Source organism: Haliotis rufescens, unplaced genomic scaffold, assembly GCF_023055435.1.
Source record: "Haliotis rufescens isolate VD_foot unplaced genomic scaffold, xgHalRufe1.0.p SCAF_13, whole genome shotgun sequence".
Taxonomy (NCBI): domain Eukaryota; kingdom Metazoa; phylum Mollusca; class Gastropoda; order Lepetellida; family Haliotidae; genus Haliotis; species Haliotis rufescens.
This window is the reverse complement of record NW_025963813.1, coordinates 565,104-637,192: the sequence shown is the minus strand read 5'-3', so window position 1 is coordinate 637,192 and position 72,089 is coordinate 565,104. Positions and strand designations below refer to the sequence as shown.

The 72,089-nt window shown below is 41.2% G+C and overlaps 3 protein-coding genes across 3 annotated transcripts in view; 1 reads left to right on the top strand and 2 right to left on the bottom strand.

The window, feature by feature from the left end:
- Positions 1-14,601: 14,601 nt before the first annotated feature.
- Positions 14,602-60,708, top strand: LOC124148651 (ski oncogene-like). Its single transcript, XM_046519878.2, has 7 exons — positions 14,602-15,649; positions 35,553-35,752; positions 38,388-38,477; positions 39,070-39,284; positions 39,511-39,713; positions 40,880-41,053; positions 52,127-60,708. The coding sequence occupies exons 1-7, from the start codon at positions 14,759-14,761 to the stop codon at positions 52,436-52,438; spliced, it is 2,085 nt and encodes a 694-aa protein (XP_046375834.1). The 5' UTR covers positions 14,602-14,758; the 3' UTR covers positions 52,439-60,708.
- Positions 60,709-68,563: 7,855 nt separating this feature from the next.
- On the bottom strand, positions 68,564-69,440 carry LOC125378829. Its single transcript, XM_048394790.1, has 2 exons — positions 69,429-69,440; positions 68,564-69,325 (listed from the first exon to the last, which is right to left on the bottom strand). Exons 1-2 carry the CDS (start codon positions 69,438-69,440, stop codon positions 68,564-68,566), a joined length of 774 nt encoding a protein of 257 aa, XP_048250747.1.
- A 41-nt stretch (positions 69,441-69,481) lies between these two features.
- LOC124148614 overlaps positions 69,482-72,089 on the bottom strand; it is a 6,322-nt gene continuing 3,714 nt past the window's right edge. Inside the window, exons 3-4 of the mRNA XM_046519795.2 lie at positions 70,471-71,003; positions 69,482-69,630 (exon numbers count right to left, since the gene is read on the bottom strand). Of these exons, the coding sequence (XP_046375751.2) occupies positions 69,558-69,630; positions 70,471-71,003 (606 nt within the window). The 3' untranslated portion in view covers positions 69,482-69,557. The remainder of the gene's footprint in view (positions 69,631-70,470; positions 71,004-72,089) is intronic.

Here is a 72,089-nt window from a genome sequence, read left to right as displayed (position 1 = left end):
ATTCCACTTCTCCGGCACCAAAGAAATTCAGTTCTTCAAGATCAGTGAATAAATTTATCGCCACTTTATTCTGGGATACTATTAGTCATAAAGTTAATAATACTGATGGTATTAGGGGCGGTCGGGTATCCTAGTGGTTAAAGCGTTCGCTCGTCACGCCGAAGACCCGGGTTCGATTCCCGACATGGGTACAATGTGTAAAGCCCATGTCTGGTGACCCCCGCCGTGATATAGCTGGAATATTGCTAAAAGCGGCGTAAAACCATACTCTCTCACTCACTCACTCACTGGGATGCAAAGGATGTGGTAATTGTTGATTACGTAGACTATTACCGGTGACTGCTATGCTGATTTGCTTCATCGCTTGAGAGATTATATGAAGAAAAGTGGCGAGGAATGCTGACTTCTGGAGTTCTACTTTTTCATGACAATGCCTCTTCTCACACCTCTCGACTTGCAAAAGCTGTTGTGCTACATGTGGGTTCGAAGAGTTTCCTCACCCTCCATGCTCGCCCTTTCCACCTGTTTCCTGAAGAAACACCTGCGTTGAAAGCACTATGACGACGATGACGATGTGACTGAGTATTTCAGAGTGGCTTCAGAAAACTTCTTCCTAACTGGAATTGAAAAGCTTCACAATCGATATGAGAAGTGTATTTAAAAGCAGGGAGGTTATGTTGAAAATAAAACAAACACTTCCTTGGTTTTGTTTGTTAGACCACGGACTTGTATAAGTCCGTGGTTAGACTCAGAATTTTTCGACCAGTTCTCGTATATAGAGAGTTTGGGAGGGGGATGAGAGAGAAGAGGTTGGGGGATGAGGATGAGAGAGGGGTTGGGAGTTGGGGAGGGAGGATGAGCGAGGGAGAAGGGGGGGAGGTTGGGGGATGAGAGAGAGAGAGTTGGAGAGGGAGGATGAGCGAGGGGGGGGGGGGGGATGAGGATGAGAGAGAGGGGTGGGGAGTTGGGGAAGGGGGATGAGCGGGGGATAGGGGGAGGTTGGGGGATGAGAGAGAGAGTTGGGGAGGGAGGATGAGCGAGGGAGAGGGGGAGGTTGGGGATGAGAGAGAGGGGTGGGGAGTTGGGGAGGGAGGATGAGCGAGGGAGAAGGGGGGGGGGAGCTTGGGGGATGAGAGAGAGAGAGTTGGAGAGGGAGGATGAGCGAGGGGGGGAGGTTGGGGAATGAGGATGAGAGAGAGGAGTGGGGAGTTGGGGAGGGAGGATGAGCGAGGGAGAGGGGGAGGTTGGGGGATGAGAGAGAGAGTTGGGGAGGGAGGATGAGCGAGGGGGGGAGGTTGGGGAATGAGGATGAGAGAGAGGGGTTGGGAGTTGGGGAGGGAGGATGAGCGAGGGAGGAGGGGGGGGAGGTTGGGGGATGAGAGAGAGAGAGTTGGAGAGGGAGGATGAGCGAGGGGGGGGATGAGGATGAGAGAGAGGGGTGGGGAGTTGGGGAGGGAGGATGAGCGGGGGGGGGGGGGGGATGAGGATGAGAGAGAGGGGTGGGGAGTTGGGGAAGGGGGATGAGCGAGGGAGAGGGGGAGGTTGGGGGATGAGAGAGAGAGTTGGGGAGGGAGGATGAGCGAGAGAGATGGGGGTGGGGAGTTGGGGAGGGAGGATGGAGAGGGGGAGGTTGGGGGATGAGAGAGAGAGAGGTGGGGAGGGAGGATGAGAGAGAGAGGTGGGGAGTTGGGGAGGGATGATGAGCGAGGGAGTTGGGGAGGGAAGATGAGCGAGAGAGAGTTGGGGAGGGAGGATGAGAGGGGGAGTGTCATCTAGCTCACTGATCTGTCTTCCCAAGTATATGCTCTGTTTTCATTTTGGAGATTCAATAGTCTACATCATTTTCATTATTTTCAATATTCCGTTATGTATCAATTAACGATTGCGTGTGAGTATGCCTTACGATGAACCATTTATAAAAAAAACATGGCGGTGCATGGAGTATGACAAGATAGAACTGAAAACATGAAATATGATAGTCTGAAGAACGCCGATTTTGGTTATAATGGTAGAGCGTGAGAAGAAATCAAATATATACATGACTATGACAGAATACGAACTCAATGCAAAACACCATGCCATTATCCTCAATAGAAAAGAATAAATATGATTAAGTATTTCTTGCCTGAACATTCACAAAACTAAAACAAATCCAAATCACTTCAGCATAAAGGAGGTCACCGTGGCCTAATTACACCATAATGGCGGCGTTTCCGTCACTCAGCATCCACGTGAGGCAGTGACAATTTCTACGCACCAATGCCTCAACCACATGCTAACGTATAAATCAATACACATGCATCCACAAGCCATAGAAAAGTACATTTCACCCCCGCCTCAGTTATGCAAATTGGTGTAACGGTCCACTGAGTCCTCCCTGAATACATCTTTCAACCACAAATGTCTACGTCAAGTCGAGCATAGAGCTTACATTTCTGTTCTAGCTCGTATATATACTTGGTGTCTCTCGTTAGATGGGCTAAAAATAATAGGTGGAGAGGCGATACAACACACACTGGGGCGTTATCCCTGGGAATTCCGCACGTGGAATAAATAGTTGTGTCTGCTGTCTGCAGGCAGTCGCAGTGGATGAAACATGGCACAAGAAAAATGTGTTTACGAAGCGTCAGCGCTGTCTGAAGGAGAAGACGGCGCCCAGTTTACGTTTAGACGTAAACAGTTTGTGCTCCCTCTCATATCCACAGCTCGGATCACATAGCAAGGAATATGTATATTATCTTTTCTACTTGTATCGTTTTCCGTTTATGAAGTACTGAACGTTTAAACTATATACAGTAGACTACGGTTATAACGAACTCGAGGGGACCACCAATTTTAGTTCGTAATAACCGTAGTTCGTTAAAAGCATACATACAACATATAAAAAACAAATGGTCGGGACAAAAATAAGTTCGGTATATCCGTCAGTTCGTTAAAAGCGTGTTAGTAATAAACGTAGTTTACTGTATACGTCACTATAAGAACAGGAACATTAGAAAAAGTGCATTTAACTATATTTTAAACTCGAAACTGTTCCATGGAATCGGTGGTTTATTTTTATGACGTGACAGACTTCTTACCAAATCGTTCACCGGAACTGAATAGAATATTAAACTGGTATGAATGACTTCCCCACACCTAATAAAATTAAAACTCTCCACAGGACTTATTTCAAGTGTGTCATATCACTGGACATAAATTCGTCTGAAGGACGCCCCTGTATTTTGAGGAGGTCCTCGGGTACATAACGACGAGTACAAAAATCGCTCTTGAATTATCTCCGCTAAGTAAGGGATTACATCTGACAGAGAGACACATTTGAAAGTCATGCATGGCTGCCACAACATTTAGACCTGACTTTAAAACGGTATACCTTGGCTTTTCCAGACCAGCCCTTATAATTTCCTTGACAATTTTGATAACGTTATTGCCTCATAAACTAGGAGCAATCGCCCTTGACCAAGGAAAGAAAAAACACTGAGAAGAGACCGTCTGACAGCCACTCAAACATGAAATCATATATGAATGACTTGGTCTTCGGCGCAGCGGAGTGTGGCGTCATTGACCGGAAATACGGGCAGTTAGTGTTTCCGTTGCTTGAAGGGCGCGTATCAAAGAACGACATGGGGATGATATCAGGCGGAGGTGGGGCGGTAAAATTGAGTTACTGATAGATTTATTGTTTGCGATTATCGAATGGCCAATTTCATGCATCTTGAGTTGAGCGTTGGCATGGCTACATAAATGTTTGATCCTCTAATTGGAGATGTGGAATAACATGAATAAGGTCGATTCATGGCCTTTTTATAATTAGTTATGAGCCGATCTGAATTCTAACAAATGTGGAATAATTTAATGTTTTGGGAGCATTCCTATTTCTGTCCCTTGTAGAGTACACATGTGTAAAACCAGAAAGTAGGTTTTTTCTGTCAATGGTTTTGATTGCAGTATACTTGTTTTTTTTGGTAAAAATATTAGGCTTAACTTAACTAAACCAAGTGTCAGGGTGATTGTGTGAAGTCACAGAGTCTATGTTATCGTGTCCCCTGAACAAGAGTAAGTATACACACGGAAAAAAGTAACTGTGCTTCATATAATGTGGTGTAAATGTAATGTTATTGAGGTGAGGTGAAATTGGGTTTAACGTCGCGTCCAAGATTATTGCACTTATATAGCGACGTGCGTGCACGTGTATTTGTGTGTGTGGCTGCTTGTACTAGTCCGGACTGATGCCGATTTATAGTGCTAGCTCACTGAGATACCATGCCGCAGTTTAACATGAATACCCCACTCAGACACAGTATACTGACTCCGAGCCGACCAGTCCTTGTTTTAGCCCCTTAATGCCGAGCGCCAGATAGGGTAACAACAAGTACCATCTTTTAACGTCTTTTTGTATGACGCGGCCCGGGATCGAACCCTGGACCTTCCGCTCTCCGGGCGGACGCTCTACCACAAGACCACGGAGGCGGTCTGTAATGTTATTGAAAATAACAACACATTATTTGGTTATTTGTCGGATTAATGTTTTATCATAACAAATTCACTGACAGGACCCATACCTGGTAAAAGGATACAGACCGACAGGAACTAAAAGACGGGTGGTTGTAGCAGCACAGTTAACAACGTCAATACCGGGTGTGACCACCATTTGCGTTGATACAGGTGCGGCAGCGGCGGCGCATTGAGATAATTGAAGATAATTGAAAACAGCCTGGGGGAGGTTGTTCCAATGTCAACCAAAGATGGACCCGTTATCGTCTGGTTCTGGTCCTATCCTTGGCATCTCCCATCTTATCTCAGGCATGTTCAATGGAGGACAGGGGCCGTCGGGTAGCCTAGTGGTTAAAGCGTTAGCTCGTCACGCCGAAGACCCGGGTTCGATTCCCGGCATGGGTACAATGTGTGAAGCCCATTTCTGGTGTCCCCCGCCATGATATTGCTGGAATATTGCTAATAGCGGCGTAAAACCATACTCACTCACTCAATGGAGGACAGGTCTGGAGACACAGCAATGTGACGCCGACTCAGAAAGCCTTAACAACACGTGCAACGTGTGGGCGGGCAGTATCTTGCTGCAACGTGACGTTACGTCCCTACATTTGTACAAAGGATAGAACATGATCTCGGACGATGTCTTCCCCATTACGTAGCCTACGTCATTCAGATTGCCATTTACAAAGTTGTGTACTCTGTGAGGTGTGAGTGTGAGTGTGAGTGAGTTTGGTTTAACGCCGCTTTTAACAGTATTCCAGTTATATCACGGCGTGTCAGCTTAATGTGGGAGGAAAGCCCGAAGTGATGCAGGTCTGTGACGTTTACCACTTAGGTGAAACCCAGGAGCACGGGTATTGTGGTGACAATCCTAGAAACTTAATCGGGGCGAACCGGTATTCGAACCCACAATCATAGGTTTCTGGCGTGCCCAAGGGACGCAACTCTTCACATCGAATCGCGGCGCCTTAGGCGACTGGGCCACCCAATACCATTACACTTCGACCCCTAGACTGACGACGTGGAGTAACGCATGCGTTGCTAAAACGTTCTCATTGATGCCTGCAGACCCGTGCTTGACCATCTGTTCTGATGAAACCTGGACTCATCTGTGAACACTATACTGTCCCAGTCTTGTCTTCTTAACCTCAGATGCTGACTCCGCCAAGCTAGGTGTGCCTGACGGTGACGTGGAAGAACGCCAAGCTAGGTGTGCCTGACGGTGACGTGGAAGAAAGAAAACTTGGACATAGCGCTGGACGTCGGGGCCGGATGTTTAGCTCCAGGCTGCTTAGGGTTCTGCCTCAAATTGGTCTCAATCCAGGAATTGTCCGAGCTGTTCGTGGGGTAGTTTGGTATCAATTCTGTAGATGCACCAACCGAATATGGTTGTCTTATCGACGTGACGTCACACGTGGACGACCGGCCTGTGACAAGTCATGACTTTCGCCATGCAGTAGATAAAGTCTCCGAAGAGATGATATTTTGTTTTGATAAACATTAAAATGTCAAGCAACTTGCTTCATTCCTAAGTCCAACATATACCCACGGCGCACATACATTGATTTTCAGCGAGCCTTGGCATTGCGTTAGCGTTTTTTACGGTTAAATACAAGTGTTTTTTATGGGCACGTGATAGCTAAACAATCATTGTGTGCTGTTCACACTCACAATACACGCGTGTGAGTACCATGCTTCCAACAAACACGCAAACATTCAAATTGTGGGCCGTGCATTAACATGCATGTTCAAATTGTGAATCACGGCCTTGAAGCTGAGATGTCTTCATGAATATGTATTACAAAATACATTATTTAACGTCAGAATAAATTTATTTTTATTGAACTTGAAAGTTAGCACATTTGTTTAAGTTCATGCTTGGGTAAGTCACAACCCAATTGTTTCAGCCAGGTCATATGTTCCGGTTGGGTGGCTGGCGGATTGTTCTCCTTGGAGTTGGCTTTGCATGCTTTTCCCATTTCATCTTCACGTGCACCTCAGTCACAACACTGACAGGTCACAGGCAGCATGTTGACACATTCAGAAGACATTTTACTTGCAAGGTATGTTAACTGAAGAATTGATTTTCACTTTGTTCAGTAGAGTATGACCTTCATATCGTGTGCTTTAAATATAGCTTTTCACAAATAGGAAAATTATATATATATATATATATACTCTCCAAAACAATAAACTTGACATAGATGTAAAACCACTTTTTGCCAAATGTCTAAAATAATTATGTAAATATCATAATGCAAAATGTCCAGCCTCCCTCAGTCTGTTGCGTACCGTTTGATCTGATATTCTGCGTACCCCAGGGGTCTGTGTGGTTGTAGACGTGGCTGTGGTAGTGCGGTCTCGGAGGTGTCGCAGCCGGATGTATCGATCTTGTGCTTGGGTTGTCACCCTTGGTCTTCTTGACCTTGGTCCGTCGTCAACTCTGTTGGTGTTGTTGTATCGGGTCCACAGTGCGGAGATTGTCTGTCTGGATACGCCAAAGTGCCTGGCCACTTCTTGCTGAGTTGCTCCAGCTTGTAATCTCCCAATGGCGTTGTTCCGTTGAGCTGCATTTAGCCTTGGCATTCTGTCACCGCCTCTACTGCCGTTGTGGATTTTTATACCAATTCAGCAGGGGAGCCTGCATGCCTAAATGCAGGATCCTGTGCTGTACGTTTTTACAGGCGGTTGCGTTCTGATGAAGCTGTAAAATTGATCCCCAAACGCTACGTTTATGTGCTTTGCATGTGTTTTCGCGAATTATAGACACATCATCTTTCTGTTTGACTTATTTGGTTCTCGTAATTATTTTAGATATTTGGCAAAAAAGTGGTTTTACATCTATGTCAAGTTTCTTTTTTTGAAGAGTATATATATATTCCTATTTGTGAAAAGCTTTATGTTATAATGGTTATAATGTAAAGTTCATATGATATATATATATATATGTGTGTGTGTGTGTGTGTGTGTGTGTGTGTGTGTGTGTGAGCTAAGATATGTCAGATATGTATTTAAAGTAGAATTATGTTAAAACACAACCATTGCCAAGATAAGGTAACCTGCCACGTGTATTCCAATTTTCCACATCAGCGTGTGTCACCAGATACCACATTAATGTGATTAATGTGAAACAAGTGTCACTGGTTATGCGGTAGAGTTCACATTGTGATATATAAAACTCGAGAAGTATAGCTTCATGGCACTCCCTATTGTGAAAGCGGCTGTGTTTCAAATGGCGATGTTGTCTTCAATGGTTTAATACACTGACTGCCCTTTAAACACTACATTGAACGTTGTATATATATATTATACCACAATAAGTAGGTGAATTTTGGTCTTTGTCAACAATATTCCAGCAGCTATCTCTTTGAGATAGATTTATATCATGGTTAGAGTTATAGAACATCAGGCGTATGGCAAGCCGTTTTCACATTTATTACGGAATAACAGATATCTTCAATTGTTTTAAAGATATCGGTATTTTATTTAAAGATATCAATAATGTTTTTAAGATATCAAAAATAATAAAAGATATCTTAAATTCATTTCTGATATCCATAATACAATTACTGATATCTTAAAATGCTACGGTGATATCAACAAATTAGTTTGTGATATCTCTAAATATATTTAAGATATCATTAAACAATTACCATCCTCCTGTACATAAATATATTAGAAATAAATTCAAGATATCTTAAATTCAATTCAAGATATCTTGAAATAAGTTTTCCATATCTACAAATGCATTACAGATATCGTCAATTCGTTTTAGATATCTTTAATTCAATTAGAGATATCTTTAATTCAATTTAAGATATCATTAATTCTGACCGTTACTGATATCAAAAATCCAATTAAAGATATTAATAATTTTAATGATATCTTTATATCAATTATTGATATCAGTTATCTAATAAATAACATTATTAAAGTAAAGTCTTTAATAATGGCAACAATTGAAGATATCAATAATTAAATATTGAAATCTGTATTTAGTTTCAATATATCAGGAATTGAATTACTGACATCATAACAAAACATGGCATTTTGATATCTTTAAGTCATATTTTGAAATCAATAATCGAATTTAAGATATCAGCAATTTCTTTTCAAGATATCAGTAATACGCTTCACCATATCTATAATTCATTTCGTGATATCTTAGGGGGCACGGGTGGCCCAGTCGTATAAGGCGCCGCGGTTCGCTGTGCAGAGTTGCGTCCCTTGGGCACGCCAGAAACCTATGATTGTGGGTTCGAATCCCGGTTCGCCCCAATTATGTTTCTAGGTTTGTCAGCACCATACCCGTGCTCGTGGGTTTCACTGAAGTGGTAAACGTCTGATACCTGCATCACTTGGGGCTTTCCTCCCACATTAAGCTGACACGCCGCGATATAACTGGAATACTGTTAAAAGCGGCGTTAAACCCAACTCACTCACTCACTCGTGATATCTTAAATTGAAGATATCTGTAATTCCGTAATAAATGTGAAAACGGCTTTCCATACGGGCGTGCGTGTGAACGAGGAATCGTATAGTGGCTGATGACATGACCAACAACGCTGTCAAATTGTCACATACTGGGAGCACGTGATCCCCGTTTTAGTCGTCATCTCTAGTTAGGATTAGCTTCCATGTATGCAAATATGAAAGCTATTTTAGATTTGACAAATCAAGACATTTTTATTTTCGGGACTATGTATACCATATAGATTAAAGAAATGACGGGTGAATGAACGAACGATGGATCTTTGCATTCCATATGTAAACATTCATTATATATCGTTATTCACGGAGTACACAGAACCAGCCTTATATATTGCCCCCTGGCCTTTGTGGGAAGTCAGATAGCCATGCCAAAGATACATAACCCTGCGGTCATACACTGCCTCTCATCCCAGATGGACAATTAAGGGGAGCTCCATTTGGGAAATGATACACCCAGCTTTTATCAGAAAAACGCGTTTCGGCTTCGGAACAATATGCCGTGGTAAGAAGCGGCTGTACCAGCGCAATCCGACAGCCAAACACATGGCCCCGAACCAGTCTTCGCGTGGCTTGCACGGAATTCGCAGTATTTGCGGATACGTAATATGAGAGAACACTAAATACAAGAACACCTGAACTCACACCGACAAGATGCCAAATCTCGCGAGAGCGTCACGTTGCATGATTGTGAACGAGATTTCCGAAAGGCTTCGAGAGCTGTGCTAGATATTGGACCTGCCTGTAATGAACGGACCAAATGTTCCTCGCGTGTACAATATAGGTTCGAGAACTCTGGAAATAGAACCATTAATAACATTGAAGATAAACATTTGTGGTACAGACGTCAAGTGGTGGCAAAAGATTACATTCTTGGTATTATTCTAAATGTACATAGGTATTATTGACCTTAAATATATGTAGTGGAAAGGATGTACAAGAAAGTTGTTAGAATTGTATTGATCAATATAGCAATATTCTTAAGAAGTTTCTCCATTTCTTTTCAAACATATTCAGTTTGTTGATTGTTCTAGCAATTAATTTTTCAACAGCAAATATCTCTTTCAGTGTGGCTATGAAACATAGTAATTTAATTTGTTTTGTTTTTATACTGGATAAATAAATATGTCTTTAGATATTAGATTGGTTCGACAAACGAACATATACTGTTTTGTTGTTTGAACCGGCCCATGTGATCGCATCATATGTGACGTCATAGATCCATGACTCGAGATGCACCATTTTTCTGGGGCAGGATTAGCGTGTAAAGTTTGGAATTCACGTGCAGCATATCGTGATAAGAATAAGGACACTGGTAACATTTGACTGATCGTTAGTTTTGCCATTAAGTGGTACACATTGGAAACATCTCTTCTTAACATACATACTTCTCTATATGTTTCTATGATTCGCGGGGCGGTCGGATAGCCTGGTGGTTAAAGCGTTCGTTCGTCATGCCAAAAACCCGGGTTCGATTCCCAACATGGGTACAATGTGTGAAGCCCATTTCTGGTGTCCCCCGCCGTGATATTTGCTGAAATTGTGCTAAAAGCGGCGTAAAACCACATTCACTCACTCACTCTATGGTTCGCGTTTCTTTTCGCGGTGAGTATATATGTGAGTATATATGCGAGTATAAATGAGAATTGCATGTCTCGCTCTGAACTCGCGCTTCTTGTGTATTATTAGAAATTATATTTCTTTAGACATCTTCTCATCTAAAAACTTGAAACAATATATCCAGGTATTTTGAAAATTTGATTTGAAGTGATGTCTTGGCATTTAGTTCGTGAATCAGTTATATAAAATATACATCCGTAAGTTACAAATGTGATCGTGTTAAAACATGCATATTTATACACATAATTAGTGTAAATACGCCATGGCCTAATTCTCTCCTGCTTGGTAAACTGAAAGCCATTCTGTGGTAACTTCGATGTGATACACTTACATGTACATATAATACGCTCGTTGCATAAATATTTAATGACGACCTACTTCGTGTATTCATCGATTATGCGAGATGTGCCCGACATTACCTTCAGGAAACGAACATTGAGTTTTACTACCGACATCCCTTGACGCTGGCGAAGCGGTGTTCAGCCCAACTCCCTCACTCATTTCACTGGAAACAGCATTTTATACTGGTGGAAATTAATAACGGAACACGTAGTTTCTGATATGCGATCATGGGTTCCCAGCCCTGTCTATCAAACACGCGTTGGAAACAATGCACACAAACACATCTCAACATTTGATTCTGACGTGTTGAATTTGTATGCGCGCTGTTTCAAATGTACAGAGTGAAAGAGTGGTTTTACGCCGCTTTTAGCAATATTCCAGCAGTACCGTGACCGTGACGAGCGAACGCTTTAACCACTAGGCTACCTGACCGCCCCTTCAAATGTACCGACAGTAAAGCTTATTATCCTGTTTTCTCACCGTTCCCTTGTTCGTTTCCATTAGTATACAATCAGTAAATGCATGGTTATTGTTAACACAGTTGTTATTTGCATCGTGCTGAAACATTAACTTGGGGCACGGTTAATTTAACTTCATTCGCAGTGCAGAGTTGCTGCCCTTGTCGTCGGTTCGAATCCCAAAATCGGCCTGATAAAGATTTTTTGATCCACATCAGTTCGGGCTTTCCTCACACAGTGAGGTGGCACGTGGTGAGCATGAACGAGTGATAACGTGGCGTTAAATCCAACTCACTCATTCCACTGTAACAATGAGCTCTGATCGAGGACACCAACATTCGTCAAGTTTGACTTGAACGTAACCGTCACATGCATCCCACTGACTGAAGAACACAACAGTTTACAGGAATACAGTAAATTACATTTATAACGAACTGACGGATATAACGAACTTATTTTTTAGTACCGGCCATGTGTTGTATATAAGCTGTATATATGCTTATAATGCAATCCGGTTATTACGAACTAAAATTAGTGGTTATAACCATAGTTTACTGTACCTGCAAAATGTCTTGATGTGAAACACAGTCATATATATTGTATAACATGTACTATCCAATGTGTTCATGAAACCATCAAACTAATGCTCGTCTCATTATCAGCAATAATTCAAATGGTTATCTGCATACAACGTATTCTCCTGCCTGATATTTCAATCTGTTAAATGTCAATATGAAAACTGCTATCATCGACATGCATATTTATTGTAATAAAGATGTCTATAATCGTACTGTGTTGCTGAAGAGATAGAAAGCTCGTAGTTGCCAAGCGTATTATGATTCAAGCTTGACAGTTATGAAATTCAGACTCGTTTAGATATAAATCAGTATTATCATAATTGTGCTCCCGATAATTGACACCGTAAAACCCCAATGTAAACGTTGCATCAGATCATAGATGTAATTCTTCTGCATCGATTTTAAGGACAAGTTTTTGGTTCAATTTTCTCTTAAGATCCAACCACGACATGAAGAACCGGGTTAGATTGGGTCTTCAGCAACCCATGCTTGAGGCGACTATGCTTGTAAGAATCACTAACGTGATCGGTTGGTCAGGCTCGCTGACTTGGTTGGTGCTTGTCCACTTATCCCAGTTGTGTTGATAGATACTCCTGATGTCAGTCACTGGATTGTCTAGTCCAGACTCGATAATTTACATACCACCGTCATATAGCTGGAATAAGTGCGGCGTTAAACAACAAACAAACATGAAGACCCGGGTTAGAATTGGTCTTCAGCAACCCATGCTTGTTGTAAGAGGCGACAAAAGGGAGTGGTTGATTCATGTCAGCGTATCCCAATTGCGTAGATCGATGCTCATGATGTCAGTCACTGGATTATCTTATCATATAGCTGGAATATTGATGAACCTGTTTTCAGATAGGTTTCCCATCCATAGTGGGCAAGACGATACGTCGCAAGTCAGACGTACGTCGCCCTCGTCTTTTATTGGTACGGGGGTTAAAGCGTTCGCTCCTCACGTCGAAGACCCGGGTTCGATTCCCCGGGGGAGGGGGGATTTGTGGGCAGGAGGAAACACCAATGGTCAGCGTAACAGACATTTGACAGCTCAGCGTTACATGGGGGACATTCTTGGTTCGATTGACCTACCATTTCTCCAACAGCTGCCACGTGGTATTCTTTATGCATCTCTAATCGTAATCCTCTATCTCCATAATGCTTTAAATGTATTTACAAACTAACGTATAATAAAGATGACTGAGCTGATTTTAATGCAAAAGCATGCAGATACCAATAACGGCATTTAACTGGTTTGAACCGGTTACACGACGCCTCGTGCTGAAAGACGAAGCATGCCCGTGTCGCACTTGCACGTGCAACTCGGACTGGCCTCAAAACGGGTAGCTTCGGAATTTAGGTCACCTCTAACACCTTCAATCACTCCAGCGAAATAAACAAAACAAAATCCAAGCAGTTTATCAGATCAATTTCGTAAATAGTTTGATTTATACCGACTATCCTTTGAAAATAATCGTTAACCGATTTAATTAATTTTTTTTCAATTATTTCGATAGGATTCTTGTTTTCCTTTTGTAAATCGTTGCTTGTCGTTTACCATCGGTATTAATCTGTACTCGTGTATTTCTTTTGAGACTGTGAGAACGCGATCGATTTTGATTGACAACGCGTTAAAAAAATAATCCCACCGAAAAAAAACGACATGCCCCATGCAAACCAGATTCGTTATCACGCGCGGCCTTTAGAGTGGAAAAACAGCCTTATCGTAAAGTGTGGGTTTTAACAAGATCGTCATTAGAGTGAGATTAGAAAATACTACCCTCATCAAATTTTCATCACTCCCCTACCGCTACAGCAAAAACAAGCCAGCTTTATCATTACATGAGGAGAGAAGTTTTCTGTACTCGCGGTCTTGAACACAGCGACGAAAATCCCTTCGTTGCTCGGCGAAAGCTTGAGAAGCGGAGAAGCCTTATCGTCCAGCTCGAATATGGAGAACGCTTCGTTTGTCAATATAGAAAGCCGGCGTTTCCCCTGACCGGCCCGCTGCAGACTCGCCAAGGACGATCGGTCAGTCTGGCAGCCAGCCGTCCGCCTTGCCTGACGTTCGCTTACGCGAGCAGACCATTGCTAGACAAGTCCGCCCGCTATTTATGGCGGCAATCGCCTCGCGCTTGAGGTCACGAATAATCCATAGCACTACAGACGGCTCGACCTCGCTTGTGACGTCACTAGCCAGACACCTTTGATTGTACAGGCTTTGCGTTGTCCCTGTACGACACAGAACGCCGGTTCGTTTAGAATACGAATAAGTACGCCTGTATTCACGAATCGAAATACCTGTAGACTCGAATTTCTAATATGCAAGTCCTTTCAGCCTGTAGCAAGAGTGATGCACACTCCATTATAAAAAAACACACTACCTTCTGCTTGAAATAATATGCTGGTGTGTGCGGAGGGAGGTGATCACACTCGCCTCACCGGAGTCGTTTATTTGCAGAAAGCAATGTGCACAGGGATTTTTTTCCGCAATGGCATGGTTTACTCTTCATTATAACGACACACTACTTTTTATATCAGCGGTAGAGCATGATCCCACTGGCTGAGACCGAGGTTGTTTACGTGCTTGGCAAGTTGAAAAAACTAGGTCACTTAACGTAGGGGGCGCAGCGGCTGATAGCAAAGCCAAATATTTCACTGGGCTCTCTCGGTAGTTGTGTGAGCATATAGGATCGCGGCCAGTACTACACATGCTGCGGCTAACAGAACTGACGACACAAGAGGATTTCAACCCATATTTCAAAGCTGTGGGTTTGGATGGAACACCAGGCGTTGCACCAGTCGGTGACTCCTCACTTACAGAGGGTCCTGAAACGATTTCAAAACGCCTCTGTTCGTAGTTTAAGCGGACCTAACGGTTTTCCGATTGTGAATGATTTCTCCAAGATGAGTGTTGCGGACTACAGGAAAGTGGTGGCGAGTGTCAAAAAGTGCACCCCGACTGAGAAGGGTATGGATTATGATCCGTTCCTAGCACCGCCACCGTTTCCGATCCAACAGATGCCTGTGTTCAGCCCCGTAGATTCATCGAGGAGCGAGAGAGGGGATACTATTCTCGAAGGGGAGACGATTTCATGTTTTTTAGTTGGGGGCGAAAAGAGGTTATGCCTTCCCCAGATCCTCAACACAGTGTTGCGAGATTTTACCTTACAGCAAATTAACGCAGTATGCGACGATTTACACATTTTCTGTTCGCGATGCAGTCCGGAGCAATTGGACACACTCAAAGTTACAGGGATCTTACCACTGAGCGCTCCTAGCTGTGGTCTTATTACTAAAACCGATGCGGAACGACTGACGAATGCTTTGCTTCATCGAAACCCTGAAAAATATCTCGAGCCACCATCCCCAAACAGCTTCAAGGTATATCACGAATGTTTTGGCAAATGTAAGGGCATTTTTCACCCCGAACTTTACACAAGCCCGGATGCCAAATGTATTCAGTGCATGGATTGTCACGGGTTGTTCTGTCCTCCCAAATTCGTGTGTCACTCGCACAAAGCTCTGGAAAACAGAACATGTCACTGGGGCTTCGATTCAACTAACTGGCGGTCATATTTGCTTTTAACTAAAGATCAAGACTGCAGGGAAGAACTTCGTCTCATGAAAGCCCGTTTTGACCCTGGAAATAAGTACAAACGTAAACAGGTAAGTGATGACGCAACTTGCTGCTTACCGGGACATTCTGTCATACTGTATTTTACGTCAGCCTTCCACACCTGAATGTTGTAGTTGCACTGTTCCGTCTGTATTTGATTTGGTGTTTGTCTTTCTTAACTGCTGAAACTGCAGTTCATTTCTGAGCAGTGTGCTATTCTCGAAATATGCCTGTCACGTTTTAATCTGTCACGTCGTGAGATATTTTGCCGCTAATGTTGTGTTTCTGTGTTTACGCTATTATGCTGTGTGGTCACATCTGTGCCTCGCTCGTAGTGTGATGAAATAGCCCAAAGCACGTTGTTTACTTGTTACTCATTTCGCAATTGGGTTTGTTCTGTGGTGTTTTAATATTGTATTGTTCGCACATTGACCAGCTGTGTCGATCGGACGCACGCAGTGACTTGTCATTGTCAATAAATATGCCTCCATCCCGAAAATACAGCCGAATTTTCCCGTCTTAGACCAAACACTCACACGACAGCAGACTGTTTTATTCGTCGTAAGGTTGACCTATTTAGATATTCATGTAAATGCACGGTGATTGTAACGCTTGGTTGGCGATAGACCGTAATCAGTGAAGCGAAAACCTTACGAGCCGCGGGTTATACTATAACTTGTTTTTATCAGTGAAAAAGAACATACGCAGACAAAGTTCTCATTTCTATTTTCAAAATTACGACAGGGCGTAGACTGTCAACGTCAAGCATTTAGACAGAAGTTTAATATGAAACGTGTTGTATTGCCATACTATGTTCAGGTTTCAGTTGTTAACATTATCAACTTTGTATAACCCCGATATTACAATGTACTTTTATTCACAAATGACAGGGGACACGAAAACGCCATTGGTTTAGATTATTTCCATGTTTTACATATTGTGAATTAATAATTTATACCATACTTTATTGTTGGATAAAAAAAATGCGACTATAACTAAACTATTGTATATCTATCGAAAAAACCCATCTACAAATGAGGACACATAGTGAAAAAGTAACATTTAATTTCATTCTTTCGGAATATAGGTACTGTGGGGAGGTTATTGATATGATTTCTTCACGTGTTTTACTAGTTTTAGGATGTTAATTACCCCTGACATAATCACGTCAACCCTATTCATGAATGTCAGCATTATCGAATGCAATGTTATTGCTCTTTTATTACACGGTAGCGCTCGGACGGTGTTTGAACCGAATGACACAATTACAGTTGCTTGCGTAATATTTCATTGACTAAATCCCAGACCTCGTGTAAACACGGAGGGTTCATTTTGTCCTCGGGTGGGTGGAATGCATTGATAATGAAAATCAATTATTCATGGTATTATCGGATTATTTGTGAAACCAAACCAATCTTATGATCGCCAAACAAAGGATAATTGAAATAACAGACCGTCAAAACGCTTTGAATTGAAAACAAGTCGGAAAAGCTAACATGGGACACCCCGTCGTCAAAAATGAATTCGTCCGGTTAATGCTTCCAGATACAAAATTACGTAATTCGATCCCTCCTAGCTGTTTGTCGACTCCGCATGCAATCCACGAACAATATCTGTAATCCGCCGTTCAGTTTGCATGACAAGAGCCCCTTGTGTTATTTGCAAAGGTTTGAAGGACACGAGTGCACATGGCGTTTGTCGAGACGTGCGATGGACTGGCGTGATACTTCAAAGAGATCCATTTCTTCCGTCCATTTCGCTCGGGGCTTGGAATATGTAAAATAGCGCAAGGGAAATTGAGATAGGGTGTGTGCATGGGAATTAAGGGGAGGAGTTTGGCACAATGTCGCCGTTTGTTTGCGTAACATTTTGAAAGAATAACTTGATATTTTGTGGGCAGGAAGTTTAGGAAAGATTGAAGGAAGCTGGTTTGAAGTGGATTGTTAGATGTCTATACGAAAAAAAAAATGATAACATTCTGGAAGTTGTTTTTTAACATGTTTGGGAATAATGTGATAATTTAATGGAACCAATTTGTTCTTATTCAGACCTGTCACTGTGTGAGAAAATATGTATTTTTCTTCTGTTTTTTTAATGTTTATTCTTCTTATAGCTTAGTGTAGGGATTTTGTGGAAAAATTTATAAGAAGAATATATATCTAAAACTGAGGGAAAAGATTGGCTGTGGTTTGAGGTTCAGTGGGATAAGGAAATGTAGAGCATTTCATCAAAACCAGGTGACAGAAGGAAATCACTCGACTACTATCGTGGTGACTACCTATGTGATCCAGTAGTAGAGTGTCCACCAGGAGAGTGGAAGGTCAGGGGTTTGATCCCCGCCTCCGTCATGCTAAAAGAAGAGATTTTTTGTTTGTTACCCTGCCTGGTACTTGGCGTAAAGGGCCTAAAAACAAGGACTCGTCGGCTCGGAGTCAGTATACTGTGTCTGAGTGGGGTATTCATGTTAAACTGTGGCATGGTATCTCAGTGAGGTAGCACTATAAAATCGGCATTAGTCTGGACTGGTACAAGCAGCCACACACACATGTGCATGCACATCGCTATAAAAGTACAATAATCTTAACATGAATACCCCACTCAGACACAGTATGCTGACTCCGAGCCGACCAGCCCCTTAATGACTAGCACCAGGCAGGGTAACAACAAGTGCCATCTTTTAACGTCTTTTGGTATGACGCGGCCGAAGATGGAACCCCAGACCTTCCGCTCTACCTCTAGACCACGGAGGCGGTCAGACTGGTAGAGAATTTGCCCTGCATCCGTTTACCTTGAGGTGACTAAAGTGGGGATGAAATTGTGACTTGCCTGTTTGTCATTGTGCCCCAGATACAGGAATCTGTGCTCATGCTAACAACCTTTGATTTGTCCCAACCAAACTTGATTAGGTTAAGGTTCCTCCGATACTACGTTATTCATATTGCTGACAGATGTAAAAATAGTAAAACAACATGCTTTTACTAGTACAAAGACAAGATTGACGTGAGCATTACAAATCCAAGTGAATTTATGATGAGAGATGCTAATTTGTCCAACGAAATCACCCCAATGAAGTAGGAATTGATGGACTTAACATAATACACTCATTTGTTTGCCTCAGGATATTGTTGTCTCCAAATATTTGCTCTGAACGTCATTTTGTGTCCATATTGGTGTCTCAGTGTTTCGTCAATCTTGATGAATCATCAATTTTTCATCCTGAGCTTGCAATTATAAGATTGTGACCATTGGTGGCCAATCCTAACAATAGGGGCTTGGACTTCCGTCACCTAATGCTACAGACCACCTATTGACATGTAGAGTAGGGTCTCAACCAAAGACAGATTAAGCGCATAATGAAATCCGCCAGAAGGGTTAATTATCCGCGATTCTTGGCCACTTCAATCCTGATGGCGAACTTGGCCCCACCTAAAGGGATTTTGGTGTCGTTCAGACTCACCAATTGCAATTTTTTTGTCTCGACACCCTGTCAGGAATTAGGCCCCCCTGCGTAATTGGCCCGAGTCAGGTATGTTTAATGTCAAGGCATATTGACAATTGCCTTAGGATGAAGAAAGCTATACTCCAAAAACCTTAACTGGTTATAGAAATGTGTTTTTCTGTATTTATCTTGACCTGAAAATAATTTTATACAAGTTTGGTTTAATGCTAATCTTCATAATTGTTTTTTTGTTTGTATAACTGTTGCAAATGGAAACTGTTTGGAATTTATTCATGTCTTGAATACACAGATGTTTTGTTTACGGATAATTTAACTGTTCAGAAGCACAGCCTCGTACAAATGTCTGTGTGGTAAGTTCCTTGATATGGAAATCAATGATTGTGGAGGAGAAAGTTGTGTTGCTGACTAGGAATCACTGTCAGTGTTGAATTATGTGTATAAAGTTAGAAAAGACAAATATGGTTGTGTTATTTATGAAATAAACGATGAATGGAAGTTGTTTATTGTATAGTAAGACACTGCAGGGATGCACTCCCTCCAGTGTTTTGTTGTACAATAATTTCGTATATTTCTTATGCGATATCAACAATATGTACATCATCTTTAAGGATGTTGACAAAATGTACAAGCTTTAAAAATAATTACCCGTATTTAATTAAATGACTTCCTGAATAGAATCCGATCCCGGCAGTGTCGGTTAAGTCCATTTTATTAACAGGTAGGTGAAGCTTGGTATATCCCAGATATTCAAAGAAATGTTTTCATAGACTAAATGTTAGTTTAATAATTTAACTGGTAGATCTTTGAAATTGGGATTGCTGAACAGTTATCAGAACCTGATTTTTTAAATAGCATTTTAACCAGTCATTGTAACCACTGATCTTTCTTAACATGCTTAAATGACCTATCAGAAATGATAGATGTGGGCTGAATGGGGTTTTGTTTGTTGTGTCTACCCCGATGTCATGTTCTGCTGGAGATGATGTCATGTTCTGCTGGAGATGATGTCATGTTCTGCTGGAGATGATGTCATGTTCTGCTGGAGATGATGTCATGTTCTGCTGGAGATGCGAGACGGAGTTGGAAGACGGTCAGCAATATGGCATATTGACAAATGAAGGAGTCAGCACTGAATTTTTAATGTTGGACAAGAAGAGTCGGTTGAGGGAGTAAAAGATCAATTTCTCATTTATTGATGATAAGTAGAAAATGAATAGAAGAAGAATGATATTTATTGTACATAAACACAGACGGGGCAGGGTACAAAACATGAACATGACCAATCAAAACATTGACATATATGAAGACTCTATATGAATAGGATGCAAGTTACTTGTCATAAAAAAATGAGCACTCTTTTGTCCATTAATCTTGAAAAAGTTCTTTACATTCTTTGAGTATCATTTTGTTAACCAGGTTTGGAATTCAAGTTCGTAACATACGCGCCAGGTAAAAAAAGGCAAAACCATTTCAGAATTTGAATAGGCCTTTAATCCTTAAAAGTAGATTGTTTGTCAAAGGGAAAAAAAAGCTCACTTCAGAAAATCATGTGATGTCACTGCGTCAGCTGATCTCGCTGATAAGATAAATTCCGGAGCCATCTGGTTATTAACACCATGTCATAATAATAATCTTCCCACTCAACTGGGCCATGATGATAGATGTGGTGGTTTTGGAGACGTGTCTATCACTCAATCCTGATCAGCTGTAGGCATAGGTGATAGACAATCACACCACTCCCTCATATGATAGAAAACATTGTTACACGCCATTAGTTTGTGTGATAATGGACACCTAGATTTGGGTCTGGCTAGACAGCTGATTGAAATTGATATTTACACTGTCTAGGCCAAAAGGTGAAACCAACATCACCTTTGATTATGTGGAAATCAATACAGATTTTCACGTGTTTGTCATTGCAGTGTAGGACTATTTATGTCTACTCTGGATGACCAGCTAATAATGTCCTTGCCATCTTAAATAGAAACAACGTGAAGGTGTGTAGTGTAACAAGACAGACCACAGAGCTGTTTGTAAGGGGAGTATGAGTAATCAAGGGTGAAATGGGGTTTAACGTCGCTTCCAAGATTATTGCACTTATATAGCGACGTGCATGTACGTGTGTGTGTTTGTGTGACTGCTTGTACTAGTCCGTACTGATGCCGATTTATAGTGCTAGCTCACTGAGATACCATGCCGCAGTTTAACATGAATACCCCACTCAGACACAGTATACTGACTCCGAGCCGACCAGTCCTTGTTTTAGCCCCTTAATGCCGAGCGCCAGACAGGGTAACAACAAGTAACATCTTTTAACATCTTTTGGTATGACGCGGCCTGGGATCGAACCCTGAACCTTCCGCTCTCTGGGCGGACGCTCTACCACCAATGAGTTTCATGATAACATGACTCCATGTTTCATTGATGATGATGATGATGATGATGATGATGTTGAATAAACTGGTAAAAAGTCTGGTAGAAACCTGACCGAAAATAATGTTTTCCAATGACCTAACCCCCAAGTCATACTACTAAAGGATTTAGATAAATAATTTTTAAATCACTGGAATGAGATAAAGTAATGATTATCATGTAAAACATTATCTCAAGAAATGCTAGTGTGTGTAGGAAGAGGCGGCAGATGCACAGAAACAGGGGGAACGTTATCACCTGGCCAGAGGAAAGAGTCAAATACTAGACTTTCCAAATCTCATGGACAATTGAAAGGTAACGTCCGCCATGGTATTGCAGCAATAAAGGTGCAATAAAGTCATTGATAAGGGAACTATGTATCTGTAATCTTTAGATTTAAAACTTTAATTGTCCGCTGACACCACTTGGACACAAGCCAAGATGATTGTATAGTTCTTACGTTTATCACTGTACAATTTGATGAGAACATCAGGTGATTAGTCTCCCTGACTAAGTTGACTGCGTACCCGATGTGGTGGAATATGTCGTGGATGAATGTATTTAAATCATTTGGCCAGTTTTTAAACCCCTGAACACATTTCTGATCAGCATGATCAGAGGACAGGGTGTCAAACTTGGTAACACCGTCAGGGAACACAAGGATATATGATCTGACAGGGACCAACCCGTGCCTTGTGTGCAGATTTAGAAATCATGAACCACTGTGCTTAATCTGTCAATGGGATTCATTATAAGAATGCATCGTAAAGATATAGGTTAGAATTGGTCTTCAGCAACCCATGCTTGTCACATGAGGCAACAATGCTTTTCGTAAGAGGTGACAAATAGGATCAGGTGGTCAGGCTCGCTGACTTGGTTGATGCATGTCATTGTATCCCAATAGCATAGATTGATGCTCATGATGTCAATAACTGGATTATCTGGTCCACACTTGATTATTTATAGACTGCTGGAATGTTTCTGAATTTGGTGTTAAACAACAAACATAAGAATTTGAATGTGAATTGTGAAATAATTATGTTGTGAAGTCCTTCATGATTAACATACTGATCTACAGATGTAGGACAAGTCTTATATGAGTTCCCCACATAAAGACATTCAGACGACATGCACAAAAACATTCTTGTACCCAGACCCAAAGAAAATAACACATGCTCGGCATGTTTGCATAGGCCATCTAAGTGCGACCGACCCCAGGAGTGACCTTGTCTGAAGGTCAAGCTTGACCGCTTGACCATTGATGAAGTCCCTCCAGCGATAATCTTCCTTATGAGACTTGAGCATGGTCACACGAAAGCCTGCTTTCAGGGCCGATTTTCTGCTTACTATGGCAGGGGAGTGTTTTCGAGGGACACTGTTTGGTTTACTGTGTCAGTCTGCTGGGGATAGGTTTGACCTAGAATATGGACATGGAGAGATACACTCGGGGACTGCATGACTGCTTCACATGGACAAGCTGGTCCTGAGCATGCTGAGTGAGGACGTGCTTCAAGATAACAATGGGTGCTGAGTGAGGACGTGCTTCAAGATAACTATGGATGCTTCACTCAGACACTGTCCGGTCAACATAAATTGTTAGAGGAGTTACATCACATCTGGCAATATGTATAATATATGACAAAACTCTTTACATGCTTCGGTGTGTATTAACCATTGAAGGATGAGGTTCATATGAAGTGGGTTTTACTAATAACTTACTGTACAATTATGTTGTGTGAATTAGCATTTTGTATTGCTGTATTCTGCAGCCCAAACAAATATCAAAATTCTGAGGTCCTTATTTTGTAAATTCTGCTACCAAATTTTTATTCTGACACAATTCTGCCAACTTTTAAACTTAGTTTCATATTTTTGCACCTGTTTGACATATTGCTGATGCACTTTCAGTAAGCAATAATACAAAAGTCAACTTCATTTCAAAACGATTAATTTTTAAAAAATAATTCTGCATCAGGTATGCTCAAAATGTGAGTTTCTGCTAGGTAATTACATTTCTGCACCAATTGGGCATTTCTGTATATGTTTCACGATCAAAGGTAACTGTACGAGGTGTGATGTGTGGTAGCATGATGTATGATGTGTGGTAGCATGATGTATGATGTGTGGTAGCATGATGTATGATGTGTGGTAGCATGATGTATGATGTGTGGTAGCATGATGTATGATGTGTGGTAGCATGATGTATGATGTGTGGTAGCATGATGTATGATGTGTGGTAGCATGATGTATGTTGTGTGGTAGCATGATGTATGATGTGTGGTAGCATGATGTATGTTGTGTGGTAGCATGATGTATGTTGTGTGGTAGCATGATGTATGATGTGTGGTAGCATGATGTATGTTGTGTGGTAGCATGATGTATGATGTGTGGTAGCATGATGTATGTTGTGTGGTAGCATGATGTATGATGTGTGGTAGCATGATGTATGTTGTGTGGTAGCATGATGTATGTTGTGTGGTAGCATGATGTATGATGTGTGGTAGCATGATGTATGATGTGTGGTAGCATGATGTATGTTGTGTGTTTCATTAAGTAGAGCAGGTAACATGGACAATACCACGATGTCAAGTGGGATGTTGGTACTAGTACAGGTGACAATGGAAATCTGATATTTAAGTTAATATGGCCTCCGGTCAAGGTTGAGTCATTGTAATTACTTTTTCGATAATCATATTGTTAATATTTGAAAAACTAATCAGCATGATCCAAGTTTTTTTGCTGCTGGGTTTGAAATTATGAAATTTGTTGTCGGGGGCTGGTTGGCTGGGTGACAGCGAGCGGCTGCGGACTCTTGTACTCTTCATGTAGTGAGTTTAACCTCATTCGTAGCCTTCCTTCAGAGGCTTCATTGGAGGATGTGTTGGAAAAAACAATAACTTGTCTTTATTATTCATTAGAGAACTGAAGACTCATGAAACATGCATGTAGGTTTTTTTAAACATTTGAGATCAAGGTAAATATGAAGTATTGGCTGATGGTGGAAGTGACAGGGATGTTCGCACTGCTGTGATTTCCTTGCATATGTGATGATATATTTTAGTATACATGCAACTGTTTTATTGGTTACCATAGATACCATGACTGGTTATTATCCTTGTCTTGAAATAATAAGTAAGTGGTTTCATCACCCTGGCAATTATTTGTGGGGATGTTTTCCAGTCCAGACACTGATGTTTATCATGTTAATGGGGGATTGTTCTCCGAAACCTGGTGCTTATTTTCTCTTCTAATGTTGTGTGTTATATGTAGGTAAAACACAGACAGTCTCTGGGTAGTTCACCAGTAGTCCTTAACTTGTTATTTTGTTTGTTTGTTTATCGCCTCACTCAGCACTATATGACAGCAGTCTGTAAATAATCGAGTCTGGACCACACAATCCAGTGATTGAAATCATGAACAAATATCTATACGAAAGGGATACGATGACAAGCATGAACTAAATCACTGAGCCAAACCACCCAATCGCCTCTTACGACAAGCATGGGTTGCTGAAGATAATTCTCTCACGGATATTCATGTGTTAATCCTTGACTACAGAATTTTAATGCAACTGACTCTAGTATTGGTGCATATAGGACCTGACTGGGACTGCCAATTTTATTTTCTGAGTCCCGCTAAAGCCTTGTATACCTGTCCCATGTGTAGAACGCCAGACAAAACATCTGGCTAGTGGTCAGACTGACCACTTGACCCAAATTGGCCAGTCAGGCCTTAATGAGTCTCATTTTTCTTGAACAGAACAAACAAACTGACAACTGTTTATACTGAATCCCTCCCTATAAACATGCTGGTTTACATTGTCCATGTGTGCATGTTATTCCCCTGTGGTCAGTGTCCTGGTCAGCCTCATGGTCAGCCTCATGGTCAGTGGATGGGTCATTACCCAGGATGATTCACTGATGACTGCTTTCAACTCCTGGCCTTGGTAGAAATACCAGGCATAACCGAAGACTGAATGGTGAGGTTATTGCTAGGTTTCCCCACATAATTGCTGTTGTTGGGAAAACCATATGCTGCCCGCCTCACTGGGGATGCTGCCTGAAGGCTGGAATGTGAGTGTGATGTCATTGAGGTCAGTGTGGATGGTCAGCCAGGTATATTTATGACCCTTAGTTTCTTAGTAGCCTACAGGCTTCTCACTGTGTCCATCAGTCAAAGGCTGTGCTCTCTTTTGCCTCCAGTAATGGTGTGGTTGTAAATCGTTATGACTAGTTTCGTAAACTGGAGAATGTTATACATCTGTGTGAATACATTGGGAGAATATGGCATGTTAGTTTCAAAGCCATTTTAAACAATAATCGTAAAAGTGTTGTTGTTTTTGTAAGAAAAGGTTTGGGATCTTTTGCATAATTTTGGGACAATTCTGCCAAACTTGCCCAACAAAAACTAAATGAGTGTGAACAGCTGAAGGTAACATGTTTGAAATTGTGAAACATACATGATTAATGGGACAATTTAAGGAACTTCCCACATGTGCTTGGAACGTGAAATAATTTGACAACATGAAAGTAAAACATATACTGGGTAATTCTGCCCTGACCTTTTTCCTGGATTTCATTTTAAAATCCCAAGGGAGAATCTTTTGTAGTTAATTTAATTTTTTTTAAAAATTCACATTGATGGGAGTTTGAGTGGAATTCTGACATACACCTGCATTTGGACTTTTTGCTTCAAAACTCTGACCTTACAGCTTGTTAAAAAAGTCAAATATATGCCACACATTTGGTCTCTCTGTGATGCATATTCATTTGATTTATTTTAAAATACAAGGTGTGAGATATGCGATAAGCAAGTCATTTTGTTACTGCATCGCAAGATTCTATGAGACTATTTTTTATTCTTGTTGTTTATATTGTTTGGCGGTGAAAAGATATTCAAATTTATTCAATATTTTAAATTTTTTCTCTCCATTTTGTCAGTTTGTGTCGGCGGATCGCATCATGTATGAGAGGTATTTGTGCCCCACTATCATTCTAGTAATTTGTTTTGATGAATATTTTGATAGTATACACACAAATGTATTCATCTGACCATGGACACATGGCTCGGGAATTGTATACATTTTTAATATTTTTGTATGGGATATATCATAAAAGTGATGAATGATAAATAAGACTGCTGAAGGACCGCCTGTCCACCTGTGTCTGCTGCAGCAGATGGACTCGCATCGATTCGGCCAGTGTTGCAAAAGTTTGTGCTCAAGCTGGACACAGCTGATTTGACATGTTAACAAGGGTGGTTGCTTGGCAATGGAAAAGGTTGCTAGGGTTTTATCTTTGAAGATTCCCATGATGTATTTGTAAATAGTAGATACATGTTCATTGAGGCTGTTATCAGAGTTGACCCATTGAGTGCTGATGGGCAGATGGGGAGTCTTGTATAACATGATAAAGCTAAGACATGGGGTGTGTGTGGGGGGGGGGGGGGGGGGGGGGGAGTGATTGATGAAGGGGTGGTGGGATGGTGGGGTACACCTCCAGCTTTGTAAGATGCCCCTATGTCATGGATGTTATCTGGGGTTGTCCTGTAATCTCCAGAAGTAGCTGCAGCTTGATCCTCCCTAGGATGTTGCAGTATTGCAGCAATACACTGTCCCACAAAGTGATCTTAGCGCTAAGAGGTTGTTACTCACATCCTTCAACAAAGATCTTTGATTGGTCATAATGCTAATATTGGAATGGGCCACCATCAATCTTTGCAATGAATGCAATCCAAGAATGTTTTAAGTGTTAAAGAATGGGCGTTGTGGTCCTCTTTGTGTGAAGATCTCAAGCATGGGTGTCATAGTTTGTTGTATGTGTGGGTCTTTATTGTAGTTGGGAACGTCCTCAGAGGGTAACAGGTGTCTCTTGGCTTAACAACTCAGGACTCAATTCAGCTATGTAAAACATGCACAAGTGCCACTGATTATTGAAAAATGAAACGTAATATTTATGTCCACATGCAGTTGGTGCATGTTGAAAAAAACAAATTTGTGCCTGACTGACCCTCACTTGTCCCAAAAAACTGATCATTGAACACAATCCGTACCTCTAAAGTTTATTTTCCATACTGCATCACTGATCCCTGTGTTAATTTGTCCTGCTTGACGTGAATTAACTGTGGGTACTTCAAGATAATGTGCACATGTTCCTATTACGTTTTACAATAATGCATCATTAATTTATGTGACACTGGCAGCACACCGGCCTGTGTCTTAGCTAAACTTGTGGGACCAAGGTGCAACTTGCTTTTCATGTCAACATGCAACTGGTGCAAGTTAAATCAAATTGCTTAAATTGAGAGCTGCATTTTCATTTCTGCTGTTGATAGGCACATGATACAGTTGGTATCACCTGACTCATTCATTTTAAATGTACAGGATGTCTTCTCATCTATACATGAAAGTTCTACATTATGTGGTCAGCAAGCTTGAACCCAGACACACTCAGTATAGACGGTGATTGATGAAACATTTGATGGCAACTAATATGAGCAGTAGCCAGCGGCTGAAGTTATCTTGCCACTTTGGCCAGACACAGACTGCCTAACAGTAGGGGAGGAAATGTGGCAGAAATGAGAACCCTCTTTGGCCATAGAAGGGTGATAAATTGTCCCTTAAACACCCTAACCCCACATGGGGCAAAGTTCTTGACCCAGGGTTAGGAGTTCAGAGTTGTTGCCCCTGATAAGGGTGATATTGGCAACGTTATGGCATCCAGTGCACATGTCAAGATGCAGGGGACACGTGTTGAGGGCTGATATCGTGTTGAGGGCTGATATCGATGGAAATAGATGACCTGCTTGGTGATAGATTAGATACGATATCGGAAGCAAGGCCTGTCTTATGGCTGTCAATTGCTGTGGACATTTTCAACATATTTCAAATTTCATCCATCCTTTCCATATTATGAACATATATTTAAATGCTGGTTTTGCTCTGAATATTCATACTGAAAATACAGCTCTCAGCGACATCATTAGACAATTTTTAGCACAATTCTTCTGTCGAAATGGCTTGTGTACCAGGCTTGTGTACGAGGGTGATACCCAACAGCTAAATTCAAACTGACTTAATGACCAATGTTTAGACATCAACCGATCATGTATTGCAATGACAATACTGGTCAGACATGATCTTAAGTTAGATTTTGTTCAACGTCGATTAAACTTTGATTTGTCGCAGATTGGTACAATCATTTAACAAGATATTTAATCAACCCTATAAGTACTTTGTGTAATGTATATAAATAAATTTGAGCAGTGTGTGTAGATTAAGATACGCAGGTTGCTTCAAATGATAATTCTATGCTTCCAGGACAGTTTGGCTGCGTGAAGAGGCATTGTTTCAGACAAAACCTTGGGCCTGATGAACGAAGTATTTTAACATTACATCTAATCCATTACACTTTTTCCCATGAGAGCTCATTTAAATTGTGAATAAAGAGATATTTTAAATCAAATCATTGCCAAATTGACGTCATATTGCAAAGATTTCCCAAGGCTATAACGATTAGGACATTTTTTGATGTAGCGTGCTGCAATATGCAATTGGACCGGGTTCAGAATTCCGACATATGATTGGAAATGGACAGGAACTAATCATAAGTGCCAATAAATGGTACAGCGCCGGCCATGTCACGGAGCCTGATGGCAAGGAAGGGACATCATCAGAGCACATGGCTTGTGCCATGCTAAATGGACCCTTGTCACAGATCAATAATTCAGAATATTTTTTAACGAAATTATCATTGCATTGGTTTCCAAATGATTCAGTAATCCCTCCAAAATGCCAGACCTGCTTCCGAGGCTTGATCCAGTTAAATTAGATGAGGACAGAAAGGGAGGGGGAGGTTTTGAAATGATGTGGATTCTGAAATCAGGAATTCTGAACTTTGATAGATGGTTTCTGATGTGTTTCAAGAATTCACCTCGTTTGAGTTTGGCCAAGATTGATGTCTTTGACATCAACATAAAAAGTTAATGATGCTGATAATTCTATTGCTTCATCAGCTAGGCAAAGTTTGAATCATTTCAGTCGAGCCAGTTGTTATATTTCATACATCTTTTAGGGGTGGTCGGGTAGCCTAGTGGTTAAAGCGTTCGCTCGTCACACTCAAGACCCGGGTTCGATTCCCGACATGGGTACAATGTGTGAAGCCCATTTCTGGTGTCCCCCGCCATGATATTGCTGGAATATTGCTAAAAGCAGCGTAAGACCATACTCACTCATCACTCATACATCTTTTAGTTCTAGCCTGGAATTACTCATATTGAGGGATGATCTGCTGTGTTAATGGTTCAGCAAGTTTACCATGTAAGATAAGACAGATAATATTTATTGCAGAAAACAATCTGTTATGGAACAGAGGCTATGTGTATGTGAGATGAATATTTGAAATTTTCTGTCCTTAAAGAGTCTTTTACAGATATTAGGTTGAAATTTATAAAAGTTGAAATGAACCTTATTATGAAAGAAAGAGGCCACTGTGTGGTATGTTATGAGATAGTTTGAATTTCACATGCAGTATATTCGGAGATTGTTGGACTTTCGCATGCAGTGGAAAAGTGACCGGGCTGTCAGCTTGGCAGATCATTTGTAAACATGCCATCTTCTCAGGGCCTTAGTTGGCCAGAAGGACTTAATCAAAATAATTCCCCAACCTGGATGTCTTGTCAGTTCTTTATAGCTTTGGTCTGGGGGCATTCTTAATCAAAGTCGTTCAATGACCATAACTGTCAAAATGCTGATTCTGCAAATTCTAAGATGAATTCCATGGACAAGGTCCCAACTTTGAAAGGACATCTTGACGAATTACAAGCTCTGACGTTTATCAGCAGAGAGGGATCATTGTATGGGTAGAAAATCTCATTAAAAGGAAAATTCAGGCCCCCTCAGGTTGATTTTGTGGTGAAGTTCATGCAGCGAGACTGTTCATTTTCTGAATCAATTTATTCAGTCACAAATTGGGAGTTTTAAATATGCAAATATGGCAATAAAGGGATGGGAGCTGTTGAGTTCTGAGGTTGATCATGTGATTAATGTTCTTCATCATATTGGCGGGACTTTGAGACTAGGATGGATTATTGCTAATTTGCATCTGTATTGTTTTCACCGAAGGTTGTAAAATGTTGGGATATGCTCTAGATTTGGGTTATACTTGTGATAATTATACATTTGTATTCAGCTAGAAGCATCATTGAATTTGATGGGCACATGTTTGGATTGAAGTTACAACTTTCACTATCTGCCAGTTGTTCTTTGATAATGGAGTTTTAAATTTTTGCAAGGAACGTTGAAAAATGAAATGAAATTTGCATATGGTGTGGGAAATCAATAGTGAATGATGTGATGTAAAACCTGACCTGGGTCATTACGCAGGGGAATTATCCAGTAATATCCACATCAAGCTAACCGAATCCACTTGCTACAAGACTTAAAATTTAAGTTTTTTTTGTAAGCTGCTGACAAGTGTGCTGTATGGGGACGGTTAAGACATTGAACAGATTTACAGCTGAACGATCAGCTGATGGTGATGGATGAAAGTGTTTGGTTAACTCTTTTCTCACAAATGACAGGAAACATGTTGATACAATACTAGATTTGTGAATGTATGAATTAAACTCAATGTCGATTCCCGACATGGGTACAATGTGTGAAGCCCATTTCTGGTGTCCCCCCCGCAGTGTTATTGCGGGAATAATGCTAAAAACAGCGTAAAAACCTACTCACTCACTCACTCTGGGCTCAAGTTTGATTTTAGTTTGTAATTTGGAGTCATTTTTTACATAACTTTATTTCCGGTCCTACATGTTGGCCTACTCCAATAAGTGTCCCAATTCAACATAGCTTACATATTATTTTTCAATAAGAGAAAGCATTCAGTGTAGCTAACTTGCGGCCGACAACATATTACGTATTAGGTTTACTATATTAACCGAACACACACTTGAAATGTTATCATCGCCTTGACTCAACTTCCCAGATCCACTAGTTTCAAGCTGGCCCCTTCAATGAGACTTCTATCTTGTTCAGTAGATATAGGGTTATCTTGTACACTCCCTACTATCAGGGCTGGGGGGAGAAGTACCGACCATATACAGTTTACTGCATTGTGGATGGTTAAGCATGTCTGCATTGAGATTGTGTGTAGAGATACTAGATTGAGAGTAAGTGAACTTGTAAGGTTCAAAGTTCATGGTGTATTTAGTCGGTGCTTGATGAAGGCAAGGTGAAGGATGTTGGCTGATCTTGTGTTTGCTGTTCAACTCGGTTGTGTATTGGGAACCTCAGTATGTCTGAGTGCTCATAAACTTGAAACTAGTGGATATCATAACACTAAAAGGTCGGATAGACGTGTTAAATTATGCTCACTAACTTGTTGTAAACACCACACTCAGCAATATTCCTGCTATAAGACAGCAGTCTGTAAATAATCAAAGCTGGACCAGACAAGTGATTGACATCATGAGCATCTATCTTCGCAATTGGAATAGGATGACATGCATTGACCAAGTCTACAAGTCTGATCTCCTGATTCCGTCAGTGGCCTCTCATAACAGGCATGGGTTGCTGAAGACCAACTCTAACCCAGATTTTCACACTATAATCTTTGAGCAGGAGAGAAGATGAATATCATTTTTTATTAGAATACCCACACAGAAACGATATACCTCATTACATTCAAAATACTAAACTTTATTACTTTAGGATTCATATACTTGTAACTGAAATCTTGTTATACCCAAAATGGTAGGTTGGCGAAGAGGGGTTTGAGGGGTGACAGTTGGCGTGGGTTGAGTGAGTGTGTGTGCGTGTGTTAGAAAAGGCAGCTTAGATTTTTTATTGGGGTGACTTAGGGCATAGATGGTGGCAGAAAAAGTTTACTGTTACGAAGGTTCAAGGTCATAGCTGTAATTATTAATTCGTATATAAAGATATTCTTGACAGTTTAATGATCGTGGGATTATGTGAGTTTGGAGGGGGTATGTTGGTGTATGTTGGTGTGTGTTGCTGTGTGTCAGTGTGTGTTGCTGTGTGTTTGTGTGTGTTGGTGTGTGTTGGTGTGTGTTGGTGTATGTTGGTGTGTGTTGCTGTGTGTTGGTGTGTGTTGGTGTGTGTCGGTGTGTGTTTGTGTGTGTTGATGGAACCTGCAACCCATCATTTGATTCTAAAATGTTTGAGGAATGTGAGGATGTGTGTTTTGCAACTCAGTGTGAAATATGTATCTAGTTAATGTAACAGGCGTCTCATAACCGGCATAGACACATGATATATCTGTAATGATTCTGTGCATTTGCTGACTCGGCGGTATTGGTATGGAGAAGAAGCTAATACCACGGGTAGGTCTTGGCACTTTAAACGTTGGCATAGGAAGAGGGGCCACTTCCACTAATTGTATCAGGCTTAATTATTGTTTTTTTTATCATGAGTCAACATAGTGACATGATTTGTGAAAATATTTTCCGATTAGAATGAATTTTTGGTAATCACACAAATAGTTGCAAAGGAAGATAATTACTGTTATTCATGTCAGTGATATGTAATATCTATAATAACATAATCATAAGCAATGATAATGTGTTTTGTTAATATTGTTCACAAGGGCATAAGTAAGCAGCAAGCAGCAGTTGTTGGGAAATGGTTACAGATGCATTGTTCTCTTCAGGACAATAAGTCCATGGTTGGTTGCACACAAAACCTGAATCCCATTCATTGAGTATTGTGTACATTAATAATGCATGCACAGCAGAGGAAACATTTATCTTTAATTGACTGTATCAAGATAGTGAGCTTTGATCAGAATCATCAAGCTCTCTTCTCCCCTTGCACATGATTAAATGTGGCTAAACACCAACAGTTTGCTTGTAATTTGTTGACGCTGTTACCTGAACAGCTGTCACTGCCTTCCTGTTTATATGGACCAGCAAACAAAGCAATGTCACATATTTATTCACTGTATATAAAGTGACAAAGGGTCAAAAGTTCAATCTTGTTGTGATTTCATTTGAAATTATGTAAATTTTGGTGCATCGAGTATGTTCATAAAGTGTCGATTTAAACACACCACAGTTTGTCTTCCAGACCCAAGAGAATAAATTGAAAAAGAAATCCAACTCAACACATGCTCAAATCTAGAATGACTTGCCTGAAATTAAGCATTGTTCTAGGCTCTATTTGGATTTTATTTTGTGGATATATTTTTTTAAATCAGAAAACTTCATTTCTGGGACTTAATGTTAGTCCCATAGATCAGTGTACTTGTAAATGTTTTTGTAGAACTGAAATAATTTTGAAAACGATTGTTACAGGTTTGGTGCAAATTGATCGAGTTTGATCTAATTGTTTTTGTATGGTATTGGGGATTTTGATATTTTCGGGTATTGCATGAATTTGCTTTGTTGTTTTGTTGTTGTTCCTCACCGCTTCCATCATACAGCTGGAATGGCTGATTGCAGTGGTAAACAACAACATTTAAATTTTACATATTTGTTAAAAAATGTCCTCAGAAAGTGATTGAAAAGGAATAGGTTGACATCTCTATGGGATATGTACCATAGTCAATTCTTTAGGCGACCCGTGAAGATCTGGAGAAGAGTAGGTCTTCAGCACCCCAAGCTTGCCGTAACAGGCAACTATACTTGTAGTAAAATGTGACTAACGGGATCGGGTGGTCAGACTCGCTGACTTGGTTGATTGATGCGTGTCATCATGCCCCAATTGTGTGAATCAATGCTCATGATGTCAATCACTGGATTGTCTGATCCAGACTCGATTATTTACAGCCCGCCATTATATATCATATAGCTGGAATATTGTTAATATTGCAGTGTTAAACAACAAACATATAAACAATTCATTAGGCACCAAGGCTGGATAATAGAAGCTTGGTTAAGTTTCTATAAATACTCCATTATTATATAAGAATGATTACAATACAACAGGGCACTTATTGTAGTCATATATTGTATTGTAAATACCAGACAATCCAGTGATTGATATCATGAGCATTGTTCCACCCAATTGGGAAATGATGACATGCATCAACCAAGTCAGCGAGCCTGACCACCCGATCCTGTTAGTCGCATGGGTTGCTGCAGACTTCTCCTAACTCAGATCCTTGTGGTAGTGTGCTCTTGTCAAATAGCTCTAAGCAAACAGCTCCAGTCAAACATGTAGTCGGCAAGCATTTTGGCCATGCTTGGAAATAGCTTCCAGCGACATTGCCTTGTCTTGCTGTGGTGTAGTCATGGTAGTTATGGCTTTTTATGTGCTACTTATCTTGTCAATGTGTTCATTTGTGAAGGTTGATCGCCTTATCACTGCAGTATCATCGAAATATTCCACTGACTGCTGTAATTAGATGCATAAGTAGCTTAATTAGATGTTTTCATGCCTGGCGATAGTTTTTTGGATAGTGCAGGGTATTGATTTTCAAAGAAAATGGCTATTGAACAATGCTGGTTAAACTGTGAAGGATCATTGAAGGACACAGTTTGGGTTAACACTTGTAATAAGTTTATTGAGATTGGTTGGAGTTTTGGAATACGTTGAGGGTGTCAATAATGACAGTGTTCATTAATGAAAAGTTATGAGTGAGGGAGTGAGTGAGTTGGGTTTAACGCCACTTTTAACAGTATTCCAGTTAATCAAAAGTTATGATTCGTATTGGGGCAGTGGGGTAGCCCAGTGGTTAAAGTGTTCAATTGTCACGCCCAAGACCTGGGTTCGATTCCCCGCATGGGTACAATGTGTGAAGCCCGTTTCTGATATTATTGGAATTTTTCTAATAATAATACTCACTCACTAAATACTCGGCATGTGAAAGTCAACATTCCAGAAAATAGTCTAATTTCTGATGAGATTCTTGTAATCATCAGTTTAATACATGTTTTGCATTTTCTATGAATATTCATTATGGAGACACTGGCACGATAAATCTTGATGCTATTGAACTAGATCACTAAATCAATATCATATAAATAGTGATGGCAATTTTGTGTAGTTGTATTATTATCTTACTGTAGATTAGTGGGTTGCTTGGCCAATGTTGACATGTTTGTTTTTGTCAATTTTGCAGAGTCCAGATCGAGATGGGTGTGAGGGCAAGAGACTCAAGGGGGAGGGGTCAGTATCACCCCCAGGCAGTATCCCAGCTCTCCCGGAGCACCCAGCCAGCATGCGGGGAATGTCGGCGTTCCAACCCTGGTCCCCCACAGTGCTCAATGCCATCAAGGAGGGCAAGCTCCTACCCACACCACCAGCCATTATGAGAGAAGGGTGAGTTGATCCACATTCCACAGATGATCTGGGGAATTTACGTAGCCCCGATTATAAACTTGCACTCGATTCCACGTCCTCTATGTCTCCGGAGCTCACATTTCGGTAAACCTACACTAACCCCTCGACCCATTCACAAGGTAAACCTACGCTAACCCCTCGACCCATTCACAAGGTAAACCTACGCTAACCCCTCGACCCATTCACAAGGTAAACCTACACTAACCCCTCGACCCATTCACAAGGTAAACCTACACTAACCCCTCGACCCATTCACAAGGTAAACCTACGCTAACCCCTCGACCCATTCACAAGGTAAACCTACGCTAACCCCTCGACCCATTCACAAGGTAAACCTACACTAACCCCTCGACCCATTCACACGGTAAACCTACACTAACCCCTCGACCCATTCACAAGGTAAACCTACGCTAACCCCTCGACCCATTCACAAGGTAAACCTACGCTAACCCCTCAATGCATTCACAAGGTAAACCTACGCTAACCCCTTGACCCATTCACACGGTAAACCTACACTAACCCCTCGACCCATTCACAAGGTAAACCTACGCTAACCCCTCGACCCATTCACAAGGTAAACCTACACTAACCCCTCGACCCATTCACAAGGTAAACCTACACTCACCCCTCGACCCATTCACAAGGTAAACCTACGCTAACCCCTCGCCCCATTCACAAGGTAAACCTACACTAAACCCTCGACCCATTCACAAGGTAAACCTACACTTACCCCTCGACCCATTCACAAGGTAAACCTACACTTACCCATCGACCCATTCACAAGGTAAACCTACACTAACCCCTCGACCCATTCACAAGGTAAACCTACACTAACCCCTCTACCCATCCACAAGGTAAACCTACACTAACCACTCGACCCATTCACAAGGTAAACCTACACTAACCCCTCGACCCATTCACAAGGTAAACCTACGCTAACCCCTCGACCCATCCACAAGGTAAACCTACGCTAACCCCTTGACCCTTCCACAAGGTAAACCTACGCTAACCCCTCGACCCATCCACAAGGTAAACCTACGCTAACCCCTCGACCCATCCACAAGGTAAACCTACACTAACCCCTCGACCCATTCACAAGGAAAACCTACTCGACCCATCCACAAGGTAAACCTACACTCACCCTTGACCCATTCACAAGGTAAACCTACACTAACCCCTCGACCCATCCACAAGGTAAACCTACGCTAACCCCTCGACCCATCCACAAGGTAAACCTACTCGACCCATCCACAAGGTAAACCTACACTAACCCCTCGACCCATCCACAAGGTAAACCTACACTAACCCCTCGACCCATTCACAAGGTAAACCTACGCTTACCCCTCGACCCATTCACAAGGTAAACCTATGCTAACCCCTCGACCCATCCACAAGGTAAACCTATGCTAACCCCTCGACCCATTCACAAGGTAAACCTACACTCACCCCTCGACCCATTCACAAGGTAAACCTACGCTAACCCCTCGACCCATCCACAAGGTTTTTCGCGATTACCTGTTCTTGATTTTCATTATCATTTTACTGACCAATCAGACTACGAGATAAGGAAAAATAAGAAAAAAGAAAATGGGTAAGGGAGGTAACTCGAGTTGCTCATAACAGCCACCACCAGTTCTTATGGACATGAGGACATCCTTTCCACCCAAAAGATTCTATAGCGTGTCAGTCAGTTTTACAATGTTGAATTCTCGCAAACTCTATCGAATCAATGGTTCTGGCTGCAATGATGTTGATGTCACAAAGCCAACACTGAGGCTGGTTCGTAACTCACAACCTGATTGGTAGTAAGATCAAGAAGAAAAGCCAACTAAATTGGCTGAAGGGAATCAAGGGCGGATAATTTGAGATTGCGAAAACCTTATGAATGGGTCCAGGAGTTTGTGTAGGTTTACTGGGATGTGAGATGTGAGACCCGTGAAGATCCGGGGTAGAATAGGTCTTCAGCAACCCATGCTTGCCGTAAAAGGCGACTATGCTTGTCGTAAAAGGCGACTAACGGGATCGGGTGGTAAGGCTCGCTGACTTTGTTGATGCATGTCATCGATCCCAATTGCTTGGATCAATGTTCATGATGTAGATCACTGGATTGTCTGGTCCAGACTCGATTATTTACAGACCGCCGTCATATAGCTGGAATATTGCTGAGTGCGGCGTAAAACAACAAACCAAAAACTGGAATGTGAGCCCCAGAGATAAGGAGGATGTTGATTCAGGAGATTGGTTTGGGTTTGAAGCTGTCAACAAACACAGCCATTTCATATCACCTGCACAGTATTTGGCCTTTGGAGCAGGCAAACTATTGGTTGACATAATGAGCATCAGTTCCTTTGTTGGGTTGCGATGACACATCTTGCCAGCAAGCTTGCAGCCGACCTATCTTGCTCCTTCCATGCTGACATTTGGGCAACTTTTCGGCCCTTCCATTTGGAATGAGAATATTGGTTGTATTACTTATTTGTCCTCATTACTGAGTTTCTAATTCTGAAACTTGTGTATCAAACTGTTGGACAGCATGGAGTTTCTATTAAAATGTACAGGTTGTTGATGAACCTGGTGTCCGTGGCTACATTCTAGACCAACACTTCTAATGCAGGTTGCCCGGGATCCTACCTTCCTATCTACACACCGGTCCTCCGGTACTCCTGCACCCAGAGAGAGTGGTGCCATACTCTGAGTCTGAGAGGTGAGCAACCTTAACTGTATGGTGCGTCAGTGCCACATTCCGGGCTTCACGTGAACATGAAGCAAGCAGATTAAATGCAACTTTGAAATATGCTTTGCAAAATTTATATGGCAGCAAAATTCTGCTAATGACACTTCCAGGCTGATGTGAAATCAAGGGAACCACATTTATTATAACGCTGTCACTAGAGAAAGGTTATATTAAATGTGGTTGGATTTCTTTGAACTAATATTGTTATAGTTTCATTTTGCTCAATATATGGCCCGGGCAGCCGGTCATCTAAGGCTGTGCTGGGTTAAGCTCCATTACCGTGACAGAAATCTAACCTGGGCTGTTTCTAGGTTTGTCAGCACAATACCCATGCTCGTGGGTTTCACTAAAGTGGTAAACCGATGACCTTGATCACTTCGGACTTCTCCTCACAAGCTGACGTAACTGAAATACTGTTCGAAGCAGAGTTAAAACCATACTCACTCACCAACAATACTGTGTTCACTGTGTATTGTTTAAGTATTGGTGGAGCTGTTGTTGTCATCCAGAATGTTCGTTTGACCAAGCTTTTACCAACCGTTGTTTTGTTTGCATTCATCAGGTATGAACGACACTTCACACCAAATGTTGCTCTGGCTCCACCACCACAAGAAAAAGGAAAGTCAGAAAATGGGGAAGTCTCCCCTACCCCCAAAATAATCGAAATTACTGACTCCACCCAGTTGTCCCCCCCACGAAGTAGCAAGGATTATCGTGAATATGACCTTCCCACCGACACAGATGATTCCTCCATAGGACAATCTTCCCCATCTGATGGTAAGTGGATTTAGAGTTACCTCCCTTTACTTCAACTCGGCAGTGCTTTGAAATCAATTAATTTCGTCATGACCTCTTTACCTTTTGAAAATCTTCCCTTTTGGGGATTAATTCCTTTCTTTTTGTCTGAAAGGAGTTCTTTTGTCAATGGAATATTTTGATATTGAGATTGAATATTGTGATGAAAGAGATGAACTGTTTCTGATGGGATTATTCTGTTGTTCAGGAGAAGAGGCTCACGCAGTGGATGGTGTGCGTGCTGAGAGTTCACTGGAGGCAGAGATGGTGATGATCAGACGGGCACTGGATGGGAAAATACCCAACACTAAAGAAGCTAAAGATACCTTCCTGCACGAGTTTTCCAAGCTGCGCACAAGACAAGTGGAGCTCCTCAACACATTAACGATAGCCAAAAACTCTCTCCAACAGGTAAAAATGCCCTTCAACTGTTTGTTTATCACAAAACATGTCATATTGCATGTGGTTGTAGGGTGACCCATGAAGCTGTAGGGTACCCCATGAAGCTGTAGGGTGATCCATGAAGCTGTAGGGTACCCCATGAAGCTGTAGGGTACCCCATGAAGCTGTAGGGTACCCCATGAAGCTGTCGGGTACCCCGTGAAGCTGTAGGGTGACCCATGAAGCTGTAGGGTACCCCGTGAAGCTGTAGGGCACCCCATGAAGCTGTAGGGTGACCCATGAAGCTGTAGGGTACCCCATGAAGCTGTAGGGTGACCCATGAAGCTGTAGGGTACCCCATGAAGCTGTAGGGTGCCCCATGAAGCTGTAGGGGACCCATGAAGCTGTAGGGTGACCCATGAAGCTGTAGGGTGACCCATGAAGCTGTAGGGTGATCAGTGAAGCTGTAGGGTGACCAGTGAAGCTGTAGGGTGACCCATGAAGCTGTAGGGTACCCCATGAAGCTGTAGGGTGACCAATGAAGCTGTAGGGTGACCCATGAAGCTGTAGGATGACCCATGAAGCTGTAGGGTACCCCATGAAGCTGTACGGCACCCCATGAAGCTGTAGGGTGACCCATGAAGCTGTAGGGTGGCCCATGAAGCTGTAGGGTGACCCATGAAGCTGTAGGGTGACCCATGGAGCTGTAGGGTGACCCATGAAGCTGTAGGATGACCAGTGAAGCTGTAGGGTGACCCATGAAGCTGTAGGGTACCCCATGAAGCTGTAGGGTGACCCATGAAGCTGTAGGGTGACCAGTGAAGCTGTAGGGTGACCCATGAAGCTGTAGGGTGACCCATGAAGCTGTAGGGTGACCAGTTAAGCTGTAGGGTGACCCATGAAGCTGTAGGGTACCCCATGAAGCTGTAGGGTGACCAGTGAAGCTCTAGGGTGACCCATGAAGCTGTAGGGTGACCCATGAAGCTGTAGGGTGACCCATGAAGCTGTAGGGTACCCCTATGTAGTATCCCATGTCGCTATAGGGTACCATTGTAGCTGTAGGGTACCCTCAATACCAACAGTTTGTCATGTATCCTTGTAGCAGCTTCTGATGCTCTATCATAAGTTGTATGTTAACAACTGAACCTTTTTCAGAAATAGTTGTCTGAAGTTAAGTTGCTTGTCTGTGTCTGTAGGAGGTGGCGGCAGTCAAGGGACGTATGCGGGATGGAGTTGAGAAGAGACGCAACCTGCAGAAAGAACTTGAACGGATACGAATTGAGTGTGAATGTCGTCTTCATGACCGAGAAGAAGAGAAAGAGAGGTTGATGAAAGAGATTGATGTGTTGAAGTCCAGAGATGAATGTGAGGTAGGTACTGTTGTACAGGTTGTTGTAGATGTTGTTGTAGATGTTGATGTTTTGGGGGAGCCCAGGTGGAAATGTCTGTGAGAAATTACCCAATTGTTTCAGATTTTCGGAATACAGTAGAACACGTATATAACGAACTACAAGGGAACAGAGAAATCAGTTCGTTATATCCGTTGTTCAGCTACAATCAGCTATGGATCTTCAGTAAAACGTGAAGAACACACTGACTCATTAGGACTGCATGGTATTACCGGTATCCTGCAAAACCCTTTTCAGACAATATGTATTGCAATAATGTTTTTGTGTTCTAGTATAGTGGGTAAAAAATGTGACAAGTTTTATTGTTTGTCAGTGAGTGAGTTGGGTTTAATGCCGCTTTTAACAGTATTCCAGTTATATCACGGCGTGTCAGCTTAATGTGGGAGGAAAGCCTGAAGTGATGCAGGTCTCAGACGTTTACCACTTTGGTGAAACCCATGAGCACGGGCATGGTGCTGACAAACCTAGAAACATGATTGGGACAAACCGGGATTCGAACCCACAATCATAGGTTTCTGGCGTGCCCAAGGGACGCAACTCTGCACAGCGAATCGCGGTGCCTTAGACGACTGGGCCACCCGTGCCCCCTTTATTGTTTGTTTCTTTCAATCGAAAATCTACTTTGAAATTCATTCACAAATGATGTTTCTCCTCGAAACTGATTGACCAAACGTCTAAAAAACAGAAGTGATTTTCCCTCACGTTATCTCCCCTGTATCCATGACTACAGAATCGTGGCAACTGACCACACTAAGTATAATTTTTTTTGTAGAAACTAGGTTCTGAATGTGCAATCAGTGTCAATTAAATATATCCAAATACATATTGCCAAAACACGGCCCTAATCGCTGCTTTTTATGCTGCAATGTAGTATCAATCCCCAGTTGTTTCCAGCGCTAGCTTATCCAGACAATGGTCAAGTTTAGGATACGTACAATGGCTGTGATTTTCATACACCAAGTCCCAGCAGTCCTACAAATGGTGAACATTGCTGAAATTTTGATGAAAAAACATTCTCGGCTGCAGTCCAGGGAATAAAATGAGAAAATGCATCACCAACAGAATTTATGTGAGTAGGTTAGGAAAATAAGGCTGGACAGTGAGACTGTAAACAGTGGTGAAGGTCATCACATCCACATTGTCAGCAGGGCATGCGAGCAGAGGACTGCACTCTTGATGGAGTCAACATGTCAGGCTACCCTCTGTTTGGGTGGAATTCCTGGCAAGTTGGGCTAAATGGTTGGTAGTGGTGCTGGCATTGCTCCACCAGGGAGAGACATATGTTGGCAAAAACTCCCCAGCTGGGCCCACTGTGAAGAGCTGTGTGGAGCTTGCGTCAACTGCACCTTGTCAGCAGACCAAGGTCGGACTACTAAATGATGCAGTGTTTCCATGCTGTGTTGAAGGTTGGATTAAAAGGTGTCGAGTCTGTTTTGGGGTATATTTGATATACAGTCGATACAGAACATTCGAAGCAATTTTTGTTGGTTATTGTGTCATGAATTGAGGGAAGATTTGTAGTGGATGAGGTTTGATGTGCTGTAAGCACTGTTGTAATTTTGGGAAAAAAAGTTCCCTTTAGGAATAGTGGACAGCTAATATATTGGTTGTGTTGAAATGTTGTGGTTGTCATAACTTTGTTATCATCTTGATAATAATAATGGTGATAATAATAACAGCAGTAATGAATATCTGCATCTGTAATGCAAGGACACGCTCCAATTGTATGATGACCACTCATGTTATCATCTCCCTGGGGAGAGTACAACCCATGCTGCCTGTTCGCATTCACAAGACCATCTCCTGATACTGTATACCACCTTATCGTGAACTTAATGTCAATGAAGCGCTAGGAATGACAGGAATGTTCAACTTCAGCTGTCTCGCACATTTCCATACAGTAACAGTTGCTCCCTCATGTACACCCGTGAAGTTCCGGGGTAGGATAGGTCTTCAGCAACCCATGCTTGCCAGTAAAGGCGACTATGCTTGTCGTGAGAGGCGAGTAGTGGGATCCGGTGGTTAGGCTCGTTGACTTGGTTTGATCCCAATTGTAAGGATCGATGCTCATGATGTCAGTCACTGAACTGTGATCCAGAGCCGAATATTTACAGACTGCCATCATATAGCTGGAATATTGCTGAGTGCAGCATTAAACAACAAACAAACTCCCTTGGGTACTTTATGCATGTATACTTGTGTAAATTGATGCTCATGATGTGAATGAGTGTATTGTCTGGCTGACTCGATTATTTAGGGACTGCCAGCATATAGCTGGAATAATGCTGAGTGCAGCTTGAAACAATGCACACGCACATGCATTAACTCACTCACGCATGCATGCATGCACACACTTCCCGTGGAGATTCCAGGTCGGCAACCAGTGCTTGTAGTAGGAGGCAACTAAACTGGACCGGTGGTAAGGCTTGCTGCCATATTGCTGGAATGTTGCTGAGAGCAGCAGAAAGCAATAAACAATAGACTATATACAATGTACACAAAATATTATCTTCTGTTCTTGTTGAGATGAATATGTTCCATGCCCCAGAAACTGAAACACAATCTGTTCCTTCAAGTTTGATCGTGTCAAGTTTGGGACACAAGAAAGCAGGAAGAAGTGTCATCTGCAGATAGGCTATACCGCTGTTTTATGGTGGCCAGGGAATGTGTACTGTGGAGACAGGCTGTACAAAACTTTTACCAGTCAGCCTCTCTTAAATTCCCCACTTGGATACTTTGTGTCTCATGCTGTAAGGGCAAACATTTTCTGATTGTTTCAATTGTCTAAAACATGGTGCCCGGACTACCAGAAAGACAAATTGGTTACTATGCCTGGTGTTTTGTAGGGTTTTTTCATATTTATAACGCCAGTACTATCAAACTTTTTTTTTCTTTATTCACCAATTTTGGGTCCAAGTGTTTCATGTTTTGGTGGTTTAATAGAGCAGAGGTGAGTCCATGGCTTAGAAACAGATGGGAGGGAACAGGCCTCAGCTTGGAACCTCAAAGTGGTTGTAGTGCCAAGATGAAGCTTTGTGGTGTGGGGCGCTGCATCACGTTGGGCTTTCCTCCTACACTCAGCCAAACACGTAGACTAACATCTAGTCTCTGAAATGAACATATCGTACATAAAAAAACAGTTGTTCAGTTATCTTAATAAAAATATAATAAAAAGGAGCCCAGTGACTCTCTTCATTTTCATTGATACTGCAGTGATCTAGACTTGCCAAACATTATAGACTTGCATGGGCTGTATTTGATATATATTTGTATCAGGGTCTGTAAGACAGACTACCAAACACGCTCACAACTAAATAGGGCTCATATTGTGCCTCATCATGGCGAGACATCAATTGTAACACTCCCTTGTAAATGCCATGGACATTGATGATATCCAGAAAGCTCCTGAATATTGCATTTATGATTATTTGCAAGTGTGTCATGTAAAGAACAAGGATTCAATATAATGTTCAGCGTACTGTAGTTTGCAAGCTCAGCACGAACTATTCATCACTTCAATTTGCTGCTTCAGTGTTATTCAGTATGTGTTTTCTTGGTTTTAGATGGATTTGTAATAAGTTATTACCATGTTTCTCTGCTCTTCTTTGCCCAACTAATATACATTTTGGTCTTAATAGGCCCCCCTTAAGATCATATGATGGGATTAGAGCTGTAAGAATCATGAAAGTTTAGCGTTTCTTAATATCAGATGTTTAATGAAGTTAAGTGGGCATTGTCTCTAATGTGTGCAAGTCCTTTGATCAATGCAACACCTTTGAACATGAAATTTCCCTGTGTACATTCCTTAATGAAACATTCACTTAAACCACTTTGCTGAAATTCAGATAAGGGGCTTGACCTGGTCAGTTATAGGTCAAATCTCCAAATTGAGAAGTGATGTAAGCCCTTGATAGGCCGCAAACCTTTGGTCAGCCATGTTTGTATGGCTCTTGACTTATCACTGTGTCGAGGGACCGGCTGACGGGGTGCCTTTGCTGAGATTACCGGTCAAGGAATTTATGACTTGCTAGGATGGTTTAATTTGGCAGTTTGAGTGTAGATGTTGAGTAGTATATGTTGATTTGTATTTCCAATATCAATCCTGTTTATAAATATGTAAAGAATGACTGCCTGTACTGCTGTCCTAAGAATGAAGACATTATTATAATTATTGAGGATGACTATTATGTGTTAAGGGTATGTGATTAATACAATAAGGAAGGATAAGAATGTTGGATGAACACGCTGTTTACCCACCGAAAGTTTTGAAGTTTCTATCTCTGTCCGCGGACTGTGCAACAACTCTCAAATTTATTTCTATCAAAAGTTTCAAATTGCTGCTTTAATAATTTTAAATGAACAAGTTAACTTGATTTTTTTCAAGATTATAATTAGGTGTTGCATGCATGAAATTTATCAAGTATATTTTGGTGTTCTGAGGCCTTGAATACTGAATTCACTGTTATTACTGGTGTTTGTATTCTATTGTTCATAAGTAAAGTACAAAAAAATTCAAATCTTACTTTATTTGATTTCATGGAAATTTATTATCATAATATGCAGAACAGTATTTTCTTTATTTCTATTAGCATCTACATGTTGATGGATGTTTTGGGATATACAGGGGAATCTGTCCTATTCTGACTTGGTTCGTTCCGGTAAAAAAGGCTGAGGTTCAGATTACACAGAGTACAAAACGTTGGACTGAAGACAAAACGAAAAGCAATGATCATTTATCTTTATTCATGCATGTCGTAAGAGGCGACTAAGGGAATCGGGTGGTCAGGCTCACTGACTTGGTTGATGCATGTCATTTATCCCAATTGTGTGGATCGATGCTCATGATGTCAATCACTGGATTGTCTGGTCAAGACTTGGATTATTTACAGACCGCCGTCATACAGCTGGAATATTGCTGAGTGCGGCATTAAACAACAAACAAACAAAACAAACAATATTCACATACACTTCCATTGTACATGAAATATTGACATCGGCTGGTGTAAAGTACACATTAAAACATTCTGTACTTGCAAAAGTCATTATGAAAGGACTACTTAAATTTCTGAAGATTGATTTCAATATTGTGTCCTCGGTCACAGTTTCAAAGTACCGGGTAAGTGGTAGACTTATGCCAAGCTGTGTTGACCGTTAATTTACTGACAAGCTCATGACACTGAGTTAATCTGATTAAGCTGAATTTCTCATTAACAGGTGAGTAAAATCTAATTAACTAAGCGGACAACAAAGTATTATGATCAATATGATTACCTGCAGGATTAGCATTGTTGTCTTAGCTGACAATGACTGCGCTTACTTGAAAGTGAGAGAAAGTCCGGTCCAGTCAGTCTGGTCCAGTCAGTCCGGTCATGTCCGAACTGAGGGGACCGGAGAAAAAGTCTGGTTTGGACAGATTCCACTGTATGTTGATCATGCCTAAAACTCATCCAAGTTGACTCGACCAAGACCCAGGAAGATCCGGGGTAGAACAGGTCTTCAGCAACCCATGCTTGCCGTAAAAGGCGACCTACGGTATCGGGTGGTCAGGCTCGATGACTTGGTTGATGCATGTCATTTATCCCAATTGTGTTGATCGATGCTCATCATGTCAATCACTCGATTGTCTGGTCCAGACTCGATAATTTACATACCGCCGCCATATAGCTGGAATATTGCTGAGTTTGATGTTAAACAACAAACAAACAAACAAACAAATAAACAAAATTGACTGGACCTAGATAAATATACAAATCATGTTTTGAACACTCGGTACTTGACATACATTTGCCGTGTTAGAATTATATCAGTGAATGTGACCAGCATTCTGTGTGGACAAGGTTAAATGGAAAAATTGAGGGGCTTATTTGAAAAAAAATATACAATTAAAAGCATGCATTACCTCCAACTCGCTCGCATTTCTATGTAATGTTTAGCAATACAAACTATTTAAGTTACTGTAGTATTTTTAGTTTATTAGTGTTTCCTGAAAGAAGTTTGAGAGTTTTGCAAGATGTTAAAGATACTCATGCAGTTGAATTCTTGTTTTTCTTAACAATGGTTTAGTGTAGCTGTTCAATCCATTAAATTAAAAAAAACGCGACATAAAGCCTTTGCAGCCTGTACTCACATAGAATATGGAAATGCTGTCCCACACAATGACTTTTGTTGTGTTAAGCAATTTTTGACTAGACATTTCATATGTCCTGATTTTTCAAAATGTCAGTTCTGTAGAAGATTTTAGAAAAAAAACCTTACTTTGTACTCTCCGACTCATATTAATTTATCTCAGCCGAGTTTGTGACAGAAAAAAATAACAGCATCTACATTCATCATCCATCATATACATTTAGCAATGTCGATACTGACGTGAATATTTCTTCTGTGGTGGTGGTATTTATCTGAACTTTGTGTAATGGCTGCAGATAGCGATTTTGTCACATTTCATTGTTGTTGGCTTTTGTTGATATCCCTCTCGACCTGGGGTGAGGGTCTGGAGCCACGGAGAGACACAGTGTCTACCCTATCATGACACAGTGTCTACGAGGGCCAACGGAGTTGACTCGCATGTGATGACCATGGCTTGTTTTGGTTGGTAAATTCTTGAAGTAAACAACCAGTTCGCTGGTACTGGGCTTGTTTTTGTGGCTTTATTTTTATTTATTTTTTAAAGGCAGGGCCCTTTTGTTTTGTTTGGTGTCTGGGTCGATATTCCAAGATGCAGCTGATTAAATAAGATTTAAGCGAAGTTTTTTCCAAGTTTTTGTAGATTACTTCCTTGAAATCATTTGTGATGAAAGTTATGAAAGATTCAAATTAACATATTTATAAAGGATTTTCAAATATGATTTAATTTTATTTTTATTTTTCATATTTTCATGTGATATTGGTAGATTTACAGTTTTAAATAAATTTTATGCTTTATTGCATTTGACATCTACGACGATGTTAGCATTATGTATTTGTACTGCAAACAGTGCATACATGTGCATGTGCATGTGTTGATACAAGTGTAGAGAAGTTTTCAAAATTTCATTAGCCGGTATATAGGTTACACTAAACAGGTTGAATTTTAAATTCACATCAAGCTGTCCCAGATTTCAAATTCTATTTAAAGTTTGTATTTGTTTGATTTATTGAATATGATAAACTGTAATACAGGATATAAGTTTGGTGGATTTCTTTGAATATTGTGTTACTACCACGTTCCTCAGGCAGCAGCTCACCATGACTCCTTCAGCAAAAATGTTTCAACCATTGAAAGCAAAGAACAGTTTCACTGTGCATTTAAAAAATCAGGATTTAAATCAAATTTAGAACCCCAGCAGAGGAAACGCAAGCTGAATTTAAGGGAGTTTTGATGCAGTGAAAAAATGCAGGCACTACATGACCGAGTACCCAAGGAACACACTATTGAGGTCACAACATCACATCACGGGGCACAGCCTACAGCTTTGTACAATGGGAGGGAGGGGCCACAGGTCGGCCAGTAAATTCAGCTAAGCACTCAAGCGGCACTGTGCTATCATCATGTGACCTCTGGGCTGGCTGGCTGGCTGGCGCAGTGGTTAGGCCCACTGGTATAATTATGTCTGTTCGCTCACCTGATCTTCAGGTCAAGGTTGGAAAAATTGGCTTGTTTTCTTCGTACGTAAAATTGTATTTTGCAAGTGTTCAAGGTTGAATTTGGATGTTTCAGAGAGCTGTTTGGATTGTGATATTCTGCTTAATGAGATAATTATGTTGTTGTTTTGGGAAGTATGACACTTTCAGGAATGAATCCTGTTTAGTTTTAAGTTTGGAATTATCATATGCATTTCAATCTGAAAATAAGGAAACTGTGTTCTTTGGAGCATGTTAATACGCATTATTTTGTTCATTGTAATTACAGATAATTGGGAAAATCATGTGGATGTCACCAAAAGATAAGACTCTGTTAAAAATGGAATCCTTTTAGTTTTTAATATGTTAAAAAAGGTGGGCACATCTGCAGCATGTTAGCACTGAGAGGTGCGCAGCAGGACCGAGAAATTATGCAGTAATCCCTCTTCATTTCAAAACAAATCCCACCAATTTCTTCATATTTCATTCCCCATACTTTCCGGCACTGATTGGATAACATTTCTCGTAAGCAGACCAGCAGAGGCGACTATCACTTCACTTCTGTCTAAGAGCTCGACATTTCTAATTGATGGTTGCCATGGCAACAGGGTATTTTTTGTGATCTTACAGAAGCATTGTTGAGGCCTGCATGGCCTTCACAGGCAGGATGAAGACATGCAGGAAGATGAGTCCTCTTTGGGGACTTGCCGTATTGGCTGTAACTGGCAACATGTAAAGGTCGAATAAGATTCAGGTTTTCCTCCCAAGTAAAAGGCTCAAACTTTTTCGCCCATCAAATTGAATTAAACAAAAGTTGGTAAGGTGCCGGTGCCATGTTTGTAAGCTACCAGAAATGTCTATTTGAGGTAAATTGAATTAAAGCCTAAAGCTAAAGCAGGATGAGGCTAACTTGAACCAGACCTTCTCTGTCTCATTTTGTGTCTTGTTTATGGGATGTTTATCTATTTTCTGCTCAGCATAAATCAGAAGCATATACAGGAGGCTCGGTGGCTAGGCGGGTCCTGCTGGGAGGGGATGCCAAGTTGAGTGGCTTATCATGGGAGGGAGGATGCAGTCAGACAGGTGGACCTCGCAGAAAATACTTGGAGGCAGTTTTAGGAATGTTGCTTATCATGTTTTCGTTGTAAAATGCTCTCGAGATAACATGATGTGTTGTTATGTTTTGTCTTTAGATATTTTTCAAGTTTGAATCTGAAACTTCTTAAACTTGAGTAAGAATTGGGTCTTTTTTTCCCTGAGTATGATGGAAATGTGTTAATGTGGAAGCATGGGCCAAATTGATATTGTGTGCTGATTGTTATAAGCAGGGATGGTTGATAGACATTTGACTTTTTGGTGTTAATAGGATTTGTAGGTCTGCAAAGGAAGAACTGTTATTGTGCACTGATGTTGTTTTGATAGATATAACCAGGTGTTTAGTAAATGATGCAGACAGCTGCTGTCTCAGATGCAGAAGTTGCTACTGTTGGATTTCCATTTATAAAAAGTGGCAATATGTTAAATATGCAGCAAGAATGAAATGTAATTCTGCATGCTTAGGCCCAGGGGTCCGGAAAATTTAAAATCCCAATCGGACATTTGCATTTAGGCCACGCCCCCTTCAACTAGCGTATTTTAGTACTTTTCACACACAATACAAATTGTTACGTACGTGTTCCCTCGTAATTGCGCGCTTCGGTTATAGCGTGCGGTAAAGCATGGCTCCCAAAATTTAGTTGTATCATTGGGTACGTTTTAACTGAATCACCGGTAGATTGGGAGCGACGTGTGCACAACTGATTGCTATTTCCGGCTTAGGTTACGAGAAAATACGCACGGTAATCTTAATCTCTGCATATAAAACAATGCCTTGGAGAGCAGGAAATACATTTTAAATGGTAAATCATCATGTCTAGTGATGTTTTATATCAAATTTCATACTTTTATTGACCATGTTTGTTTTACCTGTTTATTCACCTGAATATTCGCTGAAGGGATACGATAACATTCATCAATTATTTTGACCCCGAAGTTAGCGTTGTTTGTTTTTGAAAATGTCCGGACAGAAACATTTAAGAATGTCCGGAAAATACCTTTTAAAATGTCTGGACAGAAAAATTTAAGAATGTTCGGTATGCAATATTTTAAACCGGACATTTGAGATTCCCAATCGGACATGTCCGGCGCATATGACTGTTTCCGGACCCCTGCTTAGGCCTTTGGCATGATAACTCACACAGCTTTCAATTCAGTTGACCTCAGTGGAGATGAATTGAATGAAAACGGTTTTTTAAAAATATTTTGGTTATTAATATATCTAGCATTTGTGTAGTACATTTTTCAAATGTAACTGGTAATACATGGGAGGGAAGATGTAGACTTTGGCACTGGAACTTATCTGTGACCTGAGCATAATTCTTGAATCAGGCCGGGTGCAACGATAACCTTTTTCTTATGTCCAAAGAGACTCTGTGACATTTAGTTCAAAAGATGCCATATTTTGTTCTTGCCTTCCCAGATAATGTCGTCATGATTATTCTGTTTCATGTTTTTAATGTCCGGAGCTACAAGCAAGGACTGAGATATATTGTTCAATGTGTAGATTTTGTGTGAAATGGAACAGCAATGCTGGAGGAAACACATCAGAAACTCATCCTCACCTGGGTTCTGGAGGGTTGTGAAACAGAATACTTGAATCGGAGAACACATGTTCTTCCAGAATCTTACTTTGTTTCCGAAAATAGGTTAATATGTGTGTGTGTTGTCTGTTTGAAAAGTGATCAAATGAGGTTTGAAACCTAAAAAACCTTCAATGTGTGAATAGTTTTGGGTTAAATACTATTTTATTCTTGTTCTTAGAATTTGAAACATTTTGTATTTGACCAGTATGAATGTTTAATTCATCTCTTATTTAATTAGATTATCATTGTACAAAAATCCTTCCCTCTGGTTGAAGTGGAAACGTGATATCATCCATTGTTTAATGTCACTGCATTCCAAAGTGGTGACATTTCTTATCACAGATGTTTTGAGAACAAACATTATTTGAGTTTTCACTTGATTTTTGTTTTTAAGTCCAAAGTCTTTCCTTGTGTTGAAATTGTAAAAACTATATCGCATTACGGTTTAAGGTATATGGTATTTTCGCTCTTATTTGAACCAATATATATACGGCATTGTGATCTGAAGCAGAAAGGAATGAAGCCAGTGACATTATGTGATGGTATGGTCAAAGGGAAATAACTCTGCATTGGAGTAGGACAACCTCTAACATGTTTGTTCCCTTCAGCTTGTTCTGTGGTTATTTGGTATGGTTTGGATAAAAGATGACTTGAATAGCAAAGTGAAAGTAAGTCATTTGTGTTTGTATATTGGCTGATATGTACAATATTAATGAGGTACATGAGTTTAAACATTTATAATTTATATTTTCAGGTTCATGAGAAATTTATTCAGCTTAACCGTGACCTGGCTAATCGTCTTAAGCACTTTGAGAGCGCTTACCATGATGCGGAACGAGAGAATGCAGTTTTCCGAGAAGAACTCAAACGAAAGGGCATAAACGTCTCCGATCTGCTCCAGAGCAAACCGAAATACACGCTGTGCAACGGAACCACCAGTAAATCAGCCCCAAGAATAGTGTCCCCAGAAAAACTTCCAGAAGGGATTGCAAAACAGGACTTTGTGCCGTTCCGGCACCCGAAATGTCTCCCTCCGAAGAAGGAGCGAGAACACGTTATTGATTGACTAGAGGAGAGGTCAGGGCGGAGACGCTGTGTACTTGCATAAAACACAGGATTCAGTGCGCCATGTACGTTGAATCTTGTGACTGTTTATGCGGCGACGATTCAGCACTGTAAGGTGTAAATGTTGTCCATATTTGAAGGCTGTGATTGTTATTGTGGAACCTTTCATCCCTTTGAACCAACTTGGACTGTGCCCCAAGCCAGGACTCTACCATTATGGTACAGAGGGATGATGGGATGTGCTGAAATTTATGCTGAGTTGTTAGGGCCAATAGCCCACCTATTGTAGCATCTGTCATTGTGGCGTGTTCGGTATTTATACAGAGTTTTGTGTCATGTTAACATGCCCCTCGGATGTTGACATTGCGCTGGATGGTGTAGGTTTAAAAAAATGGCAAACCTTGTGTAAATTTATGGATTTAGTTTTTATTTTACGGGTCGCACGTTATTACTTTTTTTTTTCATTTTAATTGTGTCTATTTATGGTGCTACAGCCTGATTGTAATGTTTTGATCAAAACTTGTGGTCTTAGCTGTGCTAGGCTCACCCTTCCTGTTGATATTAAACTAGCAAGCTGCACTCAACTCGACGACACAACGGAGCAATGGACCAGAGGAAGGTTGTCAACCAGGCTGGACTGCTGACCACGTATCGAGGTTGCCGTGGCAACTAAGTCATGGCGATGTCGCCCAAAAATGTCTCGTGTGCATGTTAAGAAAAAGTATCGTTTTCTACGTCACTGTTGGGCGTGGATCGTCTTCCCAGTTTCGTCACTTAGACTATGTATGTTTGAGCTATGATGTTCACAAAGGCAACAATAGTGCTATTTTATATCTGTTCTGTCTTCTGTGGTTACTGTGGAAAAAGTCTTGTTCTAGTTAGTGATAGGGGTTTTCTCACATCAACACAGCACAACCTAAACCTTATAGGAAGAACTACAAAACCTACAGAAGAAATGCTTATAGATGAATGAAACTTGTGTGTCAGTTAAAGTAAGCATGAGTGATGTTGCTGTTTCACTGTCAGCTGGACAGTGTTGCAGCTGTATGAAGCTGTGTCAGCTGGACAGTGTTGCAGCTGTGTCAGCTGGACAGTTGCAGCTGTATGAAGCTGTGTCAGCTTGACAGAGTTGCAGCTGTATGAAGCTGTGTCATCTGGACAGTGTTGCAGCTGTGTCAGCTGGACAGTTGCAGCTGTATGAAGCTGGACAGTGTTGCAGCTGTATGAAGCTGTGTCAGCTGGACAGTGTTGCAGCTGTATGAAGCTGTGTCAGCTGGACAGTGTTGCAGCTGTGTGAAACAGCCTTTACCAGCTGTGTTGTGCTATACAGCATCTGAATTGTTGCATGAAACCGTGTCACAGCTGTCAGGCAAAAGTGCAACCATTTCAAACATTGTTGCAGCTGTATCAAACAATTTTGAAGCTGTATCAGTGTTACAGCTGCACCTGCTAGTAAGTTTGAAGCTTTACAAAGTTGCAGTTGTCTTACATATTTGCAGCTGTGTTGACAATGTCTAGGTTTCCATGGTAAGCATGATGACGACGGCGTGTGCTGTGTTGGAGTAAGATAGTCAGTAGGTTCTTTGTCCATATCTTTCTGTCGGATGTCATGACGATGTGTTATGAATTATGTAATTAGTCCAAAGGCTGGATATTAACCGTGATCAAATTTCAAGATGGCAGCCAGTCACTATCTGAGACCAGTGACCCTCTATGACTCGACATAATATTTGTATGTCACATTTACTGTTAAATCAGGATTTTTTTCCAGGTGTTTTAGGACCTTAATCCCAATCTTACACAATATACAAGAGAAAAAGATTTTATTAATCCTGGAATAAACAGCCTAATATTTCGGGATCATATATGGGAGTAAATCTAAATCTTGAACAATTTACAGAAATCATTAAGTGTTTGCAAGGGAAAATTCTATGATCTCAGAAGAAAGAATACTGTAATGTCATGCAACTGTGAAATGCATGTATTTTATCTTATAAATCTTCAGTGACGGCAGCAGAACTTTCATCGACAATTGATTTTTAAATCTAACTCCATGAACATAACCACATACAACTCATTTTCAAATATTGTGAATAGCAGTTTTCTTAAGAAACCAAACTTTCTTAGCACGAGATCTATGACGGCTAAGTTGCTGTTAATCTGTAGTGGGGCATCGTTTTGAAGATGATTGATTGCCAAGTACACATAATTTAATGATTACTGTGACATTGATGTCTATTTCACTTGTAAATATCATAGTTTGAAATGGTGGCTATGTTTAGAAGTGTTTGGGGCTTTTTGTCTGTGTTCCTTGAATCCATGTTCCGTAATTGTTCAGGATTTGGGGTGTGTCAATCACCGCAACAACTCGGGCTGGCATTGAGAAAACATGGCTACCTGCTGAACACCCTTGAACGGATGATTTTGTTTTGGATTAATATTTATTGTAATATGACATAAATATGATACATCTTCAATTGGACTTTGTTACGAAGTAAAATAAAATGATTGTACCTCCACACTTTTCGGGGTACTTGTACAGAATCAGGTGAAAAACTGTTAGTTCAATAACAGCCCTTGTTGATATCCTGTACAGATCACTTAAATTCAACATAGCAGCTCCAGATCTTCGGACTGGTGTGAAGTTAATTGAACACATCAAGATTAAACCACAGTTTATTTCAAAATTTCAAATAATTTTACAAGCATCATCAAGTAGAACATCAGTTTAACACAAAACACCAAAAGCCAAATATTATTTGATCCTTGCTAAGGTGTACTCCAAGTTATATTCTTGCTTTCGCATGAGTACGTTACATAATTGGCTTTGGAGGCAGAGTGTGCAATTTCTTTCTCTTTGTGATAAAGTAAAACCGTTTTACCTCAAACTACAAATGGTGGCAGTATTATCTTGCATGGCTAGCTAATATGCCCAAAGACAAAAGAGGAAATTATTTTTTATTAATATCCATAAATAAGGATTTAATAGTTTTATTATGCTTGTTGAAAGTTTCAGGTTCTGCTAATTAGGTAGGCTAAGACTTCTATGTTTCATTGGATGATTGCCATTTCTCCAACAAACTTGACCAAAGAAATGCTTTGTTTGTGCTGACTGTGGTCTGTTCAAGTTAGGAGGGAAATAGTTACATAACTAAAATACAGATTGTATGGTTAGTGCAAGTTTCCAGACTTTTTCATAGTTGTGTTATGTCTGTCTGCTTTCTCACAATGCTCTGTTTTACAATGTTTCTCTGTCTGGGCATGTTCGTGTGTTCAAACAATTGACACTTAAGTTGTGATCATGTTTCAAAATATTTGAAATTTAAATTGATAATCCTTTCTACAATCTTTAAGCATTTGTAATTGTGTGGTTTTATTTTTTTTAATAGAAACAGCATTACAATATGAGTAGACAGGTTTTATATTCAGAATCAACGAAAGTGAATGAATTTCTTTAATGAGTTCCTTTCCTGCAATATGAACTCTTCCATTAACAATATAGGGCATTTCGGAACTGATCAGTTTATCTTCTTGGGGGAAGTCTTTTTCAGTATCTGAAAAAATATTTGTTGATTGCTCCATTTCTTTGGAAAATAATACAATTGCCACATGAATGAAGGAATTGTTAATATGTTTCCAAAATGGAAAACTACATTGATATCTCCAAATCCCAGACCATCCCCGACGATGATACACTGGTCAGTACCCAAACTTGAACACATTTTGTTTCAACCATATCTTATGGATAGTACAAAAAGCAGCCTACCAATACACCCTCTTTGAAAGAAGGCCACCCAATCCTTTAATGGGTTTTCATGTCTTGAAAAGGAGACACCATGGAAGAAATTGTGTATTTCTGTACTGAAAGGGAATGAAGTGAATTGAAGTGCTTCATTGGTTAAATGCTTTTGGTACTATCCCTCGGAATTACATCCCCCCAGCTGCTTCACGGGTATTCATTCATTGTTCACAGTTTCCGTTCATTGTTGGCTAAAAACCATTTCAAACCTTGTTGCCGTAAAATGCACAGATTACCAATGTGGATTTTAAGATGACGGTTTGAAAAAGGGTTATTTTTGGGTCAGTTAGCATATTTATTTTATTCTATAAAATAACTGTTTCCAATGTTTTGACTTGGGTGAAATAACCGACTGGAAATCTTCAATCACCTCATTGTTCAATCCCAATGTATAGCACACAGTTAATGCATTCAACCCTCATACGTCATTGTCGACAGCAGTGGCCAGAATTTCATGTCCATCCTCTGAGCTGTATAATTGTCTCGTGTGATTGTTCCTATGATGGTTTCAGCTGTACTTCCCTTCATCGCACAATAATTGTTCTAGGTTGTGTGCTTCTATTGTCGGAGATCTATCATTGTTGTCAACATCATACCAGCTTTCCAAACACCAGTCCAAGTAATTTTGTGATGAAATGAAAATTTCTGACCAACTGTGACAATTTTAGTTTAAAAAACCATAAATGTTCTTGTAATTTGAGAAGGTATGATGTGACTAGAATGAAACTAATGAATATTCATGTCAGTTTTGTATGAAAATGTATAGCATGCCCATTAGCTGAGGTCAGGTCAGGTCAACGTGACTAATTCACGAATTATAAACATAATTATCTTTAACTGCCCCAAGTGTAAATATTTTATTTTGAGAAAATATATCTTATGGGGTGACTAGGGGAATTTTGGGACCCACCAAGATAGACAACAGGAGATGTTTTAGACATATTATGGCGAAATGTTGACAATTGTAACATAACATGCTATGCAGGCTGTAAATAAGAAAAGCATGCACTTTGCTTCTAAAGTAATCTGTGTACAGTGCATATGTGTACCATTGCTGAATACTGTACAAGTGACAGTCACTTGTCATCAGTTGCTTGTAAAACTGTACACACAAACTACTTGTAAACAGTGTACATGTGAACAGTCACTAGAGAACGCGGGATGAACCCTGTGACCCTTGTACAGTACTGTACAGACATAGTCAAGCCATGTTGTATTAGTGTGCCATATGTTTCTTCAACTGCAGTCTGTGACCACCTTACTGTGGCCATGAACTGCTGTCTGTGACCACCTTACTGTGGCCATGAACTGCTGTCTGTGACCACCTAACTGTGGCCATGAACTGCTGTCTGTGACCACCTAACTGTGGCCATGAACTGCTGTCTGTGACCACCTAACTGTGGCCATGAACTGCTGTCTGTGACCACCTTACTGTGGCCATGAACTGCTGTCTGTGACCACCTTACTGTGGCCATGAACGACTGTCTGTGGCCATGAACTGCTGTCTGTGACCACCTTACTGTGGCCATGAACTGCTGTCTGTGACCACCTTACTGTGGCCATGAACTGCTGTCTGTGACCACCTTACTGTGGCCATGAACTGCTGTCTGTGACCACCTTACAGTGGCCATGAACTGCTGTCTGTGACCACCTTACTGTGGCCATGAACTGCTGTCTGTGACCACCTTACTGTGGCCATGAACTGCTGTCTGTGACCACCTTACTGTGGCCATGAACTGCGGTCTGTGACCACCTTACTGTGGCCATGAACTGCGGTCTGTGACCACCTTACTGTGGCCATGAACTGCTGTCTGTGACCACCTTACTGTGGCCATGAACTGCGGTCTGTGACCACCTTACTGTGGCCATGAACTGCTGTCTGTGACCACCTTACTGTGGCCATGAACTGCTGTCTGTGACCACCTTACTGTGGCCATGAACTGCTGTCTGTGACCACCTTGCTGTGGCCATGAACTGCAGTGAATTGAACACCTCAAACGGTCCTGAGCATCTTATGTATCTTTCTCTGTACATTTGAAGGCTGTTGTTATCATGTTCACCGATGTATACTGTGAGGTATAATAGTGTAGTGTACAGGGTTAGTCAAACAGGCGTCTGTTCATCCTGAACTCACAGCTAGGTTTGTGATGAACATGTGAGCTGTACCTTATGGACAGTTGTCTTTTTCTGTGGCGTGTTCACATTGTGTGAACAGACAAGGACATAACATGGAAACCTGTTCACTGTTCATAGGCAGACACAAACAGCACTAGAATGAACATTCTTGTTGGGCATTTCAATGTAAGCACTTTGTTATTGTCAAGTGACTGTCTTCAATCTTTTAACAAACTTGAACACAATGAACTGAATGTGACTCTTTTAATATCATTTATGGTGATCAGATGGATGGAAGGAATGGCCGATTGCCATGCAATGTTATTTCTTATCCTCTGCAGCCTAATGCCTGGAAGTGTTCAGGAAGTGTTCATAGATTGATGAACAGCTGACTGTCATTCTGTCTGTGTCTAATTTGATTTTGTTGAACTATTTCTTAAATGTGAATATTGTTAAGAACTTTACTGATCATCGCTTCATTTCCTCCAAGCTCTTGCAGGGAGAATGAGAGAAGACTACAATTGACGTTGACATCAGTCTCTATTTATTTATTCAAAATATTAAGTGAAATGTTTTGTGCCACATTAATATTTGTGAACTTTGTTTGATATTGTTAATCTTGTGACGAGTATCATTGTATTGTTTCTTTGTAATGAGCCGGAAGAGGAATTACAGCAATGTACGTATTGGTATGCTTTAAAAGCAAGAAACATGCTCTGCAGAGCAATTTGGGAGATAAAATATTTTAATCTAAGGAGGAACATTTTGGCTCTGAGAGTCCAAAACTATGTAGTTATGCAACATTTTACATTGAGATAATTTTGTTTCTTAGAGCTAGAGACGAACGAGGAATGTCTCAAATATCAAATCTTGCACAAAACATCAGTGTCAGTGTTGTAGCAAGTTACTTCATCATGCAATGTCAAGGTTATCAATCAAAGCCCCAAACATCAAACTTTTTTTTCTCGAAGATTTTAATCAAGGTATTTTGTGTCGCTGGTATAGTTTGAAGCTGTCTTTACAACTGTTGAGAGCACAGTCATATGCCAATAAGGTATATTGCATAGGTCCTAGACCAGACCAACCACCCACTGCTGTAGCTCTTGCTGAAACTAATTAAAAATATTCAAATTGTAAGTTTTGGACATAAGTATCATTAATGAAAGTGGGAAATGAAATTAGAAATTGTTGGTGAAAGTTTTTAGGATAGGTTATTAATTGCCAAGTCTACAGCACTGGGGTATTTATGTACATAAGAGTCCCTGAACAACATGGCAGTTTGCTGGTACACAGGCTTGTGTATATATGACATCACTCGAGTGGTCCTACTGATGGAGAGCCATATAATGGCCAACCGGTGTCAAACAATGGCTTAAGGATACGTGCAAAACTAGGATTTTGCTCATCTGGGGGGTCATCTCAAAAACATCATCAGCTGTATTTGAACCCGATGGTGAAGGTTGAGTCATGTGTTCAATGGTCAAGTTGGTAGTTTTTGAGATCATCCCCTGTTTTATAAAAGTCATAGATTAGAATGCTGAAAAACTACATTATGTTTACAACCTGTGATTTGTCTTCTGGAGATCGGTACAACATAAACCCTGCAATTCCTTCCCTGCTGAGCTAAGCGTGAGTTTTGTTCCTGGCTGCTTGTTGCTTTCAAACACCAGTTTAGTTACACGGAATAATGTTTTGTCAGTCTATTATTTGAGAATTTCTTCTTGGCAATAACTTATTTCCAAAGAGTGACATAATTTATTTGAAAGCAGTTTGAATAAAATTTCAAGCGGCGATATTCAGAGTGCCATACTAGGGTCGATTTATGCAGACATGTAAAATCTCGTCGCCTTTAAGGTGCTCTTCAGCTAGCCTTACAAAAGAGCTTTTAAAAAAAGTCAAAGGTTAGCTTTCAAGTATATTACCGGAGACCACCCCTTACATGCATGTTTGCTCAAGAATGCAATTTTAAAAAGCTTGCTGTTGTTTCTTACCATTTACCCCAAAAATGTACATTTAGGAGATGAAAAATAAAATTTCTGTGATAAGTGTCCCACTTCAGCCAACTACACCATTTACTAGGCGTGTTTTGTTTTAATCCAACCTTTGTTCTGATCCTGAAATGCAGAGTCACTACGATATTTGGTGATGCAGATTACAGAGAGATGGTTTACGACAATGTTGGGGAGATTTAGCTGTGTATTGCCAACCTTCCATATGTAGGCCTGTCTTGTGAGATATGCTTGTCAGAAGCACTGTTATTTCAAGTAGGGTTACTCTCAAAACTGTTTCAGATTCTACTTACTTGTTCCTTTGTGTCTGTACTTGCTTAAAGATTAAATAAGTGCTATATGATAAAATGTGATTTCTGTTGTTCTTTGTTGAGGTCGTCTTCCGAATGGGCTGCATTGAGGATGTTTGTCTTATCTGAACAATGTGGTATTTTACTGCAGCTTCAATTTACAATAATTATCCATTTGGGTAACTTACAGCACTTGCAATAAGGATGTCATATCTTATTTGGCCTACAAAATACAAATTCATGAACTGTGATAATTAATTTCTCCTTCATAATATTTTGAGTTTCGTCTTGTGAATTGAAATGACCACATGATTGGAAGTACTTCACATATATTTCCACTATCCAAATCTGCATATCTGGAAGCTATAAATCAAACAGTTGCCATCTGTAAAAGCCATGATCTTGTTTAGTATGACACAAATTGTTATTCAAGCTATTTACTGTCTTCAGTTTCTCCAGATGCTAAGTGACATGCATATCCAGCTCACATCTTTAAGGCACAACAACCATACCACATTCATCTTCTACATGCGTGTCAGTGTCAGTGTCACTTTCACTGTCCGAACTGTCAGTGATGCTTACATCAGCAATATCTACATCTGAATCATCAGGGTTGGTCGTCAGTTGCACAGTGATGCAGCTTGGCATTTGATCACCATCTAACTCAGCAATTGGTAGTTTCTATCGATGAATGTCCTTCTGGTGCATATTGAACAGGCGTGCCATGTTTCACCGGTGTCCAGCGGCCATGTCCTGGTGCATATTGAACAGGCGTGCCATGTTTCACCAGTGTCCAGCGGCCATGTCCTTCTGGTGCATATTGAACAGTCGTGCCATGTTACACCGGTGTCCAGCGGCCATGTCCTTCTGGTGCATATTGAACAGGCGTGCCATGGTTCACCGGTGTCCAGCGGCCATGTCCTTCTGGTGCATATTGAACAGGCTTGCCATGGTTCACCGGTGTCCAGCGGCCATGTCCTTCTGGTGCATATTGAACAGGCGTGCCATGTTACACCGGTGTCCAGCGGCCATGTCCTTCTGGTGCATATTGAACAGGCGTGCCATGTTTCACTGGTGTCCAATGGCCATGTCCTTCTGGTGCATATTGAACAGGCGTGCCATGTTTCACCGGTGTCCAGCGGCCATGTCCTTCTGGTGCATATTGAACAGGCGTGCCATGTTTCACCAGTGTCCAATGGCCATGTCCTTCTGGTGAATATTGAACAGGTGTGCCATGTTTCACCGGTGTCCAGCGGACTGTGTGTTTGAGGCTATTCACCATGGACAACAGTGGCACCTGGGGAACAATGACAGAACAGACTATGAGTCCGTCAGCAAGATTGGACAACTTCAAACCAGGCCATTTCTTCTCAGAGTTGATTGAGTTGTATCTGCTGATCTACAACCCAAGAGGAACCTACATCCCAGAGGCTAGAATGTCGATGATCCCTCATCCACTTCCAAATCATGAATTAGGCTAATGATAGCCTTTATATATTGAAAGGCAATGACAGGTTGCCCGTACCCCATTTGAAGAGTGAGTTTAAACTTAATGTCGCACCCAACTGAGGACACAAATATACCAGAAAAAACCATTCCCTGACCTCAATTTAGGCTGGTGAAGTCTCCTAGCAACAGGATGTCGTTGCAACAATGAAAGATTTGGTGAGGTGAAATTGTTTTTGTTTTTAGTCGGGACTAATGCCGATTTTTATAGAGCTAGCCCACTGAGATACCATACCACAGTTTAACATGAATACTCCACTCAGTGAGTGAGTGAGTGAGTTTGGTTTAACGCCGCTTTTAACAGTATTCCAGTTATATCGCGGCGTGTCAGCTTAATGTGGGAGGAAAGCCCGAAGTGATGCAGGTCTCAGACGTTTACCACTTCGGTGAAACCCACGAGCACGGGTATGGTGCTGACAAACCTAGAAACATAATCGGGGCGAACCAGGATTCGAACCCACAATCATAGGTTTCTGGCTTGCCCAAGGAACGCAACTCTGCACAGCGAATTGCGGCGCCTTAGACGACTGGGCCACCCGTGCCCCCTACTCCACTCAGACACAGTATACTGACTCCGAGCCGACCAGTCCGTGTTTAGCCGCTTGATGCCACATAGCAGACAAGGTACAATCTTTCAACATGTGTTGGTATGACGCTGCTGGGTATTGAACCCATGACCTTCCGCTGGCCGGACAGAAGTTCTATCCACTAGACCACGGAGACTGTCTCAAAGACTTGGAGTCCGTTAACAGACAGGTGATGGAGATGAGCTCCTACATTCACTGGTTTGTGGCAGGAATTAGCCATGTAATACCTCCTATTCAGCAATCATACAGCGACATGCCAGTTTTGCTGCTTCATCACCTGAAAGGCAGACATGTGGAAGGATACAGGTGTCGAGGTGAGGTGAAATGGGGTTTAACGTCACACCCAAGATTATTGCACTTGTATAGCGTCGTGCATGCACATGTGTGTGAGTGTGGCTGCTTGTACTAGTCCGGACTGATGCCGATTTATAGTGCTTGCCCACTGAGATACCATGCCGCAGTTTAACATGAATACTCCACTCAGACACAGTATACTGACTCCGAGACGACCAGTCCGTGTTTTAGCCCCTAAATGTCAAGTGCCAGGCAGGGTAACAACAAGTACCATCTTTTAACGTCTATTGCTATGGCGCGAATGGGGATTGAACCTTGGACCTTCGGCTCTCTGGGCGGATGCTCTTCCACTAAACCACGGAGGCGGTCGGATGGATACAGGAAATACCCGCAACCACACAAGATGCTATCTCAACATCAATGCAGTTGCTTTTGTAGTTGGCGAAGATGTGTCAAGTACTTCCATCTGTACACTTTCACAGGTTGCAACTACACAGCTGCATTCATCAGAAAGGGAAAGTGTCGACCTTGCAAATGGTCCAGACATCCTGCTAATCAACGTTTAAGTGTCTGGAGTTGTCACAGACGATATCAGAAAACGTTTCTGGAGTTATTTGAAACAGTATGATCCAACAACAAATTCTGCTCCACTTGACAGATTCTGGGTGTCTACCATCCAAAAGAACAAATGGACAAACTTGTATCGAGTGTGTAGAGAAATGCTCACACACAAACTCCAGTTCAATATGCACCAGAAGGACTTGGCTGGAAGTTAGAAGATGGAACCTACCCATTGTTTAGTTTGATGGTGATCAAATGCCAAGCCGCATCACTGAGCAACTGACGACTATCCCTGATGACACACATGTAGATTATGACAATGTAAGGATTAGAGACAGGTCTTACCAGTTTCTGTGTCACTTTCACTGTCTGAAGATCAATGTGATATATCCATCGTGCCATGAAGATGTGAGCTGGACATACACGTCACTAAGCATCTGGAGAAACTGAAGATAGTAAATAACTTAAATAACAATTAGTGTCAAACTAAACAACATCAAGACTTGTACAGCAGACAACAATCAAATGGGCCAGTAACTGCTTGATTTATGACTTCCAGATATGCAGATTTGGATAGTGGAAATATATGTGAAGTACTCACAATCATGTGGTCATTTCAATTCACAAGACGAAACTCAAAATATTATGAAGGAGAAATTAATTATCACAGTTCATGAATATGTATTTTGTAGGCCAAATAAGAAATGACATCCTCATTGCAAGTGCTGAAAGTTACCCAAAAGGATAATTATTGTACTTTACTGCAGTTTCAATTTACAACTTTGGATTTAACCTTGTTCAGGAATGTTTTTGCGTTCTCTTTTATAGATTCTAACAGAACTTATTTTAACTGAGAACCCTTCACAAAAGATTATTCTCTGAGGTGCTTCTATATTTATTTAATATTTGTCAAAACGACAACCTTGGAAATGTTGTGATCTTCCCTGTAGAGTTGAACAGAAATTAGTTTCACTGTTAACCATTTCGATGTTTCATTTTTATTATAAAATTTTCAGGATGACTTTTTAGTTAAACCACTACAAAGAGTTATCTCCCCTGTGTCAACATTTAAAAAATGACCGTCGCTAATTTTGCAATGATCATTGAATTACTTTTAAGTGAATGGTAAAAAATGATTATCTTAATTTCAAAACATTTCTGTTAAAGATAATATTATTTATACCATGTTTTTCAATGTTTAGGGAAATGCAGAGATACCCCCCCTAATTGAAGCTTTGGAGTACTCAGTTGGGTAAAAAAGCTTTATTTCATGTGTAAAGAGTAATGTAGCTGCACACACCTGCCACACTATTTCAAAAACAGGGCGATAAAGCTCAAAATAAGCCGAAAAAATGACAGCTTGCGTTTGTATGGTTAAATATGACTAAACCTCGAAATTGAACATCAATCCAAACATCGAAAAAAATGAACATCACCATCAAAAAAGTACTCGAAAATAGAAATTCCATTACAGCATGTGACAACCTCATCAGTCTTTTGACACCAAATATTCAAAGAAAAAATGATTAGTTTTGATGAAAACATCCATTTACTTACAAGAGGGTCTTAGCTTAGTGTGGGGAAAGCCCGAAGTGATGCAGGTCTAAGACGTTTACCACTTTGGTGAAACCCACCAGCACGGGTATGGTGCTGACAAACCTAGAAACATTATCATGCTGAAAAGGGATTCGAACCAGCAATCTTAGGTTTCTAGCAGCTCTGAACAGTGAATTGCATAAACGTCTAGACCACCTGTGCAAGATTTGTTTGTTTGTTGTTTTAAGCCGGACTCAGCAATATTCCAGCTATATGACGGCGGTCTTTAATAATCGAGTCTAAATCAGACAATCCAGTGATTGACATCATTAGCATCGATCCAAAAATTGGGATACGATAACATGCATCAACCAAGCCAGCAAGTCTGACCAACCAATCCCGTTAGTCACCTCTTACGACAAGCATAGTCGCCTGTTAGCGGCTTTTACAGCAAGCAAGGGTTGCTGAAGACCTATTCTACCCCAGATCTTCACGGGGAGACAAGCAAGGGTTGCTGAAGACCTATTCTACCCCGGATCTTCACGGGAAGACAAGCAAGGGTTGCTGAAGACCTACTCTACCCCGGATCTTCACGGGGAGACAAGCATGGGTTGCTGAAGGCCTATTCTACCCCGGATCTTCACGGGGAGACAAGCAAGGGTTGCTGAAGACCTATTCTACCCCGGATCTTCACGGGGAGACAAGCAAGGGTTGCTGAAGAGCTATTCTACCCCGGATCTTCACGGGGAGACAAGCAAGGGTTGCTGAAGACCTATTCTACCCCGGATCTTCACGGGGAGACAAGCAAGGGTTGCTGAAGACCTATTCTACCCCGGATCTTCACGGGGAGACAAGCAAGGGTTGCTGAAGACCTATTCTACCCCGGATCTTCACGGGGAGACAAGCAAGGGTTGCTGAAGACCTATTCTACCCCGGATTTTCACGAGGAGACAAGCAAGGGTTGCTGAAGACCTATTCTACCCCTGATCTTCACAGGGAGACAAGCAAGGGTTGCTGAAGACCTATTCTACCCCGGATTTAAATTGGTACCTGTGCAAGAAGTATGAAAACATCTATTTACTTATAAGAAGAATATTGCATAAAGTGAAATGAGTCATTACTTCAGTGCATCCTAGTTGGAAAAGGGACCATCAGTTTTTTTGTAAGACAAACATTTTTAGAATCTCAACCTTTTTAGTCTTTGAAACAAGCATTAACTTCACTCTTGTGGATTAGTTGGATTTGACCAACGGTGTCTACACCTGAGAGAGCAACATTCCAGCTACAAAGTCAATGCTTGGGGGAGTCATGACAAACATGTGATTTTCGGGCTTCTTTGCACAAGTCTAAAACAACTCATACAACTATACATCAGGCTAGCTGAGTGAGTGAGTGAGTGAGTGAGTGAGTGAGTGAGAGAGTGCGTGGGTGGGTGAGTGAGTGAGTGAGAGAGTGCGTGGGTGGGTGAGTGAGTGAGAGAGTGAGTGAGTGAGTGAGTGGGTGAGTGAGTGGGTGAGTGAGTGAGTGAGTGAGTGAGTGAGTGAGTGAGTGAGTTTACGCCGCTTTTAATAACATTCCAACAATATCACGGCGGGATCTTCGGCATGACGAGGGAACGCTTTAACCACTTGGTTACCCGACCGCCCCTGGCAAGCTGAGTGAGTGAGTGAGTCAGGTTTAACACTGCTTTAACAGTATCCCAGTTAAATCACAGCATGTCAGCTTAATGTTGGGGGAAAGCCCGAAGTGATGCAGGTCTCAAACATGGGTATGGTGCTGACAGATCTAAAAACATAATGGGGGCGAATCAGGATTCAAACCCGTAATCCAGGTTTCTGGCGTGCACAAGGGACGCAATCTGTCTTTAGACTGGGCCACCCATGTCTCAATTGGCAGTGTGTATGCCCAGATTTGCACAGTATGGCCACTCCCACAGTAGTCATCGTAGGAGGGGCTCAGCACATGCAACAAACCAGTGGTCGATACGGTGAGCAACCTCCCAGTTTGATGACATGTTATCAACCTTATATTCCGAGGGTATTGGGGACCAAGATAACCCTGGAACCCTGGAATCCCTGTATGGATTCTGACGACTTTGGGCCTTTATATAACAAGGTCAGGCATAATCTAAATTTGTCAAAAAACAAACAATACAGAACTTGTTATTGCTACTGGTCTAAAACACTGAAATGTATGTGTGTGTCTTGTTTAATGCTATTCAGCAATATTCCAGCTTTCTGGATGTGCCCTGTAAATAATCGATCTGGTGAGTGATATTATGAACAACAATCCAGGCCATTGGGTGGTTCGTGATCACGCGATCCACCAAGTCGCCAAGGCCAACCCTAAAGCTGCCTGTCACGACCAGCAAACATAGCTGGGGACTAATTCAACCCGGGCTCCCACATGAGTCCATTCAGGGAAGTGGGAGGTGACTTTCTTGTATGCATATATAACATGTGCTATGGGGTGGTCGGGTAGCCTGGTGGTTAAAGCCTTCGCTCGTCACGCTGAAGACATGGGTTCGATTTCCGACATGGGTACAATGTGTGAAGCCCATTTCTGGTGTCCCCCTATTGTGATATTGCTGGAATATTGCTAATGGCGGCGTAAAACCTCACTCACTCACTAACATGTGCTATAAAATCATAGTCTACAACGATTAACATACATAACATACCACATCTCATTTTTGCTACAACTTAACAAGAATTCTATGTTTTATGATATAAGGTTCAGGTTAAAAGCAAACATCTTGAATATAAATTCAAAAGAGCATTCAAAAGTACTACAAGCTACAGTCATCGTCTCCGGCATCAGTAAGAATGAGTATGGTTTTACACTACGTTCAGCAGCAATCCTGCACTGACAAGGAGGGGGGCACCAGATATGTGATCCACATATTCTTTGAATTGTTTGATAGGCATTGTAAGAAGTTGACGGATGACAAAGAAGACGTTTCCGTACAGTGTTGTCTTGCTTGACAACGGTAAAAGGTTCTATACTAAAACGTTGCCCTTACAGTATTTAAAGAAGTTGTTATCCATAAGTTGTGTCTACTTTGTCACATATTCTAAGGTACCCATGTGGGGAAACGGACCTGGACCATTGGTGCCTTAACCACTAGGATCAACCACAGCCCCACATGGCAACAGAAGGCTCTCTGACCAGATCACCATGTGACATCTCCAGCCTCAGTATGACAACAGAAGGCTAACCGACCAGATCACCATGTGACGTCTCCAGCTTCAGTATGGCAACAGAAGGCTCACCGACCAGATCACCATGTGACGTCTCAAGCCTCAGTTTGACAACAGAAGGCTCACCGACCAGATCACCATGTGATGTCTCCAGCCTCAGTTTGACAACAGAAGGCTTACTGGCCAGATCACCATGTGACGTCTCCAGCCTCAGTTTGACAACAGAAGGCTAACCGACCAGATCACCATGTGACGTCTCCAGCCTCAGTATGGCAACAGAAGGCTCACCGACCAGATCACCATGTGACGTCTCCAGCCTCAGTACGACAACAGAAGCCTCAGCGACCAGATCACCATGTGACGTCTCCAGCCTCAGTATGACAACAGAAGGCTCAGTGACCAGATCACCATGTGACGTCTCCAGCCTCAGTTTGACAACAGAAGGCTCTCTGACCAGATCACCATGTGACGTCTCCAGCCTCAGTTTGACAACAGAAGCCTCAGCGACCAGATCACCATGTGACGTCTCCAGCCTCAGTATGACAACAGAAGGCTCAGTGACCAGATCACCATGTGACGTCTCCAGCCTCAGTTTGACAACAGAAGGCTCTCTGACCAGATCACCATGTGACGTCTCCAGCCTCAGTGTGACAACAGAAGGCTCAGTGACCAGAATACCATGTGACGTCTCTAGCCTCAGTATGACAACAGAAGGCTCAGTGACCAGATCACCATGTGACGTCTCCAACCTAAGTTTGACAACAGAAGGCTCAGTGACCAGATCACCATGTGACGTCTCCAGCCTCAGTATGGCAACAGAAGGCTCAGTGACCAGATCACCATGTGACGTCTCCAGCCTCAGTATGGCAACAGAAGGCTCAGTGACCAGACCACTTTGTGACGTCTCCAGCCTCAGTTTGACAACAGAAGGCTCAGTGACCAGATCACCAAGTGACTTCTCCAAAGTCCGTCCTTGTCTATTTGTTTGTTTCTTGTTTACACTCAACAATATTTCAGCTATATGACAACAATCAAGTCTTCACCAGACAATCCTGTGATTGACATCATGAACATCAATCTATGCATCTGGATACACTGATATGCATCAACGAAGTCAGCGAGTCTGACCACTCTGTTCCGTTAGTTGCCTCTTACGACAAGCATGGGTTTCTGAAGACTAATTCTAAGTCGAATCTTCATGGGTTGAAGGCTCAGTGTCCAGATCACCATGTGGCATCATCCCCGGCAGCTGAGAGGCAGGCAGCGATGTGGCCATCTATGTCCAGTTGGGATGTCCTGCAAGAGAGCGGTAGATGCTAACTATTGACATCAGGACACATTGTTCAGTGCATATCATCTGGATGTCGTGTTCATGAACTAACAGGCACATGCAGGATTTTAAAAAGAGTGCACCTGACATGCAATTAGGGAAAAAAGTTCTTTTCTTAAATTGTCTTAAATTCAGACTTGATTCATTTACATTGTATTTTGATATTTCAATCAATGCATAAATATAAAACATCAGGAAAAGTGTGCCATTAAGTTAACTATTCTACATGCATATATAATTTGCTGCAGACTTGAGGACTCTGACTAGATCCAATTAAAAATTCCTGCACACTGATTTTATTATGCAGGAAATAAATCTTATACCAGTAACAGAAGAAGTGCCCATGGAATGCTTCCTTTCCTAAGTCAAAGCGAGCTCTAATGACAACTATAGGTTAATGAGGGCATATTACACTATTGATTAAACACAGGGGATATGTTTCAGTTCAACTCCACTGCCCAAAGTGACATACTCACATGTTTATCAAATATATATCAATATATTCTCCCAATTTGTTTATTTTAGAGTGAGTTGGGTTTAACGGCACTTTGAACAGTATTCCAGTAATATCACGGCGTGTCAGCTTAATGTGGGAGGAAAGCCCGAAAGGTCTTAGACGTTTACCACTTCAGTGAAACCCACGAGCACGGGTATGTTGCTGACAAACCTAGTAACATTATCGGGGCGAACTGGGACTGAACCCACCGTCATAGGTTTCTGGCGTGCCTAATGGATGTAATTCTGCCTCAGAGGACAAGGCCGTCTATGCTGCCAACATTTTAGATCAGGTTATATATTCTACGTACCCTTTTCCGAACTCCATGGTACACAACGGACATGCAGACAGTATGTTGTCCTCACAGCGAGGAGCTGACGCCTCGGCATCCACTGATGAACTGGGTCCATCTTTCAGTGTGTTCAGTGTTGGGTTTTTTAAAACTATTTTGCTTTTTTCACATGTTTGCATCTTATGTGTCTCTTCAGTATCAAACATCAGAACATCTTCTTCAAAATCTGACATATCTTCAGAATCTAAAACTAATGATTTTGAAGTGACAACAGCCTGATCATGTTCATCACATTCTGATGGGGAAGATCTTTGCTTCAGTGGTGAACAACTTTCAGTCATTTTAAAGGCCGTTACCTTCGGAGAATTGCAATCTGAAGAACTGTTATTGCTATGTGGTGAATTAAGTATTGAGTTCACAACTGAGCTGAAATTATGATTAATTGGTTTCCTCCTTGCACAGGCAAAACACATCTGAGGCAGGGGAGAGTACTCCTGATCACTGGATGACAATAAGGCAACATGAGTTGTTTCCCTTGGTCCATCTTTTTTCTGAAATGCAGATTATTCCTTGTTAACACGAGAAAGATAAAGTCATATTCAGCCAATTTAAAAAATCAAATACACAAAATATTACTCAATGTAGATCAAGTTATTAACATGATCTTGATACTAGCTTGTGAATTTGTTTTAAATGAAAAAAAGGATTTGACAAACACAAATAAAAGTTTGATCAGATACTATTTCATCCAAATTCATTCAAATCTGATTCAAACTGTCCATAGGAGTAAAGTTAAAATATCTGGTCTTAAGAGATTGCTATTCAATCAAGTGTGAGCAGCAGTTTCTAAGCCATTGTTTGTTGAATTTGATAATGTGGTACTTCAGTTTGCCAGAGGTTGCGTCCTTGACCCTTCAGTTTCTGACTCTATGATGGCGCATCACAATATTCATATGTGCCACTCAACAGAAAATGTCATGTCAGTCTGAATTTCTGCTATTCATGACAAAGTTAACTCAAGTAAACTTGTTTAGTAAGTCTCTATTCGGCCTCCAGACGCTCACTTCGAAGATGGTGGATGGGTTGTTGACATGGCAACTGGTGAAAAGCCTATGCCTACATTCATGTAATCTCACAATCTTTAACTCTGATGGCACGAGGCAACCTCATCAGTTACAAGCATAGGGGCTACATTTCAACAAACACATAGTGTTTTTTATTAACATTAGTGACTGAAAATGGCAGTTACTTACAAGAGCTTTAATCAAAAGGCTTGTGTAGGGGCAGAGCCCCCAACACCCCTTTTAATGTCACAAGACGGTCAAAATGGAAGCGGAAAAACTTACAAACCGTTACTAAGGAAGGAGCTTGCGCCAAACCTTACCAAAATGGCAGAAGGTATCCGGTTTTCTGTGATCTAGCCATAAGAACATTTGTTTAAAACAACCAATTTAAAAATAAATAGGTGATAGACATACAGGAATTAACCGTACTAGATTGAATTTGGAACTGATCCTCCAGTGTGAGGTTTCAAATGTTTAATACTGCACAGTTAAATCTACAGGTAACTCTACATTAAAAACACGTTATTATGTACAGCTCTTTTCTACTATGATTATTGTTTGTTTGTTTGTTGT

Bases quoted from the DNA above. Each gene is read 5' to 3' on its own strand.
- LOC124148651 (XM_046519878.2), top strand. From the start codon at position 14,759: ATGGAACACCAGGCGTTGCACCAGTCGGTGACTCCTCACTTACAGAGG. The intron at 35,753-38,387 runs GTGAGTTGATCC...CTTCTAATGCAG, and splicing joins CCAGCCATTATGAGAGAAGG to GTTGCCCGGGATCCTACCTT. The intron at 39,714-40,879 runs GTAAAAATGCCC...CTGTGTCTGTAG, and splicing joins CCAAAAACTCTCTCCAACAG to GAGGTGGCGGCAGTCAAGGG.